This window comes from Procambarus clarkii, chromosome 7, assembly GCF_040958095.1.
Source record: "Procambarus clarkii isolate CNS0578487 chromosome 7, FALCON_Pclarkii_2.0, whole genome shotgun sequence".
Taxonomy (NCBI): Eukaryota; Metazoa; Arthropoda; class Malacostraca; order Decapoda; family Cambaridae; genus Procambarus; species Procambarus clarkii.
Window position 1 is genome coordinate 21,856,751 of NC_091156.1, and position 71,908 is coordinate 21,928,658.

Here is a 71,908-nt window from a genome sequence, read left to right on the forward strand (position 1 = left end):
TCCCTTGCCTTAGTTGTCTCGTATAACGTTGCTATTAACAATTCAGTTCCCGAGATTTAAAACGGCCGTATTTCAGACGTTGTCAATTATATAAAGTGAGTTACCGAGTGGCAACTCCTGTCCTCCGCCTTACTCTTAAAATTTTGCTACTATTACCCCAATTTTTGGGTACTTTAAAACCGCTGTATTTCGGACGTAATAAACGAGATAGTTACCAAGCTCCAGCTCTCGTCCCCCACCTTAGTTCACTCCTATAACTTCTCTATTAGCAGATAAATTTCCTCAAGATTTAAAACGTAATTTTTCTGACGTAGTAAAATAAATTTGGCCCAAAACCAAGATTGTGCGCTAAGCCGTTATCCCCACTATTACTATCGTTAAGCCTACTTCATCTCCCCCAGTAATGGGTAACCATTAATTAAAAAAAAAAAAAACATTCTTTAACACATGTTTACCAAAAGCAGGACTGAATATCCAGTCCATAACATGTGTATTGTGTTTAATATAAATGTTTCGCATATTAAATATCGCGATATTAGTAGTTACTTACAGCTCATCAACACTTTATTAACTTTAACTTGTTTTCAAGCCCGGAACACCGGCCCACAAGCCCGGAACACCGGCCCACAAGCCCGGAACACCGTCCCCACAAGCCCGGGACACCGGCCCCACAAGCCCGGGACACCGGCCCCACAAGCCCGGGACACCGGCCCCACAAGCCCGGGACACCGTCCCCACAAGCCCGGGACACCGTCCCCACAAGCCCGGGACACCGTCCCCACAAGCCCGGGACACCGTCCCCACAAGCCCGGGACACCGTCCCCACAAGCCCGGGACACCGGCCCCACAAGCCCGGGACACCGGCCCCACAAGCCCGGGACACCGGCCCCACAAGCCCGGGACACCGGCCCCACAAGCCCGGGACACCGACCCCACAAGCCCGGGACACCGGCCCCACAAGCCCGGGACACCGGCCCCACAAGCCCGGGACACCGGCCCCACAAGCCCGGGACACCGGCCCCACAAGCCCGGGACACCGGCCCCACAAGCCCGGGACACCGGCCCCACAAGCCCGGGACACCGGCCCCACAAGCCCGGGACACCGGCCCCACAAGCCCGGGACACCGGCCCCACAAGCCCGGGACACCGGCCCCACAAGCCCGGGACACCGGCCCCACAAGCCCGGGACACCGGCCCCACAAGCCCGGGACACCGGCCCCACAAGCCCGGGACACCGGCCCCACAAGCCCGGGACACCGGCCCCACAAGCCCGGGACACCGGCCCCACAAGCCCGGGACACCGGCCCCACAAGCCCGGGACACCGGCCCCACAAGCCCGGGACACCGGCCCCACAAGCCCGGGACACCGGCCCCACAAGCCCGGGACACCGGCCCCACAAGCCCGGGACACCGGCCCCACAAGCCCGGGACACCGGCCCCACAAGCCCGGGACACCGGCCCCACAAGCCCGGGACACCGGCCCCACAAGCCCGGGACACCGGCCCCACAAGCCCGGGACACCGGCCCCACAAGCCCGGGACACCGGCCCCACAAGCCCGGGACACCGGCCCCACAAGCCCGGGACACCGGCCCCACAAGCCCGGGACACCGGCCCCACAAGCCCGGGACACCGGCCCCACAAGCCCGGGACACCGGCCCCACAAGCCCGGGACACCGGCCCCACAAGCCCGGGACACCGGCCCCACAAGCCCGGGACACCGGCCCCACAAGCCCGGGACACCGGCCCCACAAGCCCGGGACACCGGCCCCACAAGCCCGGGACACCGGCCCCACAAGCCCGGGACACCGGCCCCACAAGCCCGGGACACCGGCCCCACAAGCCCGGGACACCGGCCCCACAAGCCCGGGACACCGGCCCCACAAGCCCGGGACACCGGCCCCACAAGCCCGGGACACCGGCCCCACAAGCCCGGGACACCGGCCCCACAAGCCCGGGACACCGGCCCCACAAGCCCGGGACACCGGCCCCACAAGCCCGGGACACCGGCCCCACAAGCCCGGGACACCGGCCCCACAAGCCCGGGACACCGGCCCCACAAGCCCGGAACACCGGCCCCACAAGCCCGGAACACCGGCCCACAAGCCCGGAACACCGGCCCACAAGCCCGGAACACCGGCCCACAAGCCCGGAACACCGGCCCACAAGCAAAAGGTATACCACTGCTTGATGGGGTTCTGGGAGTTGTTCTACTCCCCAAGCTCGGCCCGAGGCCAGGCTTGACTTGTGAGAGGTTGGTCCACCAGGCTGTTGCTTGGTGCAGCCCGCAGGCCCACATATACACCACAGCCCGGTTGGTCCGACACTCCTTTGAGAAAACTATCTAGTTTTATCTTGAATATGTCCACCCAAATCACAGTGGACGACGTGGTATACTCTACTAATCCACGGAAGAAATGGTGGCAACAGTTGAGAGGAATATTCACTTACCTGTCACTGATGACGTCTCACTCCGTCCCTCTGACGAGGCCCGTCACACGCCACACTATCCCCTTCACGCCACGACACACTATCCTCCGTCACACCACACTATCCACGTTACAGGACACTATCCCATTCACGCCACACTATCTCTGTCACAGGACACTATCCCTGACACACAACACTATTCCCCGTCACAAGACACAAATGAAAACTCACTGTCAATGTATTGTTTAGTCCAGCGGTATGAGGCTGCCGTGAATTAGGTCCTTGACGCGGGTGTGTGGCAGGTGTGGTGAAGGTCGGTGTGGTGCCCCGGAAAGTGACCCCAGGGAGAGGGGGAGGGGGGGGGGGGGACCAGGTCAAGTTCTCAACACGCTTAGCGAGCTGAAAACGTCAGTACTCCTGTTGCATCAACCGCGGACCGGACTCCTGTTGACTGACCCGCGGACCGGACTCCTGTTGACTGACCCGCGGACCCCCACCAACTGCCGCTGCACTAACCACCGCTGATCCCGCCACCTCAAACGATCGGGTGGTTAGTGCAAGGTTTTGGCTTGTTTGAGCAATCGTGGGGGCGGGCAGGCGGCCATGTTGCGTGTCCCAGAGTGAGGCAAGTCAAGGACACGGCCCACCTCCCAACCTCATCAGTCGCATGCAAGGTCACCCCTCCCCCACCTACCATACAAGGTCACCCCTCCCCCACCCACCTTGCAAGGTCACCCCTCCCCCACCTACCATACAAGGTCACCCCTCCCCCACCCACCTTGCAAGGTCACCCCTCCCCCACCCACCATGCAAGGTCAACCCTCCCCCACTCACCATACAAGGTCAACCCTCAACCACCCACCATACAAGGTCACCCTCCCCCACCCACCATGCAAGGTCAACCCTCCCCCACTTACCATACAAGGTCACCCGTCCCCCACCCACCTTGCAAGGTCACCCCTCCCCCACCCACCATGCAAGGTCAACCCTCCCCCACTCACCATACAAGGTCAACCCTCAACCACCCACCATACAAGGTCACCCTCCCCCACCCACCATGCAAGGTCAACCCTCCCCCACCCACTATACAAGGTCAACCCTCCCCCACCCACCATACAAGGTCAACACTCCCCCACCCACCATACAAGGTCACCCCTCCCCCACCCCCCATACAAGGTCAACCCTCCCCCACCCACCATACAAGGTCACCCCTCCCCCACCCACCATGCAAGGTCACCCCCCACCCACCATGCAAGGTCACCCCTCCCCCACCCACCATACAAGGTAACTTCTCCCCCACCCCCCATACAAGGTCAACCCTCCCCCACCCACCATACAAGGTCACCCCTCCCCCACCCCCCATACAAGGTCACCCCTCCCCTACCCCCCATACAAGGTCACCCCTCCCCCACCCCCCATACAAGGTCAACCCTCCCCCACCCACCATACAAGGTCAACACTCCCCCACCCACCATACAAGGTCACCCCTCCCCCACCCCCCATACAAGGTCAACACTCCCCCACCCACCATACAAGGTCACCCCTCCCCCACCCACCATACAAGGTAACCTCTCCCCCACCCCCCATTCAAGGTCAACCCTCCCCCACCCACCATACAAGGTCACCCCTCCCCCACCCACCATACAAGGTCACCCCTCCCCCACCCACCATACAAGGTCAACCCTCCCCCACCCCCCATACAAGGTCACCCCTCCCCCACCCCCCATACAAGGTCAACACTCCCCCACCCACCATACAAGGTCACCCCTCCCCCACCCCCATACAAGGTCAACCCTCCCCCACCCACCATACAAGGTCAACACTCCCCCACCCACCATACAAGGTCACCCCTCCCCCACCCCCCATACAAGGTCAACACTCCCCCACCCACCATACAAGGTCACCCCTCCCCCACCCACCATACAAGGTAACCTCTCCCCCACCCACCTTGCAAGGTCACCCCCCACCTTGCAAGGTCACCCCCCCACCTTGCAAGGTCACCTCCCCCACCCACTTTGCAAGATCACCCCCCCCACCCACCTTGCAAGGTCACCCCCACCCACCATGCAAAGTCATCCCCCACCCCCCTTGCAAGGTCACCCCCCACCCACCATGCAAGGTCACCCCTCCCCCACCCACCTTGCAAGGTCAACCCTCCCTCACCTTGCAAGGTCACAACCCCACCCACCTTGCAAGGTCAACCCTCCCCCACCCACCTTGCAAGGTCAACCCTCCCCCACCCACCATACAAGGTCAACCCTCCCCCACCCACCATACAAGGTCATTCCCCCACCCACCATACAAGGTCACCCCTCCCCCACCCACCATACAAGGTCACCCCCACCCACCATACAAGGTCACCCCCCCCACCCAACATACAAGGTCACCCCTCCCCCACCCACCATACAAGGTCACCCCTCCCCCACCCACCATACAAGGTCACCCCTCCCCCACCCACCATACAAGGTCATCCCTCCCCCACCCACCATACAAGGTCACCCCCCCCACCCACCTTGCAAGGTCAACCCTCCCCCACCCACCATACAAGGTCAACCCTCCCCCACCCACCATACAAGGTCAACCCCCACCCACCATACAAGGTCACCCCCCACCCACCATACAAGGTCACCCCTCCCCCACCCACCATACAAGGTCACCCCTCCCCCACCCACCATGCAAGGTCAACCCTCCCCCACCCACCATGCAAGGTCACCCCTCCCCCACCCACCATACAAGGTCATCCCTCCCCCACCCACCATACAAGGTCAACCCTCCCCCACCCACCATACAAGGTCACCCCTCCCCCACCCACCATGCAAGGTCAACCCTCCCCCACCCACCATGCAAGGTCAACCCTCCCCCACCCACCATACAAGGTCACCCCTCCCCCACCCACCATACAAGGTCACCCCTCCCCCACCCACCATGCAAGGTCAACCCTCCCCCACCCACCATGCAAGGTCACCCCTCCCCCACCCACCATACAAGGTCAACCCTCCCCCACCCACCATGCAAGGTCAACCCTCCCCCACCCACCATACAAGGTCAACCCTCCCCCACCCACCATGCAAGGTCAACCCTCCCCCACCCACCATACAAGGTCACCCCTCCCCCACCCACCATACAAGGTCACCCCTCCCCCACCCACCATGCAAGGTCAACCCTCCCCCACCCACCATACAAGGTCACCCCTCCCCCACCCACCATGCAAGGTCAACCCTCCCCCACCCCCCATACAAGGTCACCCGTCCCCCACCCACCATGCAAGGTCAACCCTCCCCCACCCACCATGCAAGGTCACCCCTCCCCCACCCACAATGCAAGGTCAACCCTCCCCCACCCACCATACAAGGTCACCCCTCCCCCACCCACAATACAAGGTCAACCCTCCCCCACCCACCATGCAAGGTCACCCCTCCCCCACCCACCATACAAGGTCACCCCTCCCCCACCCACCATACAAGGTCACCCCTCCCCCACCCACCATGCAAGGTCAACCCTCCCCCACCCACCATGCAAGGTCACCCCTCCCCCACCCACAATGCAAGGTCAACCCTCCCCCACCCACCATACAAGGTCACCACTCCCCCACCTACCATACAAGGTCAACCCTCCCCATATCGACGTGGTGTTGACCTCAGGCGGCAGTCATCCATAACCAGGCAGGTGACCTTCATCTGCTTCCGACACACTCTTTCCAGAGTGTGGCTCACACAGGGTTGCTCACACCGTGTGGCTCACACAGCCTGGCTCACACAGCCTGGGTCACACAGCCTGGGTCACACAGCCTGGCTCACACAGCCTGGGTCACACAGCCTGGCTCACACAGTGTGGCTCACACAGCCTGGCTCACACAGCCTGGGTCACACAGCCTGGCTCACACAGTGTGGCTCACACAGTGTGGCTCACAGAGTGTGGCAAACACAGTGTGGCTCACACAGTGTGGCTCACACAGGGTTGCTCACACAGCCTGGCTCACACAGCCTGGGTCACACAGCCTGGCTCACACAGCCTGGGTCACACAGCCTGGCTCACACAGTGTGGCTCACACAGCCTGGGTCACACAGCCTGGCTCACACAGTGTGGCTCACACAGCCTGGCTCACACAGTGTGGCTCACACAGCCTGGCTCACCCAGCTTGGCTCACACAGCCTGGCTCACACAGCCTGGGTCACACAGCCAGGCTCACACAGCGTGGCTCACACAGCCTGGGTCACACAGCCTGGGTCACACAGCCTGGCTCACACAGTGTGGCTCACACAGTGTGGCTCACACAGTGTGGCTCACACAGCCTGGCTCACACAGTGTGGCTCACACAGCCTGGCTTACACAGTGTGGCTCACACAGTGTGGCTCACAGAGTGTGGCAAACACAGTGTGGCTCACACAGTGTGGCTCACACAGCCTGGCTCACACAGTGTGGCTCACACAGTGTGGCTCACACAGCCTGGCTTACACAGTGTGGCTCACACAGTGTGGCTCACAGAGTGTGGCTCACACAGTGTGGCTCACACAGCCTGTCTCACACAGTGTGGCTCACACAGTCTGGCTCACACAGCCTGGCTCACACAATGTGGCTCACACAGCCTGGCTCACACAGTGTGGATAACACAGTGTGGCTCACACAGTGTGGCTCACACAGCCTGGCTCACACAGTGTGGCTCACACAGCCTGGCTCACACAGCCTGGCTCTCACAGCGTGGCTCACACAGCCTGGCTCACACAGCCTGGCTCACACAGCGTGGCTCACACAGCCTTGCTCACACAGCCTGGCTCACACAGCCTGGCTCTCACAGCGTGGCTCACACAGCCTGGCTCTCACAGCGTGGCTCACACAGCCTGGCTCTCACAGCGTGGCTCACACAGCCTGGCTCTCACAGCCTGGCTCACACAGCCTGGCTCACACAGCCTGGCTCACACAGTGTGGCTCTCACAGCCTGGCTCACACAGCCTGGGTCACACAGCCTGGCTCACGCAGCCTGGCTCTCACAGCCTGGCTCACACAGCCTGGCTCTCACAGCCTGGCTCACACAGCCTGGCTCACACAGCCTGGCTCACACAGCCTGGCTCACACAGCCTGGCTCTCACAGCCTGGCTCACACAGCCTGGCTCACACAGCCTGGGTCACACAGCCAGGCTCACACAGTGTGGCTCACACAGCCTGGCTCACACAGTGTAGCTTACACAGTGTGGCTCACACAGCCTGGCTCACACAGCCTGGGTCACAGCCTGGGTCACACAGCCTGGGTCACAGCCTGGGTCACACAGCCTGGCTCACACAGTGTGGCTCACACAGCCTGGCTCACACAGCCTGACTCACACAGCCTGGCTTACACAGTGTGGCTCACACAGTGTGGCTCACACAGTGTGGCTCACACAGTGTGGCTCACACAGTGTGGCTCACACAGCCTGGCTCACACAGTGTGGCTCACACAGTGTGGCTCACACAGCCTGGCTTACACAGTGTGGCTCACACAGTGTGGCTCACAGAGTGTGGCTCACAGAGTGTGGCTCACACAGTGTGGCTCACACAGTGTGGCTCACACAGCCTGGCTTACACAGTGTGGCTCACACAGTGTGGCTCACACAGCCTGGCTTACACAGTGTGGCTCACACAGTGTGGCTCACACAGTGTGGCTCACAGAGTGTGGCTCACACAGTGTGGCTCACACAGCCTGTCTCACACAGTGTGGCTCACACAGTCTGGCTCACACAGCCTGGCTCACACAGTGTGGCTCACACAGCCTGGCTCACACAGCCTGGCTCACACAGCCTGGCTCACACAGCGTGGCTCAGACAGCCTGGCTCTCACAGCCTGGCTCACACAGCCTGGCTCACACAGCCTGGCTCACACAGTGTGGCTCTCACAGCCTGGCTCTCACAGCGTGGCTCACACAGCCTGGCTCACACAGCCTGGCTCACACAGCCTGGCTCTCACAGCCTGGCTCACACAGCCTGGCTCTCACAGCCTGGCTCACACAGCCTGGCTCACACAGCCTGGCTCACACAGCCTGGCTCACACAGCCTGGCTCACAAAGCCTGGCTCACACAGCCTGGCTCACACAGCCTGGCTCTCACAGCCTGGCTCACACAGCCTGGCTCTCACAGCCTGGCTGACACAGCCTGGCTCACACAGCCTGGCTCACACAGCCTGGCTCTCACAGCCTGGCTCACACAGCCTGGCTCACACAGCCTGGCTCACACAGCCTGGCTCACACAGCCTGGCTCTCACAGCCTGGCTCACACAGCCTGGCTCTCACAGCCTGGCTCACACAGCCTGGCTCACACAGCCTGGCTCACACAGCCTGGCTCTCACAGCCTGGCTCACACAGCCTGGCTCACACAGCCTGGCTCACACAGCGGGGCTCACACAGCCTGACTCATACAGCGTGGCTCTCACAGCCTGGCTCACACAGCCTGGCTCACACAGCCTGGCTCACACAGCCTTGCTCACACAGCCTGGCTCTCACAGCCTGGCTCACACAGCCTGGCTCACACAGCCTGGCTCACACAGCCTGGCTCACACAGCCTGGCTCTCACAGCCTGGCTCACACAGCCTGGCTCTCACAGCCTGGCTCACACAGCCTGGCTCACACAGCCTGGCTCACACAGCCTGGCTCACACAGCCTGGCTCACACAGCCTGGCTCACACAGCCTAGCTTACACAGCGTGGCTCACACAGCCTGGCTCACACAGCCTGGCTCACACAGCCTAGCTTACACAGCGTGGCTCACACAGTCTGGCTCACACAGCCTGGCTCACACAGCGTGGCTCACACAGCGTGGCTCACACAGCGTGGCTCTCACAGCCTGGCTCACACAGCGGGGCTCACACATCACCAGTAAACACAGCCCAGATAATGGAAAAGTTTCTCCAGAACATTAAACTTCACGGTGGGAGCTTCCGCCTCACGCAGTGTATGGAACCCTCCACACCCTCACCCTATGTTTAGTGTCACCTGGCACTGTTGAGTGTCACCTGGCACTGTTGAGTGTCACCTGGCACTGCCATGTGTCACCTGGCACTGCCATGTGTCACCTGGCACTGTTGAGTGTCACCTGGCACTGTTGAGTGTCACCTGGCACTGTTGAGTGTCACCTGGCACTGTTGAGTGTCACCTGGCACTGTTGAGTGTCACCTGGCACTGCCATGTGTCACCTGGCACTGCCATGTGTCACCTGGCACTGTTGAGTGTCACCTGGCACTGCCATGTGTCACCTGGCACTGCCATGTGTCACCTGGCACTGCCATGTGTCACCTGGCACTGTTGAGTGTCACCTGGCACTGTTGAGTGTCACCTGGCACTGTTGAGTGTCACCTGGCACTGTTGAGTGTCACCTGGCACTGTTGAGTGTCACCTGGCACTGTTGAGTGTCACCTGGCACTGTTGAGTGTCACCTGGCACTGTTGAGTGTCACCTGGCACTGTTGAGTGTCACCTGGCACTGCCATGTGTCACCTGGCACTGTTGAGTGTCACCTGGCACTGCCATGTGTCACCTGGCACTGTTGAGTGTCACCTGGCACTGTTGAGTGTCACCTGGCACTGCCATGTGTCACCTGGCACTGTTGAGTGTCACCTGGCACTGTTGAGTGTCACCTGGCACTGCCATGTGTCACCTGGCACTGTTGAGTGTCACCTGGCACTGTTGAGTGTCACCTGGCACTGTTGAGTGTCACCTGGCACTGCCATGTGTCACCTGGCACTGTTGAGTGTCACCTGGCACTGTTGAGTGTCACCTGGCACTGTTGAGTGTCACCTGGCACTGTTGAGTGTCACCTGGCACTGTTGAGTGTCACCTGGCACTGCCATGTGTCACCTGGCACTGTTGAGTGTCACCTGGCACTGCCATGTGTCACCTGGCACTGTTGAGTGTCACCTGGCACTGCCATGTGTCACCTGGCACTGTTGAGTGTCACCTGGCACTGTTGAGTGTCACCTGGCACTGTTGAGTGTCACCTGGCACTGTTGAGTGTCACCTGGCACTGTTGAGTGTCACCTGGCACTGTTGAGTGTCACCTGGCACTGTTGAGTGTCACCTGGCACTGTTGAGTGTCACCTGGCACTGTTGAGTGTCACCTGGCACTGTTGAGTGTCACCTGGCACTGCCATGTGTCACCTGGCACTGTTGAGTGTCACCTGGCACTGCCATGTGTCACCTGGCACTGCCATGTGTCACCTGGCCCTGTCGAATGTGTCATCTAAGTAAAAATAACTTCACTTCATTGTTCCAATAGACTGACGGACGTAAAGATATTTTTCCCAAACCCTAAAGATAACGACAATTGATATTCACTCAAGTCTTCAGTAATTACAAGATTAGTGAAGACTTCCCCTCGGAGCTGTAATTATGGCTTAGTCTCCCCTCTGGCCCCTGGTGGACGCTCTCCCCTCTGGCCCCTGGTGGACGCTCTCCCCTCTGGCCCCTGGTGGACGCTCTCCCCTCTGGCCCCTGATGGACGCTCTCCCCTCTGGCCCCTGGTGGACGCTCTCCCCTCTGGCCCCTGGTGGACGCTCTCCCCTCTGGCCCCTGGTGGACGCTCTCCCCTCTGGCCCCTGGTGGACGCTCTCCCCTCTGGCCCCTGGTGGACGCTCTCCCCTCTGGCCCCTGGTGGACGCTCTCCCCTCTGGCCCCTGGTGGACGCTCTCCCCTCTGGCCCTTGGTGGTCGCTCTCCCCTCTGGCCCCTGGTGGACGCTCTCCCCTCTGGCCCCTGGTGGACGCTCTCCCCTCTGGCCCCTGGTGGACGCTCTCCCCTCTGGCCCCTGGTGGACGCTCTCCCCTCTGGCCCCTGGTGGACGCTCTCCCCTCTGGCCCCTGGTGGACGCTCTCCCCTCTGGCCCCTGGTGGACGCTCTCCCCTCTGGCCCCTGGTGGACGCTCTCCCCTCTGGCCCCTGGTGGACGCTCTCCCCTCTGGCCCCTGGTGGACGCTCTCCCCTCTGGCCCCTGGTGGACGCTCTCCCCTCTGGCCCCTGGTGGACGCTCTCCCCTCTGGCCCCTGGTGGACGCTCTCCCCTCTGGCCCCTGGTGGACGCTGACCACAGTGACCTTTGTGGTCAGCTGCTGTTCTTCTTGACAGCTGTGGAATAACAGAACAGTGAGTGTGATGACAGAACAGTGAGTGTGATGACTGAACAGTGAGTGTAATAACAGAACAGTGAGTGTGATGACAGAACAGTGAGTGTAATAACAGAACAGTGAGTGTAATGACTGAACAGTGAGTGTGATGACAGAACAGTGAGTGTAATGACAGAACAGTGAGTGTAATGACAGAACAGTGAGTGTGATGACAGAACAGTGTGATGACAGAACAGTGAGTGTAATGACAGAACAGTGAGTGTGATGACTGAACAGTGAGTGTGATGACTGAACAGTGAGTGTAATGACAGAACAGTGAGTGTAATGACAGAACAGTGAGTGTGATGACAGAACAGTGTGATGACAGAACAGTGTGATGACAGAACAGTGAGTGTAATGACAGAACAGTGAGTGTAATGACAGAACAGTGAGTGTAATGACAGAACAGTGAGTGTAATGACAGAACAGTGAGTGTAATGACAGAACAGTGAGTGTAATGACAGAACAGTGAGTGTAATGACAGAACAGTGTGATGACAGAACAGTGTGATGACAGAACAGTGAGTGTGATGACAGAACAGTGAGTGTAATGACAGAACAGTGTGATGACAGAACAGTGAGTGTGATGACAGAACAGTGTGATGACAGAACAGTGTGATGACAGAACAGTGAGTGTGATGACAGAACAGTGAGTGTGATGACAGAACAGTGTGATGACAGAACAGTGTGATGACAGAACAGTGTGATGACAGAACAGTGTAATGACAGAACAGTGAGTGTGATGACAGAACAGTGTGATGACAGAACAGTGAGTGTGATGACAGAACAGTGTGATGACAGAACAGTGTGATGACAGAACAGTGTGATGACAGAACAGTGAGTGTAATGACAGAACAGTGTGATGACAGAACAGTGAGTGTAATGACAGAACAGTGAGTGTAATGACAGAACAGTGAGTGTAATGACAGAACAGTGAGTGTGATGACAGAACAGTGTGATGACAGAACAGTGAGTGTAATGACAGAACAGTGAGTGTAATGACAGAACAGTGAGTGTAATGACAGAACAGTGAGTGTAATGACAGAACAGTGAGTGTAATGACTGAACAGTGAGTGTGATGACAGAACAGTGAGTGTAATGACAGAACAGTGAGTGTGATGACAGAACAGTGAGTGTAATGACTGAACAGTGAGTGTGATGACAAAACAGTGAGTGTAATGACAGAACAGTGAGTGTAATGACAGAACAGTGAGTGTAATGACAGAACAGTGAGTGTGATGACAGAACAGTGAGTGTAATGACTGAACAGTGAGTGTAATGACAGAACAGTGAGTGTGATGACTGAACAGTGAGTGTAATGACAGAACAGTGAGTGTGATGACAGAACAGTGAGTGTGATGACAGAACAGTGAGTATAATGACAGAACAGTGAGTGTAATGACAGAACAGTGTGATGACAGAACAGTGAGTGTGATGACAGAACAGTGAGTGTAATGACAGAACAGTGTGATGACAGAACAGTGAGTGTAATGACAGAACAGTGAGTGTAATGACAGAACAGTGAGTGTAATGACAGAACAGTGTGATGACAGAACAGTGTGATGACAGAACAGTGTGATGACAGAACAGTGAGTGTAATGACAGAACAGTGAGTGTAATGACAGAACAGTGTGATGACAGAACAGTGTGATGACAGAACAGTGTGATGACAGAACAGTGTAATGACAGAACAGTGAGTGTGATGACAGAACAGTGTGATGACAGAACAGTGTGATGACAGAACAGTGAGTGTGATGACAGAACAGTGTGATGACAGAACAGTGTGATGACAGAACAGTGTGATGACAGAACAGTGAGTGTAATGACAGAACAGTGTGATGACAGAACAGTGAGTGTAATGACAGAACAGTGAGTGTAATGACAGAACAGTGAGTGTAATGACAGAACAGTGAGTGTGATGACAGAACAGTGTGATGACAGAACAGTGGGTGTAATGACAGAACAGTGAGTGTAATGACAGAACAGTGAGTGTAATGACAGAACAGTGAGTGTAATGACAGAACAGTGAGTGTAATGACTGAACAGTGAGTGTGATGACAGAACAGTGAGTGTAATGACAGAACAGTGAGTGTGATGACAGAACAGTGAGTGTAATGACTGAACAGTGAGTGTAATGACAGAACAGTGAGTGTAATGACAGAACAGTGTGATGACAGAACAGTGAGTGTGATGACAGAACAGTGAGTGTAATGACAGAACAGTGTGATGACAGAACAGTGAGTGTAATGACAGAACAGTGAGTGTAATGACAGAACAGTGAGTGTAATGACTGAACAGTGAGTGTGATGACAAAACAGTGAGTGTAATGACAGAACAGTGAGTGTAATGACAGAACAGTGAGTGTGATGACAGAACAGTGAGTGTAATGACTGAACAGTGAGTGTAATGACAGAACAGTGAGTGTGATGACTGAACAGTGAGTGTAATGACAGAACAGTGAGTGTGATGACAGAACAGTGAGTATAATGACAGAACAGTGAGTGTAATGACAGAACAGTGAGTGTAATGACAGAACAGTGTGATGACAGAACAGTGAGTGTGATGACAGAACAGTGAGTGTAATGACAGAACAGTGTGATGACAGAACAGTGAGTGTAATGACAGAACAGTGAGTGTAATGACAGAACAGTGAGTGTAATGACTGAACAGTGAGTGTGATGACAGAACAGTGAGTGTAATGACAGAACAGTGAGTGTGATGACAGAACAGTGTGATGACAGAACAGTGAGTGTAATGACAGAACAGTGAGTGTAATGACAGAACAGTGAGTGTAATGACTGAACAGTGAGTGTGATGACAGAACAGTGAGTGTAATGACAGAACAGTGAGTGTAATGACAGAACAGTGTGATGACAGAACAGTGAGTGTGATGACAGAACAGTGAGTGTAATGACAGAACAGTGAGTGTAATGACTGAACAGTGAGTGTAATGACAGAACAGTGAGTGTGATGACAGAACAGTGAGTGTAATGACAGAACAGTGAGTGTAATGACAGAACAGTGAGTGTAATGACAGAACAGTGAGTGTGATGACAGAACAGTGTAATGACAGAACAGTGAGTGTAATGACAGAACAGTGAGTGTGATGACAGAACAGTGTAATGACAGAACAGTGAGTGTGATGACAGAACAGTGAGTGTAATGACAGAACAGTGAGTGTGATGACAGAACAGTGAGTGTAATGACTGAACAGTGAGTGTAATGACAGAACAGTGAGTGTAATGACTGAACAGTGAGTGTAATGACAGAACAGTGAGTGTGATGACAGAACAGTGAGTGTAATGACAGAACAGTGAGTGTAATGACAGAACAGTGAGTGTAATAACAGAACAGTGAGTGTAATGACAGAACAGTGAGTGTAATAACATAATAGTGAGTGCATTAGTAGCTTATCGACTGTAGTAACAGCTTAGTGAGCTGTTACTTAGCTCACACACACACACACACTCTCTCTCTCTCTCTCTCTCTCTCTCTCTCTCTCTCTCTCTCTCTCTCTCTCTCTAGGATAGAGAGAGTAGGAGAAGAAAAAATTGGGAAAATAGTAGGTTTAGAAGAAGTTCTCATGACAATGGAAAATGTCAGTGATTTTTGGAGGATAGGCAAATATGAGAGACAATAATCGCCCCTTAAGGGTGATATTTAATGAAGTGACTTAAAGGATGCTAAGGAATACCAAGATACTGCAGAATATTGAGGAGGGGAATCTTTGGTCATTAAGACAAGACCTCTCAAAGAAGCACAGAGAAAAGCTAAAACTAAAACTCAATGAAGCAAAAATGTCTAACTGGAAATAGAAATGAAGAAAAAATATTTTTTTTCTACATTGTGATTGGGACTTGGAAGCCGGTGAAATAGTACACAAAAACAGACAGAATCATTAGAGGAAGGAGGAGTAAAGGACAAAGGGAGATGAAACATGTAATATGAACAAAATTGTGTATACCAACATAGATGGATACACACAGAAATAAAAATAACGTGATATATCAGATGAACAGATCCACAAAGGCCTTGATGAGGGTTCGAACCTATATGCTGAGTGTTCCCAGATGCGCCTGATTCAACTGTAGGGGTGAGATAACAAAAAATACTCACGCTAATAGATAAAACTTAGCTCTAGGTCCGAGATATTATCGCACTAACAGGGACGAAGCTTGAAGAAAACATTTTAAATGAGATCGTATTCCTACCTGGCTACTCAATTTGGAGATGTGACAGGAAAACTTGGAAGGTTGGAGATAAAAAACACCTGAGGGTAAGAGAATTAATAATCGACAACTCATGATAAAATCGAATTGCAGGTTTGGAATCAGGATGATAAACTGATAATGGTAAATGCCTACTGTTATGACCCCATGTAGCCATGGTGGAACGTGGCTACCCTAATGAGAGTTATTCTGCCGACCGGACCTGATTGAAAGGTCAAAGGAAAGGTTTATTTATTAAATAATTGAGTAAACGTCAGTGAGTAATTTCAGGATACTAGCAGAGTATGGCCATTGGTAATAAGTGACATGAAATGAGATGACAAAAACTTTGGGGACGTGAAGTGACGCTAATAGGAGGTTGTGACCTCACTTGAGTCACAACTGTCGTCAGAGGTCAATGTACTTTGTTTATCTCCTGCAAGAAGGAAGAATATAGTTGCCTGTGTTAGTGCTGGAGTGAAGACTACTTGTCTGCAAGGTGAGGAAGCTGTTGGCGAATTAGTACATCATTTCTCTCTGATTTTGATAATTAGAGGCGGCCTGGAAGTGAGTGTTAGGCTGCAACTTTATCTAACTCTAATTGTGTTGCTTCGTCAAGAGGAAGGAAGCAAGTAGGCGTTTCTGTGGTGGAGCCTGCTGGGCGACGTTGTGAACTCAAGTCTTGGACTGCAGGAAAAATTGTGAGGCAGTCCTGAAGCATTTTTGTGGGCAGCCTGTGTGAGCGCCATTGTGGAGGACCAGAGCCTCAGCGCCCCTATGCCACAAATTCTGCGGTAAGCTCATATAGCAGTTGTTACAGTGGTTGCCTGTGTTTGATTATTTACCCAGCGGTCATGGCAAGTGTTTGTGTGTACAGTACATATATTTTATTGAGCTAGTGAACTAAAATAACAGAGTAGAGATAGGAGAACTTGCTGGAGGGAGGCGTGAAATGTCTGCCCTCGCGCTGAAACATGTTCTCAGAGTGGCCTCGCCCAGGATGGGGGAGGACCGTCGCTGTGACGCAATAATGTTTAAAGGGATGTCATATGGAGGAGTTTATTTTCTGTGAATACGTTTGATTATGTTTTGTTAGGAAAACATTTTTATTGGCATGGTAATGGAATTGCAGCTTTGGGAAGGAGTTCGAAGAGAAACTTCAAGGTTAGAGAAGAAGTTAATGGAGGAACTTCGAGGCTGGAGAAGAAGTGTAAGCGGAACTCTGTGGTAGAGCAGAACTCCATAGTGAGGAGTTGACTTCAAGCAGTGTAGAGGAGCTACACGTGTCTCTGTGGAATCAGTGATGAAGCGTCACTGATGTTGGATTAGGACTTCGTTGTGCGGCAGATTGGGAGAACTGCAGAGGTGCCTTAATTCCTGATATTTTGGAGGACCTAGAGGCATATATTGGTAGTGAGTTTCTAGGAGTAGAAAGGAGGTGCATGGTGGACATATAAAGGGAGTGCTTGAATGCTTATTGGCATGTAAGATGCAGTGTAAAGCGAGAAATTAATTTCTTTTTTTTTTTTTGGTGGAGGATACTTATGTAGATGTTTCTGGTGTTTCAACCCCAAGCTGAGTGTCATATACTTTTAGGGCTGAGGATACAGTATTGTTGTGACAGGATTTCAGCCCCATTTAGTGAGGGAGTAGTAAGTGGTAAGCCAAGAGTTGGGCAGCCACTTGATATGCACAGTTGATGAAACCAGGATGCGATATTGGAATGCTACTAGGTTGTAGCAAGTTAGAGTGTTGTATGAAAATGTTCAATTTTATGTGTTATGTATTGTGCTTGTTTTCTTTATATATTAAATGTATATATTATCTGACTTTTGATCAGTCCTGGTGAGGTAGAGAGAGAGAGAGAGAGAGGGTCACGGCTGCGGACAGGGTGGCCGAAGATACTAATTCATGAAAGGATGATTTAGGAGATCATTCTAAACAAAGAGAGAGTGGGGAGTCACGGCGGCTCGAGTAGGGTGTGTACACAAGACAACGAGGCCAGTGTTGGAGCTGCACCCCTAAATATGAGATGCTGAACCCCTCTCTTAGATCAAGAGGAATACAGGGTGATCTCCTGGGTAAATTATAAGCACGCCAATATCCATTGCTAGTCAACCGATGATAGCGGGAGTGTAGCTGCTGAGGTCGTTTTTTCTTCTGTCAGGGAGTGGTTGGGGACGTTGTCCACCTGTATGCCAGCAACAGTCTGGTGCAACAACCAGAGCTCTCTGTTTGGAGGTTTTGGTCCCAGAATCCCCAACCCTCTCCAGGCAGAACACTACAGACCGCCCACAAGCAACACATGGACAAAAGAGGAACAAGATACCAAACAAGAGAGCCTCATAATAGTCATGAGAGGGATTATAATAACAGATATAGATAAATCACGATTGTTGGTACTGGGGGACTTTAACTTGAAGGCAATAGACTAGGAGACCTACGAAGCTAGAACGGAAGACATTTGGATGGAAAGATTTGTAAACCTCATTTTGGATACATTCAAGTAAAGGAGACAGTCAAGCAGGCCACAAGAATGAGGGAAGGGGATGTTCCGTCAGTAGTGGATCTAATATTCACCAGGAAGGAAGAAGAAATATTTAACATCCAGTACCTTCCTCTCTTGGGAAAGAGTGACTATGGCCTCTTGGAAATTAAATATGCAATTCGATATAATCTAAAAGAGAATGGGGACACTGAAATAGTTGAGAAACTTGATTTCAAGAGAGGATACTATGGGGGAACTTGGCAGATTTGTTAATTAATTTAATTGGAGAGATTTGGTGCTAGACAAGGCAGTAAATTATATGAATGCCAAATTCTGTGAAATATACAATGCACGACAAAATATATATACCAAAAAAGAGATGCAGGACCAGAAATTAGGATTGCTTCAACAGAAATTGCGGGGGGGGGGCAGAGAGAAAAAGACAAGAAGGCACAGTCTAGGAAGAGGCCTAACACACAAACATACCAACACTACAAACAAGCAAGAAACAAATACACAACCGTGAGGAGAGAGGCAGAAAGGAACTCTGAGAAAGTTATAGCGGACAAATGTAAAACAGATCCAGGCCTTTTCTATAAATTCATTAAAAGAAAGCTGCACGTGAAGGATTAAATCCAAAAATTGAGAATGGGGAACAGATTCACAGAAAATGAGAAAGAAATATGATAAATACTAAATGAACAGTTCCTTGGTGTGTTTGTGGAAGATGAGGTTTTCAGAGAACCAGACCCAATGCCATTTCCAGAGAACATCACAGATAAAGATAAAGATGTCTCGAGATAAAGTGGAAATATTACTCAAGGGGCTACAAAGAAAGAAATAAAGCGGTTGGACTAGATGAAGTTTCATCTTGGGTGCTGAGAGCATATGCAATTGAGCTGAGCATCCAACGTCAGTTGATATTTCAGACATACTTGGGCACAGGAAATAAAGCAGATATATGGGTAAAGGCAAACATAGTTCCCGTCTATATAAATGGTAGCAGAGAAGACCCTCTAAATTATACACCCGTACCATTAACAAGTGTGGTAGTCAAAACACTACAAAAATAGTTAAAGCCAAATGGGTTGAACAGCTAGAGAGTACTGACATAATAACGGACAGACAGTATGGTTTACGAACAGGAAGATCCTGTGTAACAAATCTACTTAGTTTTTATGATAAGAGCCACAGAGATACTACAGGAAAGTGTGTATGTGTGTGTGTGTGTACTCACCTATTTGTGTTTGCGGGGGTTGAGCTTTGGCTCTTTGGTCCCGCCTCTCAACTGTCAATCAACTGGTGTATAGATTCCTGAGCCTACTGGGCTCTGTCATATCTACACTTGAAACTGTGTATGGAGTCAGCCTCCACCACATCACTTCCTAATGCATTCCATCTGTTAACTACTCTGACACTGAAAAAGTTCTTTCTAACGTCCCTGTAACTCATGTGGGTACTCAGTTTCCACCTGTGTCCCCTTGTTCGCGTACCGCCAGTGTTGAATAGTTTATCTTTGTCTATCCGGTCGATTCCTCTGAGGATTTTGTAAGTAGTGATCATGTCTCCCCTTACTCTTCTGTCTTCCAGTGTCATAAGGTGCCTTTCCCGCAGCCTTTCCTCGTAACTCATGCATCTTAGTACTGGGACTAGCCTAGTGGCATACCTTTGAACTTTTTCCAGCTTCGTTTTGTGCTTGACAAGATACGGGCTCCATGCTGGGGCCATATACTCAAGGATTGGTCTTACATATGTGTGTATGTGTGTATGTGTGTATGTGTGTATGTGTGTATGTGTGTATGTGTGTATGTGTGTATGTGTGTATGTGTGTGTGTGTGTGTGTGTGTGTGTGTGTATATGTGTGTGTGTGTGTGTGTGTGTGTGTGTGTGTGTGTGTGTGTGTGTGTGTGTGTGTGTGTGTGTGTGTGTGTGTGTGTGTGTGTCTGTGTGTGTGTGTGTACTCACCTATTTGTGCTTGCGGGGGTTGAGCTTTGGCTCTTTGGTGCCGCCTCTCAACTGTCAATCAACTGGTGTACAGATTCCTGAGCCTATCGGGCTCTGTCATATCTACACTTGAAACTGTGTATGGAGTCAGCCTCCACCACATCACTGCCTAATGCATTACATCTATTAACTACTCTGACATTGAAAAGGTTCTTTCTAACGTCCCTGTGGCTCATTTGGGTACTCGGTTCCACATGTGTCCCCTTGTTCGACTACCCCCATGTTAAACAATTTATCTTTATCTACCCTGTCGATTCCTCATAGAACTGTGTATGTAGTGATCATGTCTCCCCAGTAACTCTGCCTCCCCCTAACTCTGTCTCCCCCTAACTCTGCCTCTCCCTAACTCTGCCTTCCACTAACTCTGCCTTACCCTAACCTTGCCTCTCCCTAACTCTTCCTCCCCCATAACACTCTCAATTTCTACTCTATCCATACATCTTTAATGTATCTCTGAATTGATCAAACCACCACAGGGGAGATAAAACATTGATGGATGCAGCATGATGGAGATGGAAGATGAGATGAAACTAAAAAAATTGATAAAAGGATAGGGAGAAAATGAAAGCAAATTAGGAGAACAAATTACAGAAACTAAATTTAAAAAATGAGGAAAAAATTAGATAATTAGCAAATGGCATGAGTAAATCCCTAGGAAAGGAAACAGAGAGAAATATCAGCCAATGTCAGGAGGGGTCAGCAACCATTAACGCTTCACTCGAGAATCTGAACTCAGTGAATAGCATGCCTTGGGCTCTAGAAGTCAATAACAACAATGTGATGGATGCTGATGGATGTGCACATCCGTCAAGGCTGACGGATGTGCCCTCCACATAGCTATTTCACAGTGTAAGGTCAGACTAGGAGGATAATTTACAGAATGATAACCATTCAGGGACGAAGATAAGGGCAGTGGAAACCTAGGCAGAACGTTTCTAGTTGGAGAGAGAACCTGCCGTAGATCCCTTGAGCGAGCGCCGTCTAATAGAGGGTTATCTTGAGCTTATCTTCAGATGATTTCGGGGCTTAGCGTCCCCGCGGCCCGGTCCACGACCAGGCCTCCTTTTTGTTACGCACCCCCAGGAAGCAGCCCGTAGCAGCTGTCTAACTCCCAGGTACCTATTTACTGCTAGGTAACGGGGGGCATCAGGGTGAAAGAAACATTTTCCCCATTTGTCTCCGCCTCCACCGGTGATCGAACCCGGAACCTCGGAACTACGAATCCGAAGCGCTGTCCACTCAGCTGTCAGGGTGAAAGAGATTTGGTTCAAGCTAGAATCATATTCAAATGAAGCCGCTCCAGGAATAATAATGAACCAGAAAAAGAGATCTCACAACCAAACGAAGATTTGGGATGGTCTACTTGGGAAATGACTTGAGTAAGGAGAGAAGAGAGAGAAGAGGAAGTGGGAGGTAACAAGAGATAACATTCACACCCTAAAGGAAATACAAGAGGAACACACACACACACACAGAGGCAATATAGTGCTCTAGCTAAGGGTTAAGGGAGGCAAGACGAGCGGGGTTCAACAAGTTCACCATTGAAGAAATATTGGTAACACTGAACAGTATGAAAACACGACGTTTAAATAAATGAGGCCAGAAATGAGTAGACAGTGAGCAGGAGAGGAGCAGAGGAGCAGGAGGAGAATGATATACAATACCTACACAGCCACAGCTCTTCTACTGTCACATCAGGAGGAAGATGGCTGTGAACGATTAGGTTATAATATTTAACAAAAGGGAGGGAGGATACATGGAAAATTATAAGGAGTTACGCGAGAAACTTAGCTTAAACTTCCAGGAAGTATTCAAGTTAGAACCTGATTTGCTACTAGTTTACATGCCCAAACTTGCGGGAAATTCCAGAGGAAGGCGTCAGTGATATAACAGGGTCCGTAGAAGGAGTACAGAAGGAACTACAGGAACTAGATGTGAGAAAAGTTGTAGGACCAGACAAAATATCGCCGTGGATAATAATATTGGAGTCCTAGCCACCACGGACTCCATGCTGGACCCCACCAGCATGGAGTCCACATGCTGGTGGAGCTCTTTATCTGACGCTCCGTACAGATCAGGATAAGGATTTGGGATGGGACGGAGGGGAAGGAACTGTGCTCAACCACTTGGCCGGTCGGGGAGTAAACGCCGACCTGCATGAAGTGTGACAGTCGCTCTACCGTCTAGTTCTCTCTAGAAACGGGTCCAACCACTTGCGCTGGACGGTAGAGCGTCTCGCTTAATGCAGGTTGTCGTTCAATCCCCGACTGTCCAAGTGTTTGGGCACCATTCCTTCCCTCCGTCCCATCCCAAATCCTTATCCTGATCCCGTCCAAGTGCTGAATAGTCGTAATGACTTGGCGCTTTCCCTTGATAACTCCCTCTCTAGAAACGGGATAATTTCCTGACTGTTGCCAAGTGACTAACTTGGTGACATCTGCAAGAATGGTGGAGGACGAAAACCATTAAATTACAGATGTGTATTACTGACAAGTATCCCCCTGCTACTATAGACCGGTCTGGAGCAGTCTTGGAGAACACTTACAACAGACCACTTTGGTCTCAAACACCAGCACGCACTTAGCAGCGGAAAATTTTGCTTGACAAAGTGGTTCCTCTATATTTTGCATCATCAGTAATTCATGGTACAAAACTAACGAGAAGAGTCATGACAGAAATAGACTGTAATGCATTGCAAACGGATATGGACACACTTCAGAAGTGATCTGAAAAATGGCCGCTAGAATTTAACCCAACCAAATGCACAGTTATAAGGACTGGAAGAAGATAGTGAAGGCCCGTACAGCAGTACAGGATGAAGGAAAGACAAATTCTTCAATCAGAAAAGGAGAAAGACCCGGGAGTGGACACAACACCAGGCCCGACAACAGCTGCCTGTGGTATACTTGCCAACATCCGCAGATCCCTCACACACTTGGACCAGGGGGCTGTCTGTAACTATTACACAGAAGGGTTACTTTTATTACAAAGAAGTAACTTTTTACACTCTTCAATATGCGTCCCCTACGTAGAACCCTCAACTGAAAAACTTGCAAAATCCACAGCCACTCACCTGGTCACAAAAGGTGTCCAGCAGCTGGAGACCCTCATAAAGACTGTCAAGCCGTGTCCTTCCCCACGATAGCAGATTGACGAATAAATGCGACCTCAGAACACTGAAAAGAATTACTGAACAAAAAATTTACCACTTACGGGCTATTCAGGCCCGTGCCACCTCTTGGGGGGCTTAATCTTTATCAATCAATCAATCTTGTAAAATCTACGTAAGATTCAAAGATGTGTAAAGATGCTCGTTCTGAGGAAAAGAGATTGAACAACAGGGAAAGACAGAACTGACCTCACCATATTACCAGAGACAGAGGGACATGTTGACGACATACACAATTCTCAGGTAAAGTGACAGGTAGAAAAAGCAGCAGCGCTTAAAGCTAGGAACAGCAAAAGGAACAGATAAAGATGGTAAATAGACACAAATAAATCAAAGAGATGCCAGAGAGGACAATTTCCGGTGATAAAGCTGTCAATAAACAGAACAAATTAGACGTAGAAGTCATTAAAGCTAATACGATTCATAATATTAAATCTAAATATGATAAAACATGATAAATGAGTGAGTGTTGGGCAGGCGGGTCCAGGAGCCGGACTCGACCCCACAAGCACCCACCAAGGTGAGCCCATGGAGGCGGTAGAGGGTGGCGTGGCGGGCGGCGTCTCCCATAATGTCGTGTTGACTAACGCACAAACACAACATCCTCATCATACTGTTATTATTCTATATTTCCGTGATCTTGGCACACCATGACCCGCGCTCGGCCCTGGAGGACCTCCCTCACCCTGACAGGGGTCACGGTCCTCCCTGTCAGCTGAGGGGGACTGACAGCTGAGGGGACTGACAGCTCAAAGGCCTAACTGCTGAGGGGACTAACAGCTGAGGGGGCTGACAGGTGAATGGCCTGACAGCTGAAGGGACTGACAGCTGAGGGGACTGACAGCTGAGGAGCCTGACAGCTGAGGGGACCTGACAGCTGAGGGGTCTGACAGCTGAAGGGACTGACAGCTGAGGGGACCTGACAGCTGAGGGGTCTGACAGCTGAGAGGGACCGACAGCTGAGGGGACTGACAGCTGAGGGGACTGATAGGTGAGGGGGCCTGACAGCTGAGGGGACTGACAGCTGAGAGGGACTGACAGCTGAGGGGACTAATAGCTGAGAGAACTGACAGCTGAGGGGCCTGACAGCTGAGGAGTCTGACAGCTGAGGGGCTTGACAGCTGAGGAGTCTGACAGCTGAGGGGCTTGACACCTGAGGGGCCTGACAGCTGAGGGGCCTGACAGCTAAGGGGGACTTACAGCTGAGGGGCCTGACAGCTGAGGGGCCAGACAGGTGAGGGGCCTGACAGCTGAGGGGCCTGACAGCTGAGGGGCCTGACTGCTAAGGGGCTTGACAGCTGACGGGCCTGACAGTTGAGGGGCCTGACAGCTGAGGGGCCTGACTGCTAAGGAGCTTGACTGCTAAGGGGCTTGACAGCTGAGAGGCCTGACAGCTGAGTGGCCTGACAGCTGAGGAGCCTGACAGCTGAGGGGGACTGACAGCTGAGGGGACTGACAGCTGAGGGGCTTGACAGCTTAGGGGTTTGACAGCTGAGGGGGACTGACAGCTGAGGTGACTGACAGCTGAGGGGGCCTGACAGCTGAAGGGGACTGACAGGTGAGGGGCCTGACAGCTGAGGAGCCTTACAGCTGAGGGGCCTGACAACTGAGGGGCCTGACAGCTGAGGGACCTACCAACTGAGGGGTCTGACAGCTGAGGGGCCTGACAGCTGAGGGGTCTGACAGCTGAGGCGACTGACAGCTGAGGGGTCTGACAGCTGAGGCGACTGACAGCTGAGGGGTCTGACAGCTGAGGCGACTGACAGCTGAGGGGTCTGACAGCTTAGTGGCCTGACAGCTGAGGGGACTGACAGCTGAGTGGCCTGGCAGCTGAGGGGACTGACAGCTGAGGGGTCTGACAGCTGAGGCGACTGACAGCTGAGGGGTCTGACAGCTGAGGCGACTGACAGCTGAGGGGACTGGCAGCTGAGGGGTCTGACAGCTGAGGCGACTGACAGCTGAGTGGCCTGACAGCTGAGGGGACTGACAGCTGAGGGGGACTGACAGCTGAGGGGCCTGACAGCTGAGGGGGACTGACAGCTGAGGGGACTGACAGCTGAGGGGGACTGACAGCTGAGGGGCCTGACAGCTGAGGGGGACTGACAGCTGAGGAGGACTGACAGCTGAGGGGGACTGACAGCTGAGGGGCCTGACAGCTGAGTGGCCTGACAGCTGAGGGGACTGACAGCTGAGGGGGACTGACAGCTGAGGGGGACTGACAGCTGAAGGGGACTGACAGCTGAGGGGGTTGACAGCTGAGGGGGCCTGACAACTGAGGGGACTGACAGCTAAATGGACAGCGCTTCGGATTCGTAGTACTGAGTTTCCGGGTTCAATCCCAGGTGGAGTCGGAAACAAATGAGCAGGGTTTCTTTTACCCTGATGCATCTGTTCACCTAGCAGTAAATAGGTACCTGGGAGTTAGACAGCTGCTACGGGCTGCTTCCTGGGTGTGTGTAACAAAAAGGAGGCCTGGTCGAGGACCGGGCCGCGGGGACGCTAAGCCCCGAAATCATCTCAAGGTAACATGACCGGCACTTGGCTGTGGAGTAAGCAGCACCAGCGTGGAGTCCACCGCCAGCACCAGAGTAAGCAGCACCAGCGTGGAGTCCACCGCCAGGACCAGAGTAAGCAGCACCAGCGTGGAGTCCACCGCCAGGACCAGAGTAAGCAGCACCAGTGTGGAGTCCACCGCCAGGACCAGAGTAAGCAGCACCAGTGTGGAGTCCACCACCAGGACCAGAGTAAGCAGCACCAGTGTGGAGTCCACCGCCAGGACCAGAGTAAGCAGCACCAGCGTGGAGTCCACCGCCAGCACCAGAGTAAGCAGCACCAGTGTGGAGTCCACCGCCAGGACCAGAGTAAGCAGCACCAGCGTGGAGTCCACCGCCAGGACCAGAGTAAGCAGCACCAGCGTGGAGTCCACCACCAGGACCTGAGGGACAACCAGAACACTCTCCGAATGATGATTATTCTTTACATATCACTCCTGACTCTCCTCTCACATGTAACTCTCCTCCCTCCCTCCCCGGGCCCTGAGTGAGTGGAAAGTCCCGCTTGTCAAGCCTGGTGTTCAATACACAACAGTATAGGGCCTGACTGTTGACCGCCCCCGCATGTCAAGCCTAATGTTCAATACACAACAGTAGGGACCATGACTGTTGACCGCCCCCGCCCACGCCACCGCTCCTGGTCAAACACCACGACGCCCTCTCCCTCGTCCCGGCGCCACCCGTCTCATGCTCCCTAAACATTAATTCCTTCGTTTTACCGGGAAAATAAAGGCCAAATATTTTAATCATTAGCAGTTATATTATTAGCGGTCGCAGCATGACGCTTGAAGGGAATTACATCCTGCTGATCCTTCAGTGATGACCTCGTCTACATTGTTGACACAACTGTTAACTTGCTTGTGTCTAGTTGTGATCCATGCTACCACCAGTGGTGGGGATGAAGCTACCACCACTGGAGGGGATGCTACCACCACCACTGGTGATGAAGCAATCACCACTCTTGATGAAGTCGTCCTCAGTCCCTGAGAGTGACTGAGGACGACTCTCAAATACACTTATAAATATTTAGTAAATACTGAGACGAGCACGGAGGGAGATGGCTAAGCATCTCATAATGAATGTCATCTGAATCCGCCGCCATAGAACCGCAGAGGGTCAGGGCAGACTGGAGTTCGGAGAGAGAGAAAGGATTGTTATAGGGGAGGCAGAAGTTGAGTGTGAAAATCTAAGGGACACGGTTCAAGAAGCGGTTTATGAGTAAGAAAAGAAGAAGGAAGATGAGAACCAGAGCTAACAGTCAAAATGTGGAAACCCAGTTCGGTTGCAACCGCCATTGGATCCGCTACAACAGAACCATGGAGTTGAAGGAGTTGAAGGACTGGCGAGACATCTGGAACAAACTTACCCGCTATCTTGCGGAATTTCTTCAAGATCAAGGAGAGAAAAGTGTCAGCCATAATGGCGGAGACACTATTTCCAATTCTCATATTTAGCTCTACGAATGGCCTTACGGGTCACTGCACTCGCCTTCCAAAACAAAATAAAAGAATCAGGCGTATGTCAGCGTCGTTGTTTCTTCCAGGCTGCCCGATTACAGCAGACAGCATGAGCACAGTCTGAATTTTACCATGGAATGCACTTCCGCGTGCCCTGGGAGGTGGAGCGAGGAACGTGGAGAGTGGAGGGCAGTGTGGAGTACGGTGTCAAGAAAAAGGATTAGCGCTCGAGAGAGGGAGATCAGAGAGGTCAAGAATAGTGTGTAAGGTGAGTAGATTCCAGTCAGCCTTGGCAAACTGCGACCTAGGGAAGGAGAGGTGAGGGTGAAAAGAGAAGGTAACAAAGATGGAGAAATAGTCACTGTTATGGAGGTCATCAAGAATCCACCATGTGAACTCAAAATAAATAGAAGATGAGCAGAGAGAAAGATCAAGGCAGGAAAGGGTATGAGTGCATGAGTCAACATGAGTGGGTTCACGAGAATTCAGAAGAGACAGAAAAGAAAAGAAGACAAATGGTTAAAAAAGGCGGCCTTGAGTGTTTGCCAGAGCATCACCCCAGAGGGTATGCCGACAGTTAAAATCACCCAACAGGAGCACAGGCACTGGTAAGGAGTCCAAGGTGTATAAGATCAGGAAGAGAAAGCAAGACAGTTGGGGGAGATCAATGGACGTGACTGTGTATCATTTTCTTACAAAGATACGAGCAACAGAGGACTAAAACAGAGGACATGTGCGGCTGAAAAAGTAGAGAAACAAAGATAATATCATGACAGATCAAGAGAGCAGTAGAGTTACGGGCCCCAGCAAAAACTGGAGAGGAAGAGAGAAAGGAATAATTTCAAAGGCGACCAGGATGAGCGCCAAGCATCGGCTCCTGAAGACAGACACAAAGCAGTGAAACCTGAGAGATCAGGATTTGGAGTTCATGGAAGTAGCATAAAAGCCACAAATATTCTGCTGAAATGAATTGACATAGTCAAAAACATAAATAATAGGAAAAAAAGACTAACTAATCCAAAGATGATCACAAGATACTAGGGAGAATCAGGCTCAGGTTCAGTGAAATCAGGGTGTGGGGGGCATAGGTAAATCAGGCAAAGATGATATAGTCGAGAGGGCAGAAGGAGGGGATACATCCAGACTGACAGTCTTGGGTGTCAGGAGGCCTCGGAGATGGATGGTCAATGCAATGGGGATCGAAGGACAGTAACAGTGAAGTGCATTTGATCAAAGACAACGTCAGAGGCAGAATCAAGGGCTGCAGGAATCACCATTGCAGGGTCAGTTGACTCAGCCACGGAGATGGGGGCAGAGGCAGGGACAGAGCTGGAGGTGGAAAGCTGGCGATTGACCGACAGCTTCTTACCAGCCGGGGAGGAAGATGGAGAGGAGACAGGTTTATGCTTCTGACTGAGTTACAGGCGTACAAGCAGCAAGATGCTGTGCGACAGCCTCCACAGTCTCAACAGGAGAAGAAGAACGAGAGTAGATAACACGAAGGCGACCAGGAGGAGGATGGACATCAGCCTGGAAGGTCAAGTGTCGTAGAGGGCCAAAAAACTGAGGGAAGGTATTATGGACTGATGGTCTGCTATGGGGGATCTAGTATTATATTGGTGTAGGGTCAGCAGTTAGAATTCAGATGTATCAAGTATTGGACATCATAAAGGCCCGGCCCCCAATAAAAATATAAGAGTAATACTTATAGTGGCTTACTGAAAATGTCAGCCTAGAGGTTAAAACTAACCTACTTATTTATTAACCATTTAAAACTAACTTACTTATTTATTAACCCTTTAACAACCCCCCATATACATTCATACCAATAATAATAATAACTTTACCACACTATCTTACGTTAAAAGCCTTGGTCCACATAAGCAGGATACAAGGTTTTACAATGAGCACAAGCTAGGGTAAAGTCTACTAGGCAAGGGACACTAGCAAGGACTCTAGGTAGCTTACTGGTACTACTGGAGCCCACGTGGTTCCACTGGGATCCCCTTAGAGTAACCTAGAAATATAAACACTAGTGATCACCTAATTAATTACTACACAGTAATACTTTACACATTAGAACATTCTTATGCTAGAAAATGTGAACACAACACCGTACTTATCTTGGTAAACTAGACACAAAATAAGGTAAGGGAGAGAAGCAGGAGGAAGGGGAGAGGGATGCAGAGATCTTAACACCATGACGCCAGCCCAGAGAAGGAAGCCAGCCTCGATGCTCAGCTTTCTCCAGCTCACTCGCTGCCAGCCGACTCCTCAGCTAATCGTACCGCAGCCCTATATCCAAGTTTACTCAGATCTACTTTACTAATACTTTCTAATCATTTGTAAACATAGTTGATGCCTATTTTATTATTAATAATCAATCACACGCTCAGTCTTTAAATGCTCTGTGAGAAACAAGATTTGTCTTACGTCTGGCAAGGAAGATACGAACAGACACACATCTACAAGCGTCCCACATAATATAAAGTAGTTTATTTAGCTCAATTTGACCTCTAGCTTCCAATTGAGGAACCCAGGGTCGTAACAGAAGGGCTGAGAAGAGAGACGGGGTTGACATGGGAGAGTCACAGTGGACAAAGAAGAGGGAGGAGGAAGAGAGGTAACACTGACCTAAGCAGAAGACGACTGGGAGGGAAGGGTGGAAACACAAGGCGGTGAAAGGTGAGGAAGATCCACGGGGTCAGTATGGAGAAGAACAGAAGACGGGGAGCTGGTGCAGGTACTGGGGTCTAAAGCCTGGAAACGGTTATGGAATTGGGAACAGAGTGGGAAGGAGAAGGGTGATGCAACACACGAGCCCAAATCATGTCAGAGAAAGAGTTAAGGCGACGAACTTGGCGTCTTGCCTCAGGGAAAGAAATCTGATCACGATGTTGTAAATTGGGGATGGCTTCCTCACAGGGGATGGATGGCTTGGGATTCCACACAAGGGGCACAGGGCACCTCGCTAGTGCATCGCAAAAGACCATATCCAAATTTCCAGCACCTATTGATTTGCAATGGCGAGGAGAGGGAATGTATTCCTGAACGGAGCTTTTGGCATCAAAACGGAGGACGGAAGGGACCTACCATCAAAAGTGATTTTGACTACCCGAAGAGGCTTACGCCGACGACTATGAAGGGTCAAGTGAACGTATCAATCTGGAGGATGGCCTTGGGACTCAATAATATATTTAATATTCTAGTGACAGACTTTTGGCTCTCTATCTCCAGTCACGGTGCCGGAGAATGACAGTGCCAATGCTGGCATTTAACTGAGCAGTTTTGGAGACCTGAGCTGGTGTCTCACCAATGCAGGACAACGATACCAGGGGAGTCTGCTGCCTCCTGAGAAGGGGCTAGAACTACACATATGTTTAAAGCTTACACATATCCCACAGCAGGTGGAATTAAAAGTGACATGAGTATCAACTGAAGCAACCAGGTGTTTATGGATGTGTAAATAATCAGGTCATGTACAATGTGAGGTCAAAATACTTAGTCCACTTGGCAGGATTAAACAAATTTTGTTATGTCGATGAGTTGGCCGACATAACACCGACAGGAGGAATCATGCACACTTGAGTGTGAGAGGTACGGCGCCGAGTTCCTGCAGTATGAGCGGGGTTAAAAGGCACAGTTGTTACAACAAAAGATGGAGCCACTCCAGGTGACGAGGTGTTCACCACTGGGGAATTGGGGCTAGCCCTGCCAAGCAAGTGGGAGGGGAGTAGAGACGGTCAGTCAGGAGAGTTAACAGAGGAGCCTGGTCTGGGCCTAATGTAGTCGGGGCTACGGAGCCGATCTTCCATCACCGGCTGACTTGGGGCCGGGTTGCCCACCCCACAAGCCTGTGTAATAGTAGTCAGTTCAGTATCCATACAATATTAATTTCAAAAGTCTGGGTCTCGGAGCCAAGGGATACCACCTACCATGGCAGTGTGAAAATATCCTTTTTCCCTGTGCACTTCTTAGCCCTGCTTTGGGCGTCAGACATGAAATGACTAATTTTGCCACACAAGTCTGGCACCGCGTTGGGTCCCAGAATGTGAGATTTTACTGGTTAATGGGATTTGGATTCAAATATTTGCCTTCAACAAACAAATGAATACACTCTGGAGGCGTGAGCAAGACGCCAAAGATCTAAGTATTTCTGGTGGAGGTGAAGACCAGGGCGGTCTTCAATTCCACAAACAATACCAGACCTGCCTTACTTGGGTCGTTCTCTCTGCAACTTGCTTGCAAACAAATCTAGCAGGTAGAGGATGGGTTCTCACAACGAATTTTATATTCAGGGTTTGAGGCTCTGGGCTGGATCCTGAGCCAACTCAAATATATGACAATACCAAGTAGCAAGTGGTGGTGGGCAGTATCTATGGTGGGCAGTACTGCAGGGTGAGGAACACCACCAATGGTATGTGTAACAAAATAAATGAATTTATTCAACAACTTACTTACTAAAACACAGCTAATGACCCACATTAGTTACGTTACTGAAGAGTGTGACCTTACCCACTGTGACAACACCTCCACGCAGCAGGAGCCCGTCCCCGCCACACTGACAGGGGCAAGAGACACAACAGTCTCGACCCACTGGACAGGTCGTGAACAAAAGTGAACTAACCTGAACACTTAGTACGAAAATATATACAAAAGACACAATGTCACCACTACATTACATCACTATGAATTAATTAATTACGAAATTAATTAACATTAAATCACTCTATCACTCAGAGTGTCAACAATCAATCAATTAATTAACCACCTTACGTTACCACACTGTCACTCCGACAGTTAACAATCAATTAGTTACGTTAGATAAACTATCACACAGTCAATCAACAACCAATTATAATCAATACTTCAATAATTATAACAATTAACAACACAATTAATACTTACCACACAGACCAAACAACAACAAGGTTACTTCACAACACAACCCCACGATAACCACACAATAATAATATTAATATAACTAGACCACCTTCCTTACGTGTGACCAAGATGACCGTAGTAATTCATCTCTCAACACTTCCTGTAACACATGTTAAACATTCCTCTCTCAAATGTGTTGTATAATATTGTTCACACACACACACACACACACACACACACACACGCACGTACGCACGCACACACACACACACACACACACACACGACCCGTCACTCCAGTAGTGACCTGACCTCGTAAGGTTAAGAGCTGTTACTCCCTGATCTGACAGTTTATCACGTCCACGACCTCCTTGGACCTCAAGACGAAGACCGTTGGGAGATATACTCTGATGGATACCGAGATTGGGTGATTACTGATCACCAAAGAGTAATATCTGCATAACACTTTAAGTAACCCTGGTCTTAGTACTTACATTCACTCACACCATTCACGCTCTCTGCTGTCGCTGATGATCCAGGTGGCAGGTAGACTGTGGATTTAAGTGAGGGAACTCAGCATTGTATCCCTTAGTGTTGGATAAGGTTTGACCTCTAGCTTGTCCTGATCAGCTGTCACATGATAGCTGATCAGTTCCGGAGATAACTGGGTTGTACCACAGGAGCTGGTCACTCTGACACGACCCAGGTCACTACTGACCTGATGATGACCCAGGTCACTACTGACCTGATGATGACCCAGGTCACTACTGACCTGATGATGACCCATGTCACAACTGACCTGATGAGGACCCAGGTCACTACTGACCTGATGAGGACCCAGGTCACTACTGACCTCATGATGACCCAGGTCACAACTGACCTGATGATGACCCAGGTCACTACTGACCTGATGATGACCCAGGTCACTACTGACCTGATGAGGACCCAGGTCACTACTGACCTGATGATGACCCAGGTCACAACTGACCTGAGGATGACCCAGGTCACAACTGACCTGATGATGACCCAGGTCACTACTGACCTGATGATGACCCAGGTCACAACTGACCTCATGATGACCCAGGTCACTACTGACCTGATGATGACCCAGGTCACTACTGACCTCATGAGGACCCAGGTCACTACTGACCTGATGATGACCCAGGTCACAACTGACCTCATGATGACCCAGGTCACTACTGACCTCATGAGGACCCAGGTCACTACTGACCTGATGATGACCCAGGTCACAACTGACCTCATGATGACCCAGGTCACTACTGACCTGATGATGACCCAGGTCACTACTGACCTGATGATGACCCAGGTCACTTCTGACCTGATGATGACCCAGGTCACAACTGACCTCATGATGACCCAGGTCACTACTGACCTGATGATGACCCAGGTCACTACTGACCTGATGATGACCCAGGTCACTACTGACCTGATGATGACCCAGGTCACTACTGACCTGATGATGACCCAGGTCACAACTGACCTGATGATGACCCAGGTCACTACTGACCTGATGATGACCCAGGTCACAACTGACCTGATGATGACCCAGGTCACTACTGACCTGATGATGACCCAGGTCACAACTGACCTGATGATGACCCAGGTCACAACTGACCTGATGAGGACCCAGGTCACAACTGACCTCATGATGACCCAGGTCACTACTGACCTGATGAGGACCCAGGTCACTACTGACCTCATGAGGACCCAGGTCACTACTGACCTCATGATGACCCAGGTCACTACTGACCTCATGATGACCCAGGTCACTACTGACCTCATGATGACCCAGGTCACTACTGACCTCATGAGGACCCAGGTCACTACTGACCTCATGAGGACCCAGGTCACTACTGACCTCATGATGACCCAGGTCACTACTGACCTCATGATGACCCAGGTCACTACTGACCTCATGAGGACCCAGGTCACTACTGACCTCATGAGGACCCAGGTCACTACTGACCTCATGAGGACCCAGGTCACTACTGACCTCATGAGGACCCAGGTCACTACTGACCTCATGAGGACCCAGGTCACTACTGACCTCATGATGACCCAGGTCACTACTGACCTCATGAGGACCCAGGTCACTACTGACCTCATGAGGACCCAGGTCACTACTGACCTCATGAGGACCCAGGTCACTACTGACCTCATGAGGACCCAGGTCACTACTGACCTCATGATGACCCAGGTCACTACTGACCTCATGATGACCCAGGTCACTACTGACCTCAAGATGACCCAGGTCACTACTGACCTCATGAGGACCCAGGTCACTACTGACCTCATGAGGACCCAGGTCACTACTGACCTCATGAGGACCCAGGTCACTACTGACCTCATGATGACCCAGGTCACTACTGACCTCATGAGGACCCAGGTCACTACTGACCTCATGAGGACCCAGGTCACTACTAACCTCATGAGGACCCAGGTCACAACTGACCTCATGATGACCCAGGTCACTACTGACCTCATGAGGACCCAGGTCACTACTGACCTCATGAGGACCCAGGTCACTACTGACCTCATGAGGACCCAGGTCACTACTGACCTCATGAGGACCCAGGTCACTACTGACCTCATGAGGACCCAGGTCACTACTGACCTCATGAGGACCCAGGTCACTACTGACCTCATGATGACCCAGGTCACAACTGACCTGATGATGACCCAGGTCACCACTGACCTGATGAGGACCCAGGTCACTACTGACCTCATGATGACCCAGGACACTACTGACCTCATGATGACCCAGGTCACCACTGACCTCATGAGGACCCAGGTCACTACTGACCTGAGGATGACCCAGCCAGGGTGGCCGAGGACTGGTCAGTGTAGCCAGTGTGGCCGAGCGTTGGCCAGAACAGGAAGGGGGGGGGGCGTCGTCCCCAGCGGTGACGACTCAGGGAGTCGTACATTACCCCCTCACCACGACACCCACCCCAGGGAGTCGTACACGAGCCCCTCACCACGACACCCGCCCCAGGGAGTCGTACACGAGCCCCTCACCATGACACCCGCCCCAGGGAGTCGTACACGACCCCCTCACCACGACACCCGCCCCGGGGGAGTCGTACACGAGCCCCCTCACCACGACACCCGCTCCGGGGAGTCGTACACGAGCCCCCTCACCACGACACCCGCCCCAGGGAGTCGTACACGAGCCCCTCACCACGACATCCGCCCCGGGGAGTCGTACACGAGCCCCTCACCACGACACCCGCCCCGGGAAGTCGTACACGAGCCCGTCACCACGACATCCGCCCCGGGGAGTCGTACACGAGCCCTTCACCACGACACCCTCCCCAGGGAGTCGTACACGAGCCCCTCACCACGACACCCGCCCCAGGGAGTCGTACACGAGCCCCTCACCACGACACCCGCCCCAGGTGGTCGTACACGACCCCCTCACCACGACCAGGTGACACTGGAGGGACAGGTCTCAGTGAAGACAGTCACTGCTCAAGAAGACTGGGAAGACATGCCTGGCGCACATAAATGGATGTAAAGGAATAACAGAGTGAATATAATCAAGGCTGTAATTATATCAGTATGAAATTGATCATGAAACAATGGATATTAATTGGTGACGTTTAATTCCAGGAACGAGCTAAGTAAATATTGGCTTGGAAATAGAGTTGAAGATTCACGTAACTAAACAGACTTGGGGTCGCTGGATGGTTGCGTGTACAGAAGGTGTTTGGGACGACATAAAAAGAGGTATCCTCGTGGTTATCTTGAGGTTATCTTGAGATGATTTCGGGGCTTTTCAGTGTCCCCGCGGCCCGGTCCTCGACCAGGCCTCCACCCCCAGGAAGCAACCCGTGACAGCTGACTAACTCCCAGGTACCTATTTTACTGCTAGGTAACAGGTGCATAGGGTGAAAGAAACTCTGCCCATTGTTTCTCGCTGGCGCCTGGGATCGAACCCGGGTCCACAGGATCACAAGTCCAGCGTGCTGTCCGCTCGGCCGACCGGCTCCCGTGTGGGACAAAATGACTTCTGAATTTTCCTCTTGCTTCTGTGGCCATTAGACCCTTCGCCTTATTGAAGACTGTAACCTGCACTGATTCAGTCAAACACCACAGTATCAAAGGCTCTGCTAAAGGTCAACATATAGACTGTTACAATTCTTCCCGCTGTCAGCTACTTCAAATATACCGGGGAAGAATGATAGGAAATTATATAAGTAAAACCATGTTGTTATTCCTGTATGATTCATGTTTTTCAAGAGTGTTTTCTACAGAGCAATTTTCCTTCAGAAGATGTTACAGTAATTGGGCAGTAGTTTAACTCAAGTGATCTTTCTCCCTTATTAAAGTAAGTAATTATCAATAGAAGGTACCAAACTCTCCCTTATTAAAGTAAGTAATTATCAATAGAAGGCTCCAAACTCTCCCTTATTAAAGTAAGTAATTATCAATAGAAGGCTCCAAACTCTCCCTTATTAAAGTAAGTAATTATCAATAGAAGGCACCAAACTCTCCCTTATTAAAGTAAGTAATTATCAATAGAAGGCACCAAACTCTCCCTTATTAAAGTAAGTAATTATCAATAGAAGGCACCAAACTCTCCCTTATTAAAGATCAGCACCACAAGACTCCTTCTATGACTCTACACTCTGCCAGACTCTCTTAAAATGCTACACAAGGACTCACTAAGCTCTTCTCTGCACTCTTGAAGCACCCTGGCAAACACTTCGTCTCGCCCTGGGCAAGTGTTGGATGGCTTAACACTTTCTCCTGGGCACGTGGTGGACGGCTTAACACTTTCTCCTGGGCACGTGGTGGACGGCTTAACACTTTCTCCTGGGCACGTGGTGGACGGCTTAACACTTTCTCCTGGGCACGTGGTGGACGGCTTAACACTTTCTCCTGGGCACGTGTTGGACGGCTTAACACTTTCTCCTGGGCACGTATTGGATGGCTTAACACTTTCTCCTGGGCACGTGTTGGACGGCTTAACACTTTCTCCTGGGCACGTATTGGATGGCTTAACACTTTCTCCTGGGCACGTGTTGGACGGCTTAACACTTTCTCCTGGGGACGTGGTGGACGGCTTAACACTTTCTCCTGGGCAAGTGTTGGATGGCTTAACACTTTCTCCTGGGCACGTGGTGGACGGCTTAACACTTTCTCCTGGGCACGTGGTGGACGGCTTAACACTTTCTCCTGGGCACGTGTTGGACGGCTTAACACTTTCTCCTGGGCACGTATTGGATGGCTTAACACTTTCTCCTGGGCACGTGTTGGACGGCTTAACACTTTCTCCTGGGCACGTATTGGATGGCTTAACACTTTCTCCTGGGCACGTGTTGGACGGCTTAACACTTTCTCCTGGGCACGTGGTGGACGGCTTAACACTTTCTCCTGGGTACGTGGTGGACGGCTTAACACTTTCTCCTGGGCACGTGGTGGACGGCTTAACACTTTCTCCTGGGCACGTGTTGGACGGCTTAACACTTTCTCCTGGGCACGTGGTGGACGGCTTAACACTTTCTCCTGGGCACGTGTTGGACGTGTGACGGTAACGCGTTGGTGTTCGGCTGTTCAAAAGCTAGGGGTATGGCCTCGTCACATATAGAAACAAAAAATAGAAAATCTGGAACTTCGTCTGTGGTAAGGTAATGAGAAGACACACAAAACACAAGTAAATTTAACAATGAAATTTTAATTACGTTAGAAAAGCAAAACATGAATAAAATGGACATACAAATTCGTATAATAAAATCAATCAATCAAAATAGTAAGAATAATCAAATGACAAAATGAAAAGTTACGTTAAGACAAGTGAGTAATATCAAGTGAACAATATACAATCAAATAAGAGGTGCAGGAATATTGGCTTTAAGCTATCACCTCTCTTAGTACACGTAAGTCACGGCTTAGTCTACCAACGAGACGTGTTAACCTGATGAAAGCACTGGATATTCTGAGATCTGAGGTCGTGGTGGCCCCAGACATCAAGTAGTGTGGTGGGTGGAGTGCAGTTGCAACTGGACCCGCAGCCAATCAGCGATGAGCAGGCGACAAGACAGGTAGTTTGGTGGTTCGAGGTGGAGCAGGTGTTCCTGGCTGCATACGTTTTGCGCTTCTGGCAAAACTTGGTGTTGTTGTCGTTGTTGGATATTTCTTCCATACTAGTTTTATAGATTTGTAGCGACGTATTTTGGAGGGAAGAGCAGGCTCAATCTCTTGAAGGAGATTATCGTCACAACTCTCCCCCGAAGCCTGCGGTTCTGGAAGAAGTACGTCATTATGTGGTGGAGTAATAGATGGAGTCGCTTCTACTTCATAAACTCTGGAGAGATCATCGGCTAAGATGTTGTCGGAATCTTGGTATAGCGTGTCTCCAGGTTGAATTTCTGCAGTTATCAAGCCCATAGTAGAAGACGTTGAGATGAGAAGTGGGCGTGCTGCAGGAGGTGTAGGGTGGTGTGGTCCGTGTTGATGGTGGACCGAGCACTTTTCAGGTGTGGAGTGAAGTGCTGGAGCTTCAGGATGATGAAGAGTAGCTCCTTGCCAATTGTTCCGTAGTTCCTTGTAGCAGTAGTCGCTGACAGGTGTATTCTCCTCGCCTCGTTGCTGCATCACGACACCACCAACGTCGGTATCATTGGTGTCGACATGGAGGATGAAGGGCTTATCTGACGAGGTGAGAGTGGAATTAGAATATGGCAAAGGAGCACTATTAGGGTCCTGAAAATGGTTGGGATTATCAATATGGATTTTTGAATGAGAAAGCGTGGATTCCTTGTTGGTGCTTTCGGGAGGAGAAGCTGGGATGGTCTCACTGTGGATGTAGGGTTCTGTGAAGGTAGAGTAATGGATTAGGACAGTGGGAGGAGTACCATTATATTGCTTCAGGAGGTTGACGTGGCACAGCTGGGTCTTCCGCCGCCTATCTGGAGTCTCGATTACGTAGTTGTTGTTGCTGCTTCTGCACTCTTTGACGCGGTAGGGTCCTGAAAATCTGTTTTGTAAAGGAGAATTTGGGATAGGAAGATATGCAAGTACGAAGTCTCCCGGCTTAAATTTTCTTACTTTGCTGGTCTGGTCGTAATGAGTCTTCATCCTCTCCTGGGCTTTCAATAGATTATCATGGGCAAAACGGTGGACTCTCTCTAGAATGTGTTGAAGGTTTTGAAGAAACTGGGGCACATTCTGATGCTCACTGAAGGTGGCATCTCTGAGAGAGTCTTTGAAAGCCTTAAGGGGAGTACGGCACTTACGGCCGTAGAGCATCTCATAAGGAGATACTCCTAGGGACTCATTGGGGAGACTTCTATAAATACACATTATAAGGTCGATTTGCTTATCCCAATCCTTAGAGGTTTCACTACAAAACTTTTTCAAGAGTGCTTTGATAGTCTGATGACTACGTTCAAGAGAACCCTGTGAAGCAGGATGATAGGGGCTGGACAATACCTGTTTGATGTTGAACTCCTCCAGTGTCCTTTTGAAGAGATCACTGGTGAAGTTGGTACCACAGTCGCTCTGAATCTCCCTGGGAAATCCGTATTGAGTGAAGATCTTCAATAGATGTTTTACAACCGTAGCAGCCGTGATGTTCTTCACTGGAACTGCTATGGGAAATCTGGTGGTAGGACACAGGATGGTTAAGATATAGGCGTTACCTGAACTGGTCCGAGGTAAAGGACCAACACAGTCTATTATAAGTCTGTGGAAAGGTTCCGCAGGCACCTGTATGGGAATCAGTGGCGCTCTGGGAATGGAGATGTTCGGTTTGCCTGCCATCTGACATGTATGACACTGTTTTACGTACTGTTTGACGTTATTTACCATACCTGGCCAGTAGTAGTCTTGACGAATTCCATGGTAAGTCTTGTTGAATCCGTAGTGGGAGAATGCTCCGTGGGCCAGGTGTAGAATAGTGGGCCGCAGGCTGGTAGGAATCACAAGTTGTTCGATGTTGGCCCAATCGTCCTCCTCCTTCAGTTTACTGGGTCTATATCTGCGGTAGAGCAAGTCGTTCTCTAGGAAGAACCCAGGAATACTGTCGGATTGAGTCTCAGCCTGGAAAAACAATGGTGTTAAAGTAAGATCTTCCCTCTGCAACTTACGGAACTCCAACTTGGTCAGATTCGGGGGTAGTTTCTGAGGGTCTTGAGGGACAGCGGTAGCAGTAGAGTCAGCAGGCTGTGGACGTGCGGCTTGTGCACGGGTGGTCACGAGAACTGGAGGAGAAACTTCATCACTCTCTTGAACCTCTGCTGGAACATACGCTAGTATAGGGTTAATTGGCACAGAGGTACACACCTGGGGTTTGTCCATGACGATCAGGTTGGTCGGTTGCAGGTCTTCTGCCAAGTCGTTGCCTAGGAGAAGTTGCACTCCAGGCATGGGAAAAGGCTTTTCCCTGACGGCGACTTGGACTTCTCCGTTCACGTAGGGACAATCCAGGTGGACTCTGGCGAGAGGGTATGGAGTGGTAGCAGTGAGGTCAGTGATGAAGACAGTTTCTCCGGTGTAGGCGATGTTGGGCACAGCCGACTTCAAGATGATCGATTGAAGAGCCGCTGTGTCCCTCAAGATCTTCAATTTGAAACGTCCCTCCGGATTTAAACCGTTGGCAGAGACAGTTCCAGTATACAGGTGGTTACTGAAAAGAGAAAGATCATTAACATTAACACCAACATTCATCACAGGCTTACCGGACTTAGGAGGAGTTGGTTTGGGTTTCTGTGGGTCAGTGGTTCCCTTGTATTGAGACTTACCACACTTGTCTATGGTATGTCCATAGAGTCTACAATACTTGCAGTACAATTGCGAGCTAGCTTGATCGGTGCTCACTTTCTCGTAACTGTACCACGACTTCTTACTGGAGGATGGTTCGGGTGTCAGCCGGTGGATGAGGCTGTAAGTGTCAGCCGACTTAGCACACTTCAGGTAGTCGGTTTCTTCTTTATCTGCTAAGTATAGACGGACAGGAGGCGGCACACGCCTCAAGAATTCTTCAACTAGCATCAGGTTGACGAGTTCTGTAAAAGTAGAGACTTGTGCTGCTTCCAGCCATTTCATAAAATATCTCCGTTTTGTGTTAGCAAACTCGAGGAAGGTAGTGGTACTTGCCTTCAGGTGGTCACGGAATTTCCTTCGATAACTTTCTGTGGAGAGGAGGTAGGCGTCCAACACTGCTTGTTTCAGAGTCTGGTAGTCATTCTCAGACGCCAAAGTACTGAGTGTGACTGCAGCTCTACCTGTAAGATGGACTCTGAGAAGTGTGGCCCATTGGTCGACAGGCCAACTGAGTTGATTAGCAAGGGTTTCAAAGGTGGTGAAAAACACATCAACTTCTGCTTCTACAAAGGATGGCATTAACTTACTTGCATGTGATATATTAAAACTGACGGGAAGATTGGAGTAGCTTGCTGGCGTTGAGTGAAGTGTGAAGTTTCCAAGGCGATTTCGCGTTGACGACACTCTAGAGCCAGAGTCGCTTGTTGCTTGTCATGCTCGCGTTGCATCTCCAACTCGCGTTGTTTTGTTTCAAGCTGTACTCGTTCACGGAGTAAGGCGATCTCACGTTCTTGTTCTTCTCTCCTCAAGGCAGCTTCACGTTCTTGTTCTTCTCTCCTCAAAGCAGCCTCACGTTCTTGTTCTTCTCTTCGTATGGCAGCTGCTCGTTCTTGTTGTTCGATGGCTTCCCTTTGCTGCTCACGTTCAATCTTGGCCAGCTCTATTTTGAGTTTCATTGTTGCCAAATCAGTTTTATCTGCAATATAGTAAGTTTCATGAGTTTCAGAGTCTATCTTACCTTGCTCTAAATAGTAATCCAGCAACAGGTTGTGTATGTCATTTTTGTTGGCTTGGTAGGGAACTTCTAGTTGGTACTCATGTGCAAGAGTTTGTAATTCAGTCCTCTTGGCACGACTTAAAGTTCCTATTGCACCTGCTGGATTTGCACGGAAAGCTTGGAGATGAAACATGGTGAAATTAGCAAATAAATGTACAACAAATATACAGTTATAGTGAATGTCAGAAACAGGACAACGTGGCAACTGATACCTATCCTGTGGGATCTTTAACAATTAAAGTTAAGTAAAAGATGTTAAATGATTAATTTAAATCAAAGGCGCAGGAAATCTTGTACCCGGTACTCATGTGAGAGGATAAGGGCAAGAAAATCCTACTAACAAATGAAACAGAGTTTCGAAAACAAATGAAACAGTTAATTGCCTCAAAAGTAAAATTGGTAGTCCAAGGATGTAGGCATACCTTGCAGAGTCTCTATAGGACATACGCAAGTTTTTCCTACTGAAATTAATATGATACTTACAGAATTAGCGAACTTTTGTGCTCTGAAAAAGTAAGCTAATTCCCTACCGTTGTATGTATCATCATCTCTGACTGACGTGTAGGGGTGCGAGGTGTCAACTGGTGACGAGAACTGCTGCTGAGGTCCCAATTCAGCAACTAAAGTTCGAGCTAGAGGAACTATGGCCCTCTTTGTCCTCCTACAGTCAGATTGCAGAAGATTGGGTGCACTTGACCCGGGGCAGACCACAGTACCAGGGTACCAATATGATGATCTGTCAAAAATGAGAAATATCCAAGGGACAAAGATGGTAAACACGAGTAATAACACGGAGGGAGAGATGACCAATTAAGAGTATGACTGCGGCCTACAGTCACCACGTAATCCAAAGTTGTCTCACCTTCACCATATGCTACTCTCGTAATGCACAATACACCGCACCATATAAAAAATGAAATTGAATATGAAAAATAATAAAAGCTACGTTAACAAAGTTAAATACGCTTACCATAAATTACTACTTGGCACCAGTACCTGAGTGAAGCTCCTAGGACAGGCCCCCATATAATATGTGACGGTAACGCGTTGGTGTTCGGCTGTTCAAAAGCTAGGGGTATGGCCTCGTCACATATAGAAACAAAAAATAGAAAATCTGGAACTTCGTCTGTGGTAAGGTAATGAGAAGACACACAAAACACAAGTAAATTTAACAATGAAATTTTAATTGCGTTAGAAAAGCAAAACATGAATAAAATGGACATACAAATTCGTATAATAAAATCAATCAATCAAAATAGTAAGAATAATCAAATGACAAAATGAAAAGTTACGTTAAGACAAGTGAGTAATATCAAGTGAACAATATACAATCAAATAAGAGGTGCAGGAATATTGGCTTTAAGCTATCACCTCTCTTAGTACACGTAAGTCACGGCTTAGTCTACCAACGAGACGTGTTAACCTGATGAAAGCACTGGATATTCTGAGATCTGAGGTCGTGGTGGCCCCAGACATCAAGTAGTGTGGTGGGTGGAGTGCAGTTGCAACTGGACCCGCAGCCAATCAGCGATGAGCAGGCGACAAGACAGGTAGTTTGGTGGTTCGAGGTGGAGCAGGTGTTCCTGGCTGCATACGTTTTGCGCTTCTGGCAAAACTTGGTGTTGTTGTCGTTGTTGGATATTTCTTCCATACTAGTTTTATAGATTTGTAGCGACGTATTTTGGAGGGAAGAGCAGGCTCAATCTCTTGAAGGAGATTATCGTCACAGACGGCTTAACACTTTCTCCTGGGCACGTGGTGGACGGCTTAACACTTTCTCCTGGGCACGTTGGTGGACGGCTTAACACTTTCTCCTGGGCACGTGTTGGACGGCTTAACACTTTCTCCTGGGCACGTGGTGGACGGCTTAGCACTTTCTCCTGGGCACGTGGTGGACGGCTTAACACTTTCTCCTGGGCACGTGTTGGACGGCTTAACACTTTCTCCTGGGCACGTGTTGGACGGCTTAACACTTTCTCCTGGGCACGTGGTGGACGTGGATTAACACTTTCTCCTGGGCACGTGTTGGACGGCTCAATACTTTCTCCTGGGCATGTGTTGGATGGCTTAACACTTTCTCCTGGGCACGTGGTGGACGTGGATTAACACTTTCTCCTGGGCACGTGGTGGACGTGGATTAACACTTTCTCCTGGGCACGTGGTGGACGGCTTAACACTTTCTCCTGGGCACGTGTTGGATGGCTTAACACTTTCTCCTGGGCACGTGGTGGACGGCTTAACACTTTCTCCTGGGCACGTGGTGGACGGCTTAACACTTTCTCCTGGGCACGTGGTGGACGGCTTAACACTTTCTCCTGGGCACGTGGTGGACGGCTTAACACTTTCTCCTGGGCACGTGGTGGACGGCTTAGCACTTTCTCCTGGGCACGTGGTGGACGGCTTAGCACTTTCTCCTGGGCACGTGGTGGACGGCTTAGCACTTTCTCCTGGGCACGTGGTGGACGGCTTAGCACTTTCTCCTGGGCACGTGGTGGACGTGGATTAACACTTTAGTTACTCCGCCTTTGGTAACCAGCAGAGTCACCTCGTCTCCACCAGGATACCTGTGTCACGCTGTCACCTCGTCTCCACCAGGATACCTGTGTCACGCTGTCACCTCGTCTCCACCAGGATACCTGTGTCACGCTGTCACCTCGTCTCCACCAGGATACCTGTGTCACGCTGTCACCTCGTCTCCACCAGGATACCTGTGTCACGCTGTCACCTCGTCTCCACCAGGATACCTGTGTCACGCTGTCACCTCGTCTCCACCAGGATACCTGTGTCACGCTGTCACCTCGTCTCCACCAGGATACCTGTGTCACGCTGTCACCTCGTCTCCACCAGGATACCTGTGTCACGCTGTCACCTCGTCTCCAGCAGGATACCTGTGTCACGCTGTCACCTCGTCTCCACCAGGATACCTGTGTCACGCTGTCACCTCGTCTCCACCAGGATACCTGTGTCACGCTGTCACCTCGTCTCCAGCAGGATACCTGTGTCACGCTGTCACCTCGTCTCCGCCAGGATACCTGTGTCACGCTGCGGCCAATCATCAAGTTCTTCTGGATTATAAACAGAGACAAAATACTTGTTTACAATACACATATTTCTTTGTCCTCAGCTGGTGACTTGTAGCAATATTCAGTTGTCTTGTATTTTCATAAAGCTTTACTGATATATCTGAAACATCACATTTTTGTATGTTCCTTTGTCTGTCCGTATTTCACGGTTCCTTTTTAGATTTTCTTAATATTTTTTAGATTTCTAGCTAGTTTGACATCGTTGCTCTAGACCCACGTCTTCACTTTACATTCTTGTTTGTTGCGCTGTCATGTGTCCGACATTGTTCGTTAGTTCCGCGGTAATCCTTTTGATGTCATTGTTGTTTGACTTAATGAAAATATATGGAATACTGCCTTCCTGTTTTTAATTGACACTATCGCACTCTTCGAACGACTCTGGCGTCCCACTTTGGTCTCTCGAGTCCGAGCTTGGGACATGATGGCGTCTGATAAAAAAATATTTGTATAAAATTCATTTATTATCCGATCGACTTGGGAATAGTTTCAAAATGAGCGCCTTTAGAGTGCGCACAATTTCATACCAAATGGAAAGATGTAACACGAAGCTTGATGTCAGAACACTTGAAAGATTATAAATACGTTTTTGATCAAAATTGTAAAATATTTGTTAAAATTCTATTTATTGTGCTGTTATTATGGGACTAGTTTTAAAATGCGCGCCTTTACATTGCGAACAATTTGATGCCAAAATGAAAGACAACACGAAAATTTATGTTATGAAACTGAAGGAGTCTACGCATTTGGCTGCGATGTGCAAAATGGTGCTCGTTCACGGGTAACTTTAGGCTTTGCTAAAGGGAGTCACGCTTGACCTTTGGACAATATATGCATATACGACGCCTGCAGGGAATTTAATTGCGAACACAATGATACTAAAACGAGCCACGTAGCACGAGAATTAAGATGAGAAAACTGAAACGAGTATTCACATTTAGTGTCGCCGAGCGCTCGCCCGCACGCTCGCCCGCACTGCCAGTAGTAGTTCGTGCATACGGGCTGCGAATATAATTATAGTTTGAATCTACATCATAATCCATCATGTCACTCAGTACTTGACACGAGTCATGTTCATGTCTGCCCAAGCTAAGCTTACCAAGAGTCCCCTCAAGCTTCACACTCAGCTTTACCACCACCCGGGACCCTGAAGTCTTCTCTAGCACACTAGTTCTTCATGCTAGGTTCAATTTAATTTCCCTGTGATCAGTCTTATGCAGTTCGCTGCGTTTTCCCAGTTTATTAATCACTGTCTCTCTATTTTCCAGAACCAAATCAGGAATATTATTGTTCGCGGTTGGTTCAGGAACAACTTGTACCAGGATACATTCTTCACTGTTTCCAGGAATTCATCTGCTCCGAATTATCTGTTTTTTATGACCAGTATATTGATCCGTTGTTAAAGACTAACGATGCGCCCATTACTTCATCTTGATGCCTTTTTTTATCTCTTCCCAAACTGGCTTACTAACCAGGTCATTCAGACCAGGCTCGGTATACTGCTCCAGCTTCACGTGTGTTCCACTTGAGCACTTCGTCTCATACTGGGCGACTTAAAGATTTGATCTCGTTTCTTACAATAAGATTCAGATCCTCCTTCACGTAGACAGTAACTACACCTCTTTCTCTTCATGTTCTGTCGGACATCTTGAAGAGGAAACTAGATTTATTCCTCCAAGGAGTGCCGAACCAACCGGGCTGTGGTGGGTATGTGGGTCTGCGGGCCGCTCCAAGCAACAGCCTGGTGGACCAAACTCTCACAAGTCTTGGGGAATGGAAGAACTCCCAGAACCCCATCAAGCAGGTATCAACCAGGTATCGGCATGAAACAGCTTATATCGGCTGGTCTGGAACTCAAGTGGTAGGTCTCTAGAGACATGTTTGAGTGAGAGTTACAGTGACTTCAGAAGGCTCCAGTGCTCTGAGGTCAGTCATCTTCAGCCTTACATGTCTGCAGTTAGTCCAGTTTAACTGAAGACATAATTTCTGAGCTGTCATATCTATATTTTTTATTTTTATTACTAAATTGCATGTAATTGTTTTTAATGAATCTGTTGAAATTGCTGAAGCTTCTCACGAGAGGTGAAGACTGAGCCTTGTATACTCAGTGATCTCCAACCTTGTATACTCAGTGATCTCCAACGTTGTATACTCAGTGATCTCCAACCTTGTATACTCAGTGATCTCCAACCTTGTATACTCAGTGATCTCCAACCTTGTATACTCAGTGATCTCCAACGTTGTATACTCAGTGATCTCCAACCTTGTATACTCAGTGATCTCCAACCTTGTATACTCAGTGATCTCCAACCTTGTATACTCAGTGATCTCCAACATTGTATACTCAGTGATCTCCAACCTTGTATACTCAGTGATCTCCAACCTTGTATACTCAGTGATCTCCAACCTTGTATACTCAGTGATCTCCAACGTTGTATACTCAGTGATCTCCAACCTTGTATACTCAGTGATCTCCAACCTTGTAAACTCAGTGATCTCCAACCTTGTATACTCAGTGATCTCCAACCTTGTATACTCAGTGATCTCCAACCTTGTATACTCACTGATCTCCAACCTTGTATACTCAGTGATCTCCAACCTTGTATACTCAGTGATCTCCAACCTTGTATACTCAGTGATCTCCAACCTTGTATACTCAGGTTGGAGACAATACCCTTAGTACTGTCTCCAACCCTTGCTACTGTCTCCAACCCTTGGTACTGTCTCCATCCCTTGCTACTGTCTCCAACCCTTGGTACTGTCTCCATCTCTTGCTACTGTCTCCAACCCTTGGTACTGTCTCCAACCCTTGGTACTGTCTCCAACCCTTGGTACTGTCTCCAACCCTTGGTACTGTCTCCAACCCTTGGTACTGTCTCCAACCCTTGGTACTGTCTCCAACCCTTGGTACCGTCTCCATCTCTTGCTACTGTCTCCAACCCTTGGTACTGTCTCCAACCCTTGGTACTGTCTCCAACCCTTGGTACTGTCTCCAACCCTTGGTACTGTCTCCAACCCTTGGTACTGTCTCCAACCCTTGGTACTGTCTCCAACCCTTGGTACTGTCTCCAACCCTTGGTACTGTCTCCATCCCTTGGTACTGTCTCCAACCCTTGGTACTGTCTCCAACCCTTGGTAGTCTCCAACCCTTGGTACTGTCTCCAACCCTTGCTACTGTCTCCAACCCTTGGTACTGTCTCCATCCCTTGGTACTGTCTCCAACCCTTGGTACTGTCTCCATCCCTTGGTACTGTCTCCATCCCTTGGTTCTGTCTCCAACCCTTGGTACTGTCTCCAACCCTTGGTACTGTCTCCATCTCTTGCTACTGTCTCCAACCCTTGGTACTGTCTCCAACCCTTGGTACTGTCTCCAACCCTTGGTACTGTCTCCAACCCTTGGTACTGTCTTCATCCCTTGCTACTGTCTCCAACCCTTGGTACTGTCTCCATCTCTTGCTACTGTCTCCAACCCTTGGTACTGTCTCCAACCCTTGGTACTGTCTCCAACCCTTGGTACTGTCTCCAACCCTTGGTACTGTCTCCAACCCTTGGTACTGTCTCCAACCCTTGGTACTGTCTCCAACCCTTGGTACTGTCTCCATCCCTTGGTACTGTCTCCAACCCTTGGTAGTCTCCAACCCTTGGTACTGTCTCCAACCCTTGCTACTGTCTCCAACCCTTGGTACTGTCTCCATCCCTTGGTACTGTCTCCAACCCTTGGTACTGTCTCCATCCCTTGGTACTGTCTCCAACCCTTGGTACTGTCTCCAACCCTTGCTACTGTCTCCAACCCTTGGTACTGTCTCCATCCCTTGGTACTGTCTCCAACCCTTGGTACTGTCTCCAACCCTTGGTACTGTCTCCAACCCTTGGTACTGTCTCCATCCCTTGGTACTGTCTCCAACCCTTGGTACTGTCTCCAACCCTTGGTACTGTCTCCAACCCTTGGTACTGTCTCCAACCCTTGCTACTGTCTCCAACCCTTGGTACTGTCTCCATCCCTTGGTACTGTCTCCAACCCTTGGTACTGTCTCCATCCCTTGGTACTGTCTCCAACCCTTGGTACTGTCTCCAACCCTTGGTACTGTCTCCAACCCTTGGTACTGTCTCCAACCCTTGGTACTGTCTCCAACCCTTGGTACTGTCTCCATCCCTTGGTACTGTCTCCAACCCTTGGTACTGTCTCCAACCCTTGCTACTGTCTCCAACCCTTGGTACTGTCTCCATCCCTTGGTACTGTCTCCAACCCTTGGTACTGTCTCCATCCCTTGGTACTGTCTCCAACCCTTGGTACTGTCTCCAACCCATGGTACTGTCTCCATCCCTTGGTACTGTCTCCAACCCTTGGTACTGTCTCCAACCCTTGGTACTGTCTCCATCCCTTGGTACTGTCTCCAACCCTTGGTACTGTCTCCAACCTTTGCTACTGTCTCCATCCCTTGGTACTGTCTCCAACCCTTGCTACTGTCTCCAACCCTTGGTACTGTCTCCATCCCTTGGTACTGTCTCCAACCCTTGGTACTGTCTCCATCCCTTCGTACTGTCTCCATCCCTTGCTACTGTCTCCATCCCTTGCTACTGTCTCCATCCCTTGGTAATGTCTCCAACCCTTGGTACTGTCTCCATCCCTTGGTACTGTCTCCAACCCTTGGTACTGTCTCCAACTCTTGGTACTGTCTCCAACCCTTGGTACTGTCTCCAACCCTTGCTACTGTCTCCAACCCTTGGTACTGTCTCCAACCCTTGGTACTGTCTCCATCCCTTGCTACTGTCTCCAACTCTTGGTACTGTCTCCAACCCTTGGTACTGTCTCCATCCCTTGGTACTGTCTCCAACCCTTGGTACTGTCTCCATCCCTTGGTACTGTCTCCAACCCTTGCTATTGTCTCCATCCCTTGGTACTGTCTCCAACCCTTGCTACTGTCTCCATCCCTTGCTACTGTCTCCATCCCTTGGTACTGTCTCCAACCCTTGGTACTGTCTCCAACCCTTGGTACTGTCTCCATCCCTTGGTACTGTCTCCAACCCTTGGTACTCTCTCCAACCCTTGGTACTGTCTCCAACCCTTGGTACTGTCTCCAACCCTTGGTACTGTCTCCAACCCTTGCTACTGTCTCCAACCCTTGGTACTGTCTCCATCCCTTGGTACTGTCTCCATCCCTTGGTACTGTCTCCAACCCTTGGTACTGTCTCCAACCCTTGGTACTGTCTCCATCCCTTGGTACTGTCTCCATCCCTTGGTACTGTCTCCAACCCTTGCTACTGTCTCCAACTCTTGGTACTGTCTCCAACCCTTGCTACTGTCTCCATCCCTTGGTACTGTCTCCAACCCTTGGTACTGTCTCCAACCCTTGGTACTGTATCCATCCCTTGGTACTGTCTCCATCCCTTGGTACTGTCTCCAACCCTTGGTACTGTCTCCAACCCTTGGTACTGTCTCCAACCCTTGGTACTGTCTCCAACCCTTGGTACTGTCTCCAACCCTTGGTACTGTCTCCAACCCTTGGTACTGTCTCCAACCCTTGGTACTGTCTCCATCCCTTGGTACTGTCTCCAACCCTTGGTACTGTCTCCAACCCTTGGTACTGTCTCCATCCCTTGGTACTGTCTCCATCCCTTGGTACTGTCTCCATCCCTTGGTACTGTCTCCATCCCTTGGTACTGTCTCCAACCCTTGGTACTGTCTCCAACCCTTGGTACTGTCTCCAACCCTTGGTACTGTCTCCATCCCATGGTACTGTCTCCAACCCTTGGTACTGTCTCCAACCCTTGCTACTGTCTCCAACCCTTGCTACTGTCTCCAACCCTTGGTACTGTCTCCAACCCTTGCTACTGTCTCCAACCCTTGGTACTGTCTCCAACCCTTGGTACTGTCTCCAACCCTTGGTACTGTCTCCAACCCTTGGTACTGTCTCCATCCCTTGGTACTGTCTCCATCCCTTGGTACTGTCTCCAACCCTTGGTACTGTCTCCAACCCTTGGTACTGTCTCCATCCCTTGGTACTGTCTCCAACCCTTGGTACTGTCTCCAACCCTTGGTACTGTCTTCATCCCTTGGTACTGTCTCCAACCCTTGGTACTGTCTCCAACCCTTGGTACTGTGTCCAACCCTTGCTACTGTCTCCAACCCTTGGTACTGTCTCCATCCCTTGGTACTGTCTCCAACCCTTGGTACTGTCTCCAACCCTTGGTACTGTCTCCAACCCTTGGTACTGTCTCCAACCCTTGGTACTGTCTCCAACCCTTGGTACTGTCTCCAACCCTTGGTACTGTCTCCATCCCTTGGTACTGTCTCCAACCCTTGCTACTGTCTCCAACTCTTGGTACTGTCTCCAACCCTTGCTACTGTCTCCAACCCTTGGTACTGTCTCCAACCCTTGGTACTGTCTCCAACCCATGCTACTGTCTCCAACCCTTGGTACTGTCTCCAACCCTTGGTACTGTCTCCATCCCTTGGTACTGTCTCCATCCCTTGGTACTGTCTCCAACCCTTGGTACTGTCTCCAACCCTTGGTACTGTCTCCATCCCTTGGTACTGTCTCCATCCCTTGGTACTGTCTCCATCCCTTGGTACTGTCTCCATCCCTTGGTACTGTCTCCATCCCTTGGTACTGTCTCCATCCCTTGGTACTGTCTCCAACCCTAGGTACTGTCTCCAACCCTTGGTACTGTCTCCATCCCTTGGTACTGTCTCCAACCCTTGGTACTGTCTCCAACCCTTGGTACTGTCTCCAACCCCTGCTACTGTCTCCAACCCTTGGTACTGTCTCCATCCCTTGGTACTGTCTGCAACCCTTGGTACTGTCTCCATCCCTTGGTACTGTCTCCAACCCTTGGTACTGTCTCCAACCCTTGGTACTGTCTCCATCCCTTGGTACTGTCTCCAACCCTTGGTACTGTCTCCAACCCTTGGTACTGTCTTCATCCCTTGGCACTGTCTCCAACCCTTGGTACTGTCTCCAACCCCTGGTACTGTCTCCAACCCTTGCTACTGTCTCCAACCCTTGGTACTGTCTCCATCCCTTGGTACTGTCTCCAACCCTTGGTACTGTCTCCAACCCTTGGTACTGTCTCCAACCCTTGCTACTGTCTCCAACCCTTGGTACTGTCTCCATCCCTTGGTACTGTCTCCAACCCTTGCTACTGTCTCCAACCCTTGCTACTGTCTCCAACTCTTGCTACTGTCTCCAACCCTTGGTACTGTCTCCAACCCTTGCTACTGTCTCCATCCCTTGGTACTGTCTCCATCCCTTGGTACTGTCTCCATCCCTTGGTACTGTCTCCATCCCTTGGTACTGTCTCCATCCCTTGGTACTGTCTCCATCCCTTACTACTGTCTCCATCCCGTGGTACTGTCTCCATCCCGTGGTACTGTCTCCAACCCATGGTACTGTCTCCATCCCTTGGTACTGTCTCCATCCCTTGGTACTGTCTCCATCCCTTGGTACTGTCTCCATCCCTTGGTACTGTCTCCATCCCTTGGTACTGTCTCCAACCCTTGGTACTGTCTCCATCCCTTGGTACTGTCTCCATCCCTTGGTACTGTCTCCAACCCTTGGTACTGTCTCCAACCCTTGGTACTGTCTCCAACCCTTGGTACTGTCTACACACTGAGGACAGGACTCAACACCCAGCACTGAGGACGGGACTCAACACCCAGCACTGAGGACGGGACTCAACACCCAGCACTGAGGACGGGACTCAGCACCCAGCACTGAGGACGGGACTCAGCACCCAGCACTGAGGACGGGACTCAGCACCCAGCACTGAGGACGGGACTCAGCACCCAGCACTGAGGACGGGACTCAACACCCAGCACTGAGGACGGGACTCAACACCCAGCACTGAGGACGGGACTCAACACTTGTGGTGCTGTGTGTTGCTGGGAAAGTCTTGGTTGTTGGGTTGATATAAAGTCATTGCTTGGTTGCCGACTTTAATACTTATAACGGTACATGACTGGCAGCGGCACCGCCTTGACCACTGTCTACGTGAATGTGAACACCTGAGAGACATTAGGAATATGTGTAGAATAATAAACCCCACATTGTTTGAGTTAGGAAAACACTATTTGTCAAATATTGATACTGTTCTTAAAAGATTTTCACATTTTGCACCCGCAAGATAACGTAAGCTTTTAAGGGTTGACAGATGTTAATCTTCTTGTTTGAGGAGCTGTTCACTTGAAACAGTTAAGCAAGTCCCAGCTGTGTCTGGGTACAAGTGACAGGATGAACAACCCAGCGGGTTTTCTTCCTATTGGGGAGTGTTGTACATGCTGCTATGGCGGTATGTCCACTCACAGGATGAGTGGCGCTGCCCAATACTGTCACTATGGCGGTGTGTTCACTCACAGGATGAGTGGCGCTGCCCAATACTGTCACTATGGCGGTGTGTCCACTCACAGGATGAGTGGCGCTGCCCAATACTGTCACTATGGCGATGTGTCCGCTCACAGGATGAGTGGCGCTGCCCAATACTGTCACTATGGCGGTGTGTCCACTCACAGGATGAGTGGCGCTGCCCAATACTGTCACTATGGCGGTGTGTTCACTCACAGGATGAGTGGCGCTGCCCAATACTGTCACTATGGCGGTGTGTCCGCTCACAGGATGAGTGGCGCTGCCCAATACTGTCACTATGGCGGTGTGTTCACTCACAGGATGAGTGGCGCTGCCCAATACTGTCACTATGGCGGAGTGTCCACTCACAGGATGAGTGGCGCTGCCCAATACTGTCACCATGCCGGTGTGTCCACTCACAGGATGAGTGCTGCTGCCCAATACTGTCACTATGGCGGTGTGTCCACTCACAAGATGAGTGGCACTGCCCAATACTGTCACTATGGCGGTGTGTCCACTCACAAGATGAGTGGCGCTGCCCAATACTGTCACTATGGCGGTGTGTCCACTCACAGGATGAGTGGCGCTGCCCAATACTGTCACTATGGTGGCGTGTCCACTCACAAGATGAGTGGCGCTGCCCAATACTGTCACTATGGCGGTGTGTCCACTCACAGGATGAGTGGCGCTGCCCAATACTGTCACTATGGCGGTGTGTCCACTCACAGGATGAGTGGCGCTGCCCAATACTGTCACTATGGCGGTGTGTCCACTCACAAGATGGGTGGCGCTGCCCAATACTGTCACTATGGCGGTGTGTCCACTCACAGGATGAGTGGCACTGCCCAATAAACTCGCCCCTCGGGGCAAAATTTAAAAAAAAAAATTGGCAGCGTCCAAGCTTGGCGGGCGTCCTATACGATCTGTTGTTTACCTTCTCTCAGGTGTATGAAACATTGCACGTACAAACGGATGGCGCCGTTTGCTATGAACATTTATTTATTTATTTATTTATTTATGTATTTATTTATATACATTGTGGGTTAACTAATGAAATGATAAAAAAAAGTGAGAGAAACTGTACTACAAAGTTACAAAATATTGAATGAGAGATCTGCATTATTCAAACAATATTAAATTTAGTTTAGCATAACAAGTAAATACTTTTCATTACATAGGAACACAATTAATCATCAAATCGTGTAGGGCGTTTAACATGACGTTTAGGACGAGAGTCCTTAAACACAAGAATATCCCTTGATAATTTTTTTGTTGAGTTATAATTAATTTGGTCTTTATTGTTTGTACGACTTTGCGCTTCATAATTTTTTACACTAGTTGGAATCACTTTGAAATATGCCATATTACGTGTTATACTATGATCTCTATTACTAGCTGTTACCATAGTTCCTTTTACACTAATCACTTTATATGGTTTTGTATCATACGGCATATCTAGCTTTCCCTCTTTTTTTCTTTTTAACGAGAACAGTATCTCCAACCTTTATGAATTGTTCCTTTGCACGTTGATCATGAGCAATTTTCATTTTGCCCTTGATTAGTGCATCCTTCTGAGCGAGACGTTTATCCGTTACCTCGGCTGGCATGACAGGTAGTGTGAGCCTCATAGGACGTCCAAATAAAAGTTCGCCGGGCGACTTGCCCAGTGTTCCATGTGGAACTACCGTACTCCACAAGTGTTATTACCTTCACTGTCACCTGAGACTGGTTGTAATAACATGTTGTCTTGTACATTATTAACATTCTGGATGTGAGGTGCAATATTGTGTTTGTCACCTCGACCCCTATGACCTGACCCTCGTACAGTGCTTTTATTCACTGACTGTGGTTTCTTTAGTGTGGAACGACACATAGCACCAAAATGACCAAGTTTTCCACACTCATAACACTTCTTACCTTGAGCAGGACAAACATTATCTTGGTGCGGGTAGTCTCCTCCACTATTGTAACATTTATTGTTGACAACCTCTGATGTGAGTCGTTGTGACTGCTTGAGTCTTGTTCCATGACTCCAGGTGTGATGTGGTTCTCGGCTCAAAGTGCTGTTGGGTTTGTCACCTCCTATGATCACGGTGTCCTCCCTGAACCTTACGTACCTCATCACTGTTAGTAAAAGTGGCAGAACCGTTGTTGGCACTGCACTCCATGACACGAGCATCACGTGCAGCATCTTCCATTCGACGAGCCATACCCAGTATCTTGGTAAGAGAACTGTCATCATCAACAAGTTCTAGAGCTCTTCGACGGAGACGTGTAGATGTGCATGTTTCAATTATTTGCTGTTTGATTTCTTTGTCAACATCAGCAAACTCACAATGGGCTGCTAAACCCTGCAGACGTGTGTGGTATTGATCCACAGTTTCATTACAGAGTTGTCTGGCTCTCCTGAAATGCATAATTTCCATAGCAGTGTTTTGTCTACGTTTGAAAATGTTCAGTTAATTTGGCTTTGGCAGTGTCATAATCTTTGGCACCACCAGTGTCTTTCAGTGTGTCAAAGATGTCACAAACTCTATCACCTGCATAATGAAGTAGAAAGGCACGCTTTCTTTCAGCACTTTTGATGTCAGAAACTATCAACAAATTTTCAAACCTTTTAAACCATTTGGTCTACCTCTGTGACAGGTTTGTCTGGTCACAGTCAGGATCAAATGCAGGAAACTGAGGTATATTTGTCATTTTTGCTGTATAAATGTGAACTTTTCACTTTAATGTTCCTCAGAATTCTACACTTACTGTACTGTGTATGTTAGCTAAGAAGTCATGTGTAATTACTTTAATTTTGCAAAGTACACAAATATTTTAATGCTAAACTTCACAATAGTGCACAATACTCCAGCAACTGACTTCTTACCTAACTCCTTACCTTGTGTACATGTGGTGTTGTTCCAACTCACAGCTGCACAGCAGTTGGCACAGCAGTTGTTAGCAATGTTGTTTGATGAGTTTTAAGCACTGTCAACACAGCAGACAGTTCACAGCATGAAGCATTGTGTAGCACAGAGCGTCGTTTTGTACACAGCATCGGTAGATATCACACAGCTTCCTCAGCACACAGCTTCCTCAGCACACAGCTCCAGTTAGCACAAAGCATCAGTCAGCACAAAGCTCCAGTTAGCACAAAGCATCAGTCAGCACAAAGCTCCAGTTAGCACAAAGCATCAGTCAGCACAAAGCTCCAGTTGGCACATAGAATTGCTAGCACACAGCGTTGGTCAGCACACAGCATTGGTTAGCACGCAGTATTGGTAAGCATTTGTATGGTGCTCACAGCACGGTTCCTCCTGGGCGAGACAGCATGCTTCTCTCTTGTGTTTTGAGCTGGGCAAGTACCCGCGTTCACAGTTCATCCTCGTCGCCAGTGTGGTGTTCGGTGTTGTTGTGGAAGTCTTGGTTCTTGGGTTGATATAAAGCCATTGCTTGGTTGCCGACTTTAATACTTAGAATGATACATAACTGGCAGCGTCCAAGCTTCTTCTTCTTCTTCTTGATAGTAGGTGCCGTTTGCATGAAGGGTTTGTCCTCCCGATGACTGCACCAGTACACATGTTGGTAGAGGCGTTTATGGTGAAGATGATAAGAGTTTCAAAAGTGCTTGTTGCGTTGTGGTGTAGACAGAGGAGCGGCGACTAGAACAGAGGTGTGTGTTAGAGGGAGACTTGCCGCACTGTAGGACGGTGTGTTGTGTTTATGGCGTCAGCTGATCCTTGGTGCTGCGATGAGGCAGTTGTTTTCTGTGTTTAGCTGTTGGTGGCGCCAGGTATAAATGTGGCGCGGGTCAGATGTGACCCAATTTGTTGGTCGATTGGAGATATTTAGCCAGTGCTTTGACTATTTGGTATTTTTCTTGTAACGAGTGGTCACCGCCTCCTAATATCTGCTCGATGGTAAAGGGTATGTTAAGTGAGATAAGTACTTGTTTGAAATTTACTCTGGCACTATAATGTCGGAAGCAGTGCAGGAGATAGTGTTCGACTGTTTCAGGCACCTGACAGTGGATGTAGAGTTCGTTGATGTCTGTTCTGTACTTAGAGCTGTGTGCTGCTAGTTTGGTGTGTCCCAGCCTTAATCTGGTCATCGCTACATCAATTTCTCTGCTTTTATATCTGACATGTTTCCAAGTTTCTCCATTTCTTTTTAATGGACCCATAGTATAAGGGTGAGCATGACGTTTTCCATTTCGTCGCAAAATCTTGGGTGATGGTATTTTTGAAGGCTCCTTTACGTGCAACATGGGGAATTGGATGACGGGTAATGTGAGGTGTGTTGTGCATTGCTTTGGCTAGTTGATCTACTAGTTCATTATGGAGAATACCACAATGCGCTGGCACCCATTGGATAGAGGTATCATAACCGTTCAATCGATGTTCATGAAGAAGTTGAAGACGTGGGTAAACAAACTCCTTGCACGTTGTTGAAGAGTACGTAATTGCTTGAATCGCACTCTTGGAGTCACTGCAGATTGTAAATGTCCCGATTGGTAATGTGATTATTTGGAGAGCTTGATATAAGGCATATAATTCAGCTGTGAAAACAGATAGTTGGTTTGGTAACCGCCATCCCTGCTTGAGATGGTATTCCGGTATCCATACAGCGCTAGTGACCGAGGGTACGTTGTTCTTGATGATGCGAGATCCATCTGTATAAATCGCTGTGGTATTTGGGTAGCAATTTTTCATTGTTGAGAGAAAGACTGAGGCTATGGCTGAGTTTGGTGCAGACTTTGGAATGTTGTCTTCGAGTTGTATTGCTGTATTAGGAGTTGTATAAAGCCAGGGTGGAATAGGGGGAACAGTAAGTTGGGTTTCCGAGTTTTGGAGTAGAGAGAGGTCTATATTGAGGTTATTTGTAGCCCGTGTGAGGAAAGGTTGTGAGTGATTGGTTGGGAAGCGGGGGTTATGTGGGTTAACTGTTGGGTTAATTTTTGATCTGTATGGGTGTGTCTGGTGAGCAGTGGTACAGAGTAACAGATAGTTGGCACACATTATGTCTCGTCTGGTGGCTAGGCTTGTGAGGCCCGTTTCCCCGTAAAGACCGAGGATAGTAGTGGAACGCATTGTGCCACATATAAGTCGCATGGCATTGTTTTGTATGACCTCTAGGCTCTGTAGGTTAGTGGGCGCCGCCGACGCATATGCTTGGCAACAATAGTCTAGTTGGCTGCGAATGTAGGTTGTATAGAAACGGAGCAGGATTTTATGGTGTGCTCCCCAGGTGGTGCCAGTGAGGGCTTTCAGTATGGCGAGTCGGGGGTTGTGTCGTCTGTTTAAGGTGTTGAATGTGTGCTTTCCAGGTAAGTGAGGGCGAGTCTAAGTGCATGCCAAGGTATTTATGTTCTCGTACGTGTTGGATGGGAGTGTTGTGTATTGTGAGGGTGGGTAGATGAACAAGTCTTTTTTTAGTGAAAATTTGATAATAGGTTTTGGTAGTACTAACTTGAAGGCCCCATTGTTGTGTCCAATCTATGAGGTGATCAAGTGCTGTTTGCATTGTTGAGACTGTATTAGGTAAGGCGTTGTCTGAATAATACAGTGTTAAGCCGTCGGCGTACGCCGAGAGGTGAACAGGATGGGTGTTAGGCAAATCTGCTAAGAATGCAGCAAAAAGGGTTGGGCTTAGTATGGAGCCTTGTGGGACACCCGTTTGTATTGGGATGTCATCGGAAAACTCGCCTTGTATATAGACTTTAGAGGTCCTGTTCGTAAGATAGGATTTTAACCATAAAAGTAATCTTCCCTGTACGCCTAAACACGCAAGCTTTGCGAGGAGGCAAGTATGAGGAATGCTATCAAAAGCTCCTTTGAGGTCTAAGTAGAGAACAATACAAAATTTGCTGCTTCTGAGGGAGGTGCGGATTTCATGTTCAAGGCAAAGTATTTGATCGAGTGTGGAGCATTGCGGTCGAAATCCAGCTTGGAGTGACGGTATAATATTAGTATATTCTAGGTACCATTGGAGGCGAGTATGTACTAGCCTTTCCATGACTTTACTGAGACATGATAGTAGGGAAATAGGTCTATATGACGCAGGTTGGGATGGGTCTTTTCCTGGTTTAAGGAACGGAAGAATAATACTGGTCTGCCATTGTGAGGGAATATTTCTGCGAGTCCAGCATAGGTTGTAATAGTTTAGGAGAGCACTATGTGCAGTTGATGGAAGATGTTTAACGAGTTCATATGGAATTCCATCTTCTCCAGGTGCCTTGCCAAGAGGTAGGCGGGTTAAGGCTAATTGTAGCTCGCTTAAGGTGTGCGAGGCCGACGACGCACACCTTATTCGACGTATTCTTATTCGGTTGTCGACGCCGGGCATGGGTAGCAGTATGGCACGGTCAATTTCTTGTCTGAGGGGGAGTTCTTGGGCATGAAAGAAGGGTGTTGAGAGGGTAACTTTAAGACATTCAGCAAGAACATTTGCACGCTCCTGAGGTGTTTGACAGAGTGAACCGTTGATCATCAGGGGAAACGAAGGGAATGTTGGGCGACCTTTAATGCTGTTAAATGTAGCCCAGACTTTTGAATGTGGCGTAGTGGGTGTGAGGCTATCACAAAATTTTGCCCATGATGCTCGTTTTGCTGACAGTATGGTTGTGTTGGCTTCTGCTGTAGCCCGCCGGAGATTAACCCAGTTCTGTAGGGAGGGTTGACGTCTTTGTTTTTGTATGGCTCGTCGGCGTAAAGCGACTGTTCGTGCACATTCCGCGTTCCACCACGGTTTAAGTGGTTTGTTGGACCTATGTCCTGAAGTTTTCTTAAGCATTTGGGTGGCTGCAGAATTTATGGCCGAGGTGAATGTGGACAGTCGCGTGTTGGGGTCTACATCGTCTGTATCTGGGAGACAGACAGTATCAGCCCATTTTTTCTTATCTAGTTTCGTAATGTTCCACTTAGGGAGCGTTAGGGGGTGGGTTGGTGGCTGAAAGTTAGTAAATTTTATAATGAGGGGTTTGTGGTCACTACCAATATCTGGTCCAGTATGAAACTGTAGTTCATGTTGAAAGTGTGCGGAGCCAAAACAGATGTCCAGTGAGGCTTCATAATTGGTTAAAGTAGGTTGTAGTTAAAGTAGGTTGTAGTTAAAGTAGGTTGTAGTTAAAGTAGGTTGGAAGGTAGGGCGGCGAAAGAAGAATATCTGGTGTAGTGTCTCAGTAGTTATATAAATCGGTGCCTGCAGTATTCTGGGCACCTCTACTCCATGTGGGGTGGTTGGCATTGAGATCACCTGTAACAATGATCAGTTGCCGTAATTGGTTTAGATAGAATTCTAGTTCATTTAAACTTATTGTGCCACCAGGGTTGTATATACCCAGAAAGGATATGTGTGTACCATTGTAGGGTATTAGGCATGCTAAAATTTCTAGTTTACCATTCACGAAATGTGTAAGCGTTACAGGTTTACATGTCATGTTACTCCGTGTTAGGAGGAAAATACCACCACCCATACGGTTTGGTCTGTCCAGTCTCTGCATCTGAAAGTTTTTAAAAATAGGATTTTGTTTGGGAGTGAGCCAGGATTCGGTTATGAAAGCTAAGTCCGGTTTGGATGAGTAAAGAAATTGTTTAAGTTCTGTGAGAGATGTTTTAATGCTTTTTGCGTTCCAAGTCATGAAGGTTAGGGGAGCCATTTAGGATGTGTGGGTTATGGATGTGTCTGTTTTCCTTGGCATGCCAGTCGTAGTACGTGTTGGATACCTAGATGTGGATGTGGGCTGTGTCTTACTCTTCGTACTGGCGGTTTGGGTTTGTGGCAAGTCAGCCTGGGGAATGATTTTGGTAAGGCGTGCTAGGGAGTTATTTATGAGTTTTTCTATCATCTGTGCAAACAATGTGTGTCTAGCAATGGTGGCTTTGTTTGGGCGGATGTCAGTGTCTGTAGCTGTTGATGGGATGTCTTTTGGGTCAGCCTCAGGGGTGGGTTGTGTTACTTGTGTAAAGAATTTAGTTAGAAGTCGGTCCAGCGTCTTTTCTAGTGCATTTTCGATGCGTGTGACAAAAGTTTCAACAAGATCCTTTTCAATGCGAGTGACAAGAGTTTCAACAAGATCAGGATTCAGTTGTGCATTTTGTGAGAGATGGTTGGACCCTTGGGTTGTGGGAGTGTCGGTGACAGATATATCAGGTACAAGCAAAGGTTGTGTTTGAGTGTGAGGTAGTGTTTGATGATGGGCTGTTAGGTTGTTTCAGTGCACTACTGTATAGCAGGTTGTTGGTAGGGAGAACCTTAGTTTTTGCTGCTGCTGCTATGTATGAAGGACATTGTTTGAATGTAATGTCGTGGTCGCCACCACAGTTTGAGCAGGTAAGTGTATCTGATGTACAATCTTGCGTGTAATGGGAACCAGAGCATTTCCCACATTTAATGTCTTTGGTGCAGCCTTTCCAGGTATGGTTAAAACCTTTACATTTAAGACACTGAGTGCGACGTGGTATATACACCTCTAGTTTATGGAGGAAGCCATTTAACCAAGTCCTCTCAGGGGGAATGTAGTCTAGAAAGGTAAGCAGAGCAGTGCCTGTATCACTCAGTTCTCCGTTTGTTCTTCAGATAAATTTTTTGATTCCATGGATCGGGATGTCATGTGTCTCAAGTTGTGCTTTGATGTCGTCTACACTGATGTCTACCACATGTCGGATTACATATTTTGTTAATCGGTCCCCTAGTGGTTTGTAGCACTTGACTTTGTGGCCACAGATGTCAGTAATGTCTGAAAGCTTTAGTTCTTCGCCATGTTTGTGGTCCACTGTGATCAGGTTTTTCTGTTTATTTGGTCTCATATTGTGCACGCTGATCCCGAATATCTTGGGAATGGCATTATATAAGATACTTTGTGCCCGGCTATTTCTAAACACATTTTCCTCTTCGCCATCAAAGGCAATGATGAAAGTTTGCAAATCAGAAGAACTTGGCCTACCTTGGTTGAGCGGTGGATGTTGATACTGAGGCCGCGTGGTGCCGGCATGGTCTCTGTTTACCTCTGTAAGTTGGCGGCGTTTCGCCTCCAATCTGTTTGCCTTGCTGTGATGTTTGCGTCCCAGCTTGGCGGGCGTCCTGTACGCTCTGCTGTTTACCTCCTCTCTGGCGCATGAAACGCCACGCGTACAAACGGATGGCGCCATTTGCTGTGAACATGACGACACTCAGCACCGAGGACAGGGCACAGCACCCAGCACTGGACACGCTGTATACACACACTCACATGAGTGCACATAGGCGAGTGCACACACACACACTCAACATATGCAGTCACTAGAGGCACGCGGCCAGCGGGGGTAAATCTTGTGAATTACCCGTGGTAAGTGGAGTCATAAAGTGCTGGTGATGAGAGTGGAAGGTATCGGATATCTGCCTCGCCCTCCCCTCACCAGGAGGAGCAGAACAAGGAGGTGGAGGAGTAGGAGGAGGAGGACAAGGAGGAGCAGGAGTAGAAGTAGGAGGAAGAAAAGTTACTATTCACTTTACACAGCTTATTGAGCTTTGACCAACATTTGTATAAAGATGTGTTGAGCCAGAGTGACAAGCTGGAGTGTGGACGTGTGTGTAGTGTGTGTGGGAGTGGTAGCCAGGGTTGTGTTTGTGTGGAGTGATAGCCAGGATTGTGTGTGTGGAGTGATAGCCAGGATTGTGTGTGTGGAGTGATAGCCAGGGTTGTGTTTGTGTGTGTGTGGAGTGGTAGCCAGGGTTGTGTGTGTGTGGAGTGATAGCCAGGGTTGTGTTTGTGTGGAGTGATAGCCAGGGTTGTGTGTGTGGAGTGATAGCCAGGGTTGTGTGTGTGTGTGTGGAGTGGTAGCCAGGGGTGTGTGTGTGTGTGGAGTGATAGCCAGGGGTGTGTGTGTGTGGAGTGGTAGCCAGGGGTGTGTGTGTGTGTGGAGTGGTAGCCAGGGGTGTGTGTGTGTGTGGAGTGATAGCCAGGGTTGTGTGTGTGGAGTGATAGCCAGGATTGTGTGTGTGCGTGTGTGGAGTGGTAGCCAGGGTTATGTGTGTGTGTGTGTGGAGTGATAGCCAGGGTTATGTGTGTGTGTGTGTGGAGTGATAGCCAGGGGTGTGTGTGTGTGTGGAGTGGTAGCCAGGGTTGTGTGTGTGGAGTGATAGCCAGGGTTGTGTGTGTGGAGTGATAGCCAGGATTGTGTGTGTGTGTGTGTGGAGTGGTAGCCAGGGTTATGTGTGTGGGAGTGGTAGTCAGGGTTGTGTTTGTGTGGAGTGATAGCCAGGGTTGTGTGTGTGTGTGTGTGGAGTGATAGCCAGGGGTGTGTGTGTGGGAGTGGTAGTCAGGGTTGTGTTTGTGTGGAGTGATAGCCAGGGTTGTGTGTGTGTGGAGTGGTAGCCAGGGTTGTGTGTGTGGAGTGATAGCCAGGGTTGTGTGTGTGTGTGTGGAGTGGTAGCCAGGGTTGTGTGTGTGTGTGTGTGGAGTGGTAGCCAGGGTTGTGTGTGTGGAGTGGTAGCCAGGGTTGTGTGTGTGGAGTGATAGCCAGGGTTGTGTGTGTGTGTGTGTGGAGTGGTAGCCAGGGTTGTGTGTGTGTGTGTGTGGAGTGGTAGCCAGGGTTGTGTGTGTGTGTGTGTGGAGTGGTAGCCAGGGTTGTGTGTGTGTGTGTGTGGAGTGGTAGCCAGGGTTGTGTGTGTGGGAGTGATAGCCAGGGTTGTGTGTGTGGAGTGATAGCCAGGGTTGTGTGTGTGTGTGTGTGGAGTGGTAGCCAGGGTTGTGTTTGTATGGAGTGATAGCCAGGGTTATGTGTGTGTGTGTGTGGAGTGGTAGCCAGGGTTGTGTGTGTGGAGTGGTAGCCAGGGTTGTGTGTGTGTGGAGTGGTAGCCAGGGTTGTGTGTGTGTAGAGTGATAGCCAGGGTTGTGTGTGTGGGAGTGATAGCCAGGGTTGTGTGTGTGGAGTGATAGCCAGGGTTGTGTGTGTGTGTGTGTGTGTGGAGTGGTAGCCAGGGTTGTGTTTGTATGGAGTGATAGCCAGGGTTATGTGTGTGTGTGTGTGGAGTGATAGCCAGGGTTGTGTGTGTGGAGTGGTAGCCAGGGTTGTGTGTGTGTGGAGTGATAGCCAGGGTTGTGTGTGTGTGGAGTGATAGCCAGGGTTGTGTGTGTGTGGAGTGATAGCCAGGGTTGTGTGTGTGTGGAGTGATAGCCAGGATTGTGTGTGTGTGGAGTGATAGCCAGGGTTGTGTGTGTGTGGAGTGATAGCCAGGGTTGTGTTTGTATGGAGTGATAGCCAGGATTGTGTGTGTGGAGTGATAGCCAGGGTTGTGTGTGTGTGGAGTGATAGCCAGGGTTGTGTTTGTATGGAGTGATAGCCAGGATTGTGTGTGTGGAGTGATAGCCAGGGTTGTGTGTGTGTGGAGTGGTAGCCAGGGTTGTGTTTGTATGGAGTGATAGCCAGGATTGTGTGTGTGGAGTGATAGCCAGGGTTGTGTGTGTGTGGAGTGATAGCCAGGGTTGTGTTTGTGGGAGTGATAGCCAGGGTTGTGTGTGTGTGGAGTGATAGCCAGGATTGTGTGTGTGGAGTGATAGCCAGGGTTGTGTGTGTGTGGAGTGATAGCCAGGGTTGTGTTTGTATGGAGTGATAGCCAGGATTGTGTGTGTGGAGTGATAGCCAGGGTTGTGTGTGTGGAGTGATAGCCAGGGTTGTGTTTGTATGGAGTGATAGCCAGGATTGTGTGTGTGGAGTGATAGCCAGGGTTGTGTGTGTGTGGAGTGATAGCCAGGGTTGTGTTTGTGGGAGTGATAGCCAGGGTTGTGTGTGTGTGGAGTGATAGCCAGGATTGTGTGTGTGTGGAGTGATAGCCAGGGTTGTGTGTGTGGAGTGATAGCCAAGGTTGTGTTTGTGTGGAGTGATAGCCAGGGTTGTGTGTGTGTGGAGTGGTAGCCAGGGTTGTGTGTGTGTGGAGTGATAGCCAGGGTTATGTGTGTGTGTGGAGTGATAGCCAGGGTTGTGTTTGTGTGGAGTGATAGCCAGGGTTATGTGTGTGTGGAGTGGTAGCCAGGGTTGTGTGTGTGGAGTGGTAGCCAGGGTTGTGTGTGTGTGTGGAGTGATAGCCAGGGTTGTGTGTGTGGAGTGGTAGCCAGGAGTGTGTGTGTGTGGAGTGGTAGCCAGGGTTGTGTGTGTGTGGAGTGGTAGCCAGGGTTGTGTGTGTGTGGAGTGGTAGCCAGGGTTATGTGTGTGTGGAGTGATAGCCAGGATTGTGTGTGTGGAGTGATAGCCAGGGTTGTGTTTGTGTGGAGTGATAGCCAGGGTTATGTGTGTGTGGAGTGGTAGCCAGGGTTGTGTGTGTGGAGTGGTAGCCAGGGTTGTGTGTGTGTGGAGTGGTAGCCAGGGTTATGTGTGTGTGGAGTGATAGCCAGGATTGTGTGTGTGGAGTGATAGCCAGGGTTGTGTTTGTGTGGAGTGATAGCCAGGGTTATGTGTGTGTGGAGTGGTAGCCAGGGTTGTGTGTGTGTGGAGTGGTAGCCAGGGTTGTGTGTGTGTGTGGAGTGATAGCCAGGGTTGTGTGTGTGGAGTGGTAGCCAGGAGTGTGTGTGTGTGGAGTGGTAGCCAGGGTTGTGTGTGTGTGGAGTGGTAGCCAGGGTTATGTGTGTGTGGAGTGATAGCCAGGATTGTGTGTGTGTGGAGTGATAGCCAGGGTTGTGTTTGTGTGGAGTGATAGCCAGGGTTATGTGTGTGTGGAGTGGTAGCCAGGGTTGTGTGTGTGGAGTGGTAGCCAGGGTTGTGTGTGTGTGTGGAGTGATAGCCAGGGTTGTGTGTGTGGAGTGGTAGCCAGGAGTGTGTGTGTGTGGAGTGGTAGCCAGGGTTGTGTGTGTGTGGAGTGGTAGCCAGGGTTGTGTGTGTGTGGAGTGGTAGCCAGGGGTGTGTGTGTGTGTGGAGTGATAGCCAGGGTTGTGTGTGTGGAGTGGTAGCCAGGGGTGTGTGTGTGTGGAGTTATAGCCAGGGTTGTGTGTGTGTGTGGAGTGGTAGCCAGGGGTGTGTGTGTGTGGAGTGGTAGCCAGAGGTGTGTGTGTGTGGAGTGGTAGCCAGGGTTGTGTGTGAGTGTGGAGTGATAGCCAGGGGTGTGTGTGTGTGGAGTGGTAGCCAGGGTTGTGTGTGTGGAGTGGTAGCCAGGGTTGTGTGTGTGTGGAGTGGTAGCCAGGGGTGTGTGTGTGTTGAGTGGTAGCCAGAGGTGTGTGTGTGTGGAGTGGTAGCCAGGGTTGTGTGTGAGTGTGGAGTGATAGCCAGGGGTGTGTGTGTGTGGAGTGGTAGCCAGGGGTGTGTGTGTGTGTGGAGTGGTAGCCAGGGTTGTGTGTGTGTGTGGAGTGGTAGCCAGGGTTGTGTGTGTGTGGAGTGATAGCCAGGGGTGTGTGTGTGTGTGGAGTGGTAGCCAGGGTTGTGTGTGTGTGGAGTGGTAGCCAGGGGTGTGTGTGTGTGGAGTGGTAGCCAGGGTTGTGTGTGTGTGTGGAGTGGTAGCCAGGGTTGTGTGTGTGTGTGGAGTGGTAGCCAGGGTTGTGTGTGTGTGGAGTGGTAGCCAGGGGTGTGTGTGTGTGTGGAGTGGTAGCCAGGGTTGTGTGTGTGTGTGGAGTGGTAGCCAGGGTTGTGTGTGTGTGTGGAGTGGTAGCCAGGGGTGTGTGTGTGTGGAGTGGTAGCCAGGGTTGTGTGTGTGTTGAGTGGTAGCCAGAGGTGTGTGTGTGTGGAGTGGTAGCCAGGGGTGTGTGTGTGTGTGGAGTGATAGCCAGGGTTGTGTGTGTGTGGAGTGGTAGCCAGGGTTGTGTGTGTGGAGTGATAGCCAGGGTTGTGTGTGTGGAGTGATAGCCAGGGTTGTGTGAGTGTGGAGTGGTAGCCAGGGGTGTGTGTGTGTGGAGTGGTAGCCAGGGTTGTGTGAGTGTGGAGTGGTAGCCAGGGGTGTGTGTGCGTGGAGTGATAGCCAGGGTTGTGTGTGTGTGGAGTGGTAGCCAGGGGTGTGTGTGTGTGGAGTGGTAGCCAGGGGTGTGTGTGTGTGGAGTGGTAGCCAGGGTTGTGTGTGTGTGGAGTGGTAGCCAGGGGTGTGTGTGTGTGTGGAGTGGTAGCCAGGGTTGTGTGTGTGTGTGGAGTGGTAGCCAGGGTTGTGTGTGTGTGTGGAGTGGTAGCCAGGGTTGTGTGTGTGTGGAGTGGTAGCCAGGGGTGTGTGTGTGTGTGGAGTGGTAGCCAGGGTTGTGTGTGTGGAGTGGTAGCCAGGGTTGTGTGAGTGTGGAGTTATAGCCAGGGGTGTGTGTGTGTGTGGAGTGGTAGCCAGGGGTGTGTGTGTGTGGAGTGGTAGCCAGGGGTGTGTGTGTGTGTGGAGTGGTAGCCAGGGTTGTGTGTGTGGAGTGGTAGCCAGGGTTGTGTGAGTGTGGAGTTATAGCCAGGGTTGTGTGAGTGTGGAGTGGTAGCCAGGGGTGTGTGTGTGTGGAGTGGTAGCCAGGGGTGTGTGTGTGTGGAGTGGTAGCCAGGGGTGTGTGTGTGTGGAGTGGTAGCCAGGGGTGTGTGTGTGTGGAGTGGTAGCCAGGGGTGTGTGTGTGTGTGGAGTGGTAGCCAGGGTTGTGTGTGTGGAGTGGTAGCCAGGGTTGTGTGAGTGTGGAGTTATAGCCAGGGTTGTGTGTGTGTGGAGTGGTAGCCAGGGGTGTGTGTGTGTGGAGTGGTAGCCAGGGGTGTGTGTGTGTGGAGTGGTAGCCAGGGGTGTGTGTGTGTGGAGTGGTAGCCAGGGGTGTGTGTGTGTGGAGTGGTAGCCAGGGTTGTGTGAGTGTGGAGTGGTAGCCAGGGGTGTGTGTGTGTGGAGTGGTAGCCAGGGGTGTGTGTGTGTGGAGTGGTAGCCAGGGGTGTGTGTGTGTGGAGTGGTAGCCAGGGGTGTGTGTGTGTGGAGTGGTAGCCAGGGTTGTGTGAGTGTGGAGTGGTAGCCAGGGGTGTGTGTGTGTGGAGTGGTAGCCAGGGTTGTGTGAGTGTGGAGTGGTAGCCAGGGGTGTGTGTGCGTGGAGTGATAGCCAGGGTTGTGTGTGTGTGGAGTGGTAGCCAGGGGTGTGTGTGTGTGGAGTGGTAGCCAGGGTTGTGTGTGTGTGGAGTGATAGCCAGGGTTGTGTGTGTGTGGAGTGATAGCCAGGGGTGTGTGTGTGTGGAGTGGTAGCCAGGGTTGTGTGAGTGTGGAGTGATAGCCAGGGGTGTGTGTGTGTGGAGTGGTAGCCAGGGGTGTGTGTGTGTGGAGTGGTAGCCAGGGGTGTGTGTGTGTGGAGTGATAGCCAGGGTTGTGTGTGTGTGGAGTGATAGCCAGGGGTGTGTGTGTGTGGAGTGGTAGCCAGGGGTGTGTGTGTGTGGAGTGGTAGCCAGGGGTGTGTGTGTGTGGAGTGGTAGCCAGGGGTGTGTGTGTGTGGAGTGGTAGCCAGGGTTGTGTGTGTGTGTGGAGTGGTAGCCAGGGGTGTGTGTGTGTGGAGTGGTAGCCAGGGTTGTGTGTGTGTGGAGTGGTAGCCAGGGTTGTAACTGTAATCTCCCCACACAAACTTCTAGTATGGAACTGAAATTTATTGGTAAAGTATTCTAGGAAGAATGTATAATTTTAAGCACAACTTCAGCATACCATCCCCCCATGCTAATGGCATGATAAGTGTAGGGACAGTATGGTAGAGGATATGGCTGCCATTCAAGCAGGGAACTATCCTCCCTCCTGGGACGAACAATTGACTTACTAGCCCCATTGAACAGTGAACAGTGCTCCAGTGTAAACACCCAACACTTTAAGGAAATGAAGGGTTATCTTGTGGCTATCTTTCAGATGATTTCGGGGCTTAGCGCCCCCGCGGCCCGGTCCTCGGCAAGGCCTCCTTTTTGTTACACACACCTACAGGAAGCAGTCCGTAACAGCTGTCTAACTTCCGGATACCTATTTACTGCTAGGTGGAGAGAGGCATCAGGGTGAAAGACGCTCTGTCCACTTGTTTCCGCCTCCGCCGGGATCGAACCCGTAACCTTCGGACTACGAACCCCGAGCGCTGTCCACTCAGCCTTCAGGAAGGTACTTATTCACCTGCATAAATGAGTTTGATTATTGTATCCAGGTATGGAGCAACACCTGGCAACACCTGGCAACACCTGGCAACACTTGGCAACACCTGGCAACACCTGGCAACACCCGGCAACACCCGGCAACACCTGGCAACACCTGGCAACACCTGGCAACACTTGGCAACACCTGGCAACACCTGGCAACACCTGGCAACACCTGGCAACACCCGGCAACACTTGGCAACACCTGGCAACACCTGGCAACACCTGGCAACACCTGGCAACACCCGGCAACACTTGGCAACACCTTGCAGCACCTGGCAGCACCTGGCAACACCTGGCAACACCTGGCAGCACCTGACAACACCTGGCAACACCTGGCAACACCTGGCAGCACCTGGCAACACCCAGCAACACCTGACAACACCTGGCAGCACCTGGCAACACCTGGCAACACCCGGCAACACTTGGCAACACCTGGCAACACCTGGCAACACCGGGCAACACCTGCCAACACCTGGCAACACCTGGCAACACCTTGCAGCACCTGGCAACACCTGGCAGCACCTGGCAACACCTTGCAACACCTGGCAACACCTGGCAACACCTTGCAGCACCTGGCAACACCCGGCAACACCCGGCAGCACCTGGCAACACCTGGCAGCACCTGGCAACACCTGGCAACACCTGGCAGCACCTGGCAACACCTGGCAGCACCTTGGCAACACCTTGCAGCACCTGGCAACACCTGGCAACACCTGGCAACACCTTGCAACACCTGGCAACACCTGACAACACCTTGCAGCACCTGGCAACACCTGGCAACACCCGGCAGCACCTGGCAGCACCTGGCAACACCTGGCAACACCTTGCAGCACCTGGCAACACCTGGCAGCACCTGGCAACACCTGGCAACACCTGGCAGCACCTGGCAACACCTGGCAACTCCGGGAGACACCGGGCACTTCCGGACATGACAGGGCTGATCACAACCAAGCAGACATGACAGGGCTGATCACAACCAAGCAGACATGACAGGGCTGATCACAATCAAGCAAAATATCCCAACCTGATCACAATGATCATTGCTCATCGTGGCTGATCACAACCACGCTGAAATCAGCTATGACGAGTTCTAGATGAGTGGATAGCGGGAGCCTGACTATAGACAATGTGTGTAGACAACTGACGTGTGGTGCCATGCAGCGTCATGCCCCCGAGGCCATACTGAAGGACATAGAAGCTAAGGACTTTGATCCAGACAACACAATTTGAGAATTAGTGGACGAGATGGTGTGACTCCACTGAAAGGCTAAAGAGCCCAACACTCCGCCGTTTTTAGTGCAAACAGTCCCCATAACCCTGTGAACGTTGTCACACGTTCTTTCCCTAGTAACTTTCACACTCATGCTAAGTCTCCTCCACCGTCATATGGCCTCAGGTCATGCTCCAGGACTAGCTCTCCTCAGTGTCCTCCACGCCCGCGAACGTCAGAATGCATTAACTGTGGCAAACCAGGCCACGTAAGGCAGAGTGCACGTCAGACAACACTCATTACCACCAGCATCTCAGACATAACAATGCAGGCCATACTAACTATCACAACCATACTTATTGCACATTTCACCGCAGACCTGGACATGACACGGCTGATTGCCGAGCTGCTCGTGCACCATTCTGCACTTACCACCAGCTCCCTGGTCACGACACTGTTGACTGTCGTGCTCGCCGCGGTACTAACCAAGCTAACCACTACAGCCCTGCTCCTCCTAACCAAGCTAACCACTACAGCCCTGCTCCTCCTAACCAAGCTAACCACTACAGCCCTGCTCCTCCTCACCAAGCTAACCACTACAGCCCTGCTCCTCCTCACCAAGCTAACCACTACAGCCCTGCTCCTCCTAACCAAGCTAACCACTACAGCCCTGCTCCTCCTCACCAAGCTAACCACTACAGCCCTGCTCCTCCTCACCAAGCTAACCACTACAGCCCTGCTCCTCCTCACCAAGCTAACCACTACAGCCCTGCTCCTCCTCACCAAGCTAACCACTACAGCCCTGCTCCTCCTCACCAAGCTAACCACTACAGCCCTGCTCCTCCTCACCAAGCTAACCACTACAGCCCTGCTCCTCCTCACCAAGCTAACCACTACAGCCCTGCTCCTCCTCACCAAGCTAACCACTACAGCCCTGCTCCTCCTCACCAAGCTAACCACTACAGGCCTGCTCCTCCTCACCAAGCTAACCACTACAGCCCTGCTCCTCCTCACCAAGCTAACCACTACAGCCCTGCTCCTCCTCACCAAGCTAACCACTACAGCCCTGCTCCTCCTCACCAAGCTAAC

The 71,908-nt window shown here is 50.2% G+C and overlaps 4 protein-coding genes across 4 annotated transcripts in view; 2 read left to right on the forward strand and 2 right to left on the reverse strand.

The window, feature by feature from the left end:
• The first annotated feature begins 33,027 nt into the window (after positions 1 to 33,027).
• On the forward strand, positions 33,028 to 35,841 carry LOC138357848 (coagulation factor V-like). Its single transcript, XM_069315017.1, has one exon. It carries the CDS (start codon positions 33,028 to 33,030, stop codon positions 35,839 to 35,841), a length of 2,814 nt encoding a protein of 937 aa, XP_069171118.1.
• Positions 35,842 to 36,948: 1,107 nt separating this feature from the next.
• LOC138357856 (sporozoite surface protein 2-like) lies at positions 36,949 to 39,407 on the reverse strand. Its single transcript, XM_069315022.1, has 2 exons — positions 39,255 to 39,407; positions 36,949 to 37,890 (listed from the first exon to the last, which is right to left on the reverse strand). The coding sequence occupies exons 1-2, from the start codon at positions 39,405 to 39,407 to the stop codon at positions 36,949 to 36,951; spliced, it is 1,095 nt and encodes a 364-aa protein (XP_069171123.1).
• A 4,810-nt stretch (positions 39,408 to 44,217) lies between these two features.
• Positions 44,218 to 46,273, reverse strand: LOC138357869 (nematocyst expressed protein 3-like). Its single transcript, XM_069315030.1, has 2 exons — positions 46,189 to 46,273; positions 44,218 to 44,630 (listed from the first exon to the last, which is right to left on the reverse strand). The coding sequence occupies exons 1-2, from the start codon at positions 46,271 to 46,273 to the stop codon at positions 44,218 to 44,220; spliced, it is 498 nt and encodes a 165-aa protein (XP_069171131.1).
• A 24,871-nt stretch (positions 46,274 to 71,144) lies between these two features.
• The window catches only part of LOC123761514 (NADH-ubiquinone oxidoreductase chain 2-like), a 1,143-nt gene continuing 379 nt past the window's right edge, over positions 71,145 to 71,908 (forward strand). The window contains exon 1 of the mRNA XM_045747543.1: positions 71,145 to 71,908. This exon is cut by the window's right edge and continues 379 nt beyond it. Within this exon, the coding sequence (XP_045603499.1) occupies positions 71,145 to 71,908 (764 nt within the window).

Coding starts and splice junctions, on each gene's coding strand:
- LOC138357856 (XM_069315022.1), bottom strand. CDS start 39,407: ATGAAGACTCATTACGACCAGACCAGCAAAGTAAGAAAATTTAAGCCG. Junction 37,891..39,254: donor GAAGCAGCAACAACAACTAC/GTAATCGAGACT, acceptor CCATACCCCTAG/CTTTTGAACAGCCGAACACC.
- LOC138357848 (XM_069315017.1), top strand. CDS start 33,028: ATGACCCAGGTCACTACTGACCTGATGATGACCCAGGTCACTACTGAC.
- LOC138357869 (XM_069315030.1), bottom strand. CDS start 46,273: ATGGATTATGATGTAGATTCAAACTATAATTATATTCGCAGCCCGTAT. Junction 44,631..46,188: donor CAGTGCGGGCGAGCGTGCGG/GCGAGCGCTCGG, acceptor CCACGTGCCCAG/GAGAAAGTGCTAAGCCGTCC.